The sequence below is a fragment of the Glycine max genome, chromosome 16 (assembly GCF_000004515.6).
Source record: "Glycine max cultivar Williams 82 chromosome 16, Glycine_max_v4.0, whole genome shotgun sequence".
Classification (NCBI taxonomy): Eukaryota; Viridiplantae; Streptophyta; class Magnoliopsida; order Fabales; family Fabaceae; genus Glycine; species Glycine max.
This window is the reverse complement of record NC_038252.2, coordinates 23,278,870-23,350,958: the sequence shown is the minus strand read 5'-3', so window position 1 is coordinate 23,350,958 and position 72,089 is coordinate 23,278,870. Positions and strand designations below refer to the sequence as shown.

Sequence of the window (72,089 nt, the reverse complement as noted above, 5' to 3'; positions counted from 1 at the left end):
CAGGCTAGCCTATGGCTTGCATGGGCCCCTAGAAAACTTAGGGGTGAAGTAACCAGCTCGCCTAGGCGAGCAAGGTTACTTCAGGTTGAAGCAACAACTCACCTAGGTGAGCTGCTGATCAAAAGTGAACCTTTCAAAAGTTTAATGGTCTCTTTTACTTTTATCGGTTAAAATGAACCTTTCAAAAGTTTAAAATCAACCCTACGTGTAACTTTCTTTCTTTAAAGAACTACGTAGGTCTAAGTTCCTCATCGCACTTCAGGATATGTAGGAACAAGGGCAACGCTCTTGCCGACCCCAAAAAAGTAGAAAAAACATAAAAAAGGGAAAATAAATAAATATCGAAGTCATGATTTTGCACACTTGATTAAAGGCTGTCGTTTCTTGTGATGGACGTGTGGGGTACTAATACCTTCCCCGCACGTAAACAATTCCCGAACCCTTTTTCTCAAAATTCATAGACTCCCTTTTGGTTTTTCTAACGTTTTCCTCGAATATACGTTGGTGGTGACTCCCGCGCGTTTTCCTTTCTTGGAAGACACACCCTTGAGTCTCGCGTCACCCTCCCGCTGAAGGGTAGGTTGCGACATTATTAAATCTCATTCTCTTGATTCTATTTAGGAGAATTTTGCGGTAATTGGAATGAAGAAAATTGAGATGCTATAACACGAAAAATTAGGAGCATCAAAACTTTCATAAGTGGATGTTATCACACAAGGAGAAAGTATGAGTAACTATCTACACTAGAGCATAATAACACCCAAAACCAACATGTTGACACATTGTTGTCATCCCATGCACATGGCAGTACCTAAAACTAGTGTTGCAATGTTTGTTGTGTTGAGATTAAGCTCTTTTATTGACTTGCACATGCTACAATGCCTAAATCTATCTAGGTTGTTAGTGCTATCTATAATTAGGAAAGATATGAATACATGATTTTAAGTCAAATTTGGAGACTTTTTTATATAACTAGCACTACTAGAAAATAGGCTTTTAACATCGATTATTAAGGACTTTCAACATCGATTATTAACATCATTTAATAACCAATGTTGAAACTACTAACGTTAAAAGTAATAACAATAGCATTGGTTTTACTAACACTGATGTTATGCTAAATCACATAACATCGGTTCTCTAAAAAAAACCAATGTCGTATAGTAAGAAATAACCAAAAAATGTAAAATATGTACAAAACAACATCAGTTTTTAGAAAAACCGATGTTGCATTTGATTCACAACATCGGTTTTCCTAAAAACCGATGTTGATGAGCAGAAAACAACATCAATTTTTTAGAAAAATGATGATGTTGTTTCTCAAATACAACATCGGTTTTTTTGAAAACCGATGTTGTTTTTGAGCAACAACATCGTTTTTTATGATAACCGGTATTATTTTTTGGAATTTTTTTAATATCCTGTTTGTTTTCTTAATCATCCCAAATTAACCTGCAAATTGAAAAATAGAACCAATCCAGATAGTTTTTAGACAGTTTTCAGATAGATTTTTCCATACAGTCCATAATAATTGAATATTTACTATGAATTTAAAGAAATATTTAAAGTAATGAAAATCAATATATATAACCAATTGTAACCTAATCTAAATTAACATAACTCTACAATTCTAAAACTACTTAAACACTTAATGTTTCATTTTTAAATTTTAGATAATATCTTGCCCATTGAATGCAAATTGCCTTCATTCTCTCTGCTTCCAATGGTCTTGGATCAGTAAAATACTGCATGATATAATAAAACATAAGTTAATAAGTATAAATAATAACAATTATAGCAAATTGAATTAGTTTTGAAGTAAGCAATTATCGTTTTCCAATTATCCTTGAAACCTCCTAAGACTATCATTGACATCCAATGCATTACGTAGTACCCGCACTCAATGCTTCCTTTTTGCTTATTACACTAAATTGAATAGGATATTTAGATATTCAAAGTTAACCAAAAATTAGTGTATAAAGTAATAAATTTTAATTTTTAAGGCAACAAACATTGTTTAAATCACTTTAACTACTATCCATCTAGCAGCAGGCTTGGACTTACTTTGTTGACTATCGTTGAATCATTTCAAAGCACTGTTCAAGAGAAACATGCATGTATATTGTACAATTAAAATATTTATGTTCCCGACTAATGATAATGTAAATGTATTACAAAATATAACTAACATGTTAGTAATTTCTTTCAAGTAGTTGTCGGGCATATTGTGCAAGGAACAAAACCAGATGACAACATTGTCCTTAGGACATATAACGACCATTTGCCAATGTGTCTTACACTGACAAATAAGAATGACTTACAATCCTATCTGTAATTTACTTTGTTGCCTCAAACGTCATTTGACCAAATTTTTTTGTGCGGGCCATCTTCCACTTCATGTGTCATCTAATGGAAGATGGAGGATCAACAATTCTGTCAGTGCTCCCAGATTGGACTGCTTCCTCCAATCATTTCTTTTTCTTATCCTCCATCAACTTTTCTTCTAGATAATCATAACCCCTACAAGACAACACGTGAGGGGTAGTGTTTTATTTCTGAATGGTCAACGCCTTCTGTCAAACATCCTGTAACAACTACACATTAGCCTAACTTAATACGTTTGACAATAATACATAAATATAAAGTTTAAAACAATGAAAATAATAAAGTTACCTCCCATGAAGGGTCTATATAGCTCTGACAAAACCAGTTCCACTTCTCCTTGCTTATGTCGTACTTTTCACGTACTTTATCATCCTCGCCCTCCGTGTGGTCTGCAAGAGCCCATTTGGAGGTCAAATCTGACTTAAACTATCTGCACCGCTCACCTATGGTCTGAAGTATTTTTTTCTTCTTCCTCAAATCAAATGCTTCAGGAATATCAAATTCAGCTTGAGAAACAAAAAAATACATTTTACAGTTACTCAATTACAATTTAAGAATTTTAGTACGACCAATTACAACAACATGCAACATTTAATTGAACTACCTGAATCCTCCTAGATAAAATCCTTTTGAGCTGTAGGGACTTGTTTCCAATTATCATATGTGTCATCCACCTTATCGCGATCCCCAGTGGTAGGATCCACATGAACCAGTGGTCTCTCCACCCCAAGTTGTTGTGTCGCTTTTCTTGTCTTCTTCGACGTAGACGGGAAATGTGTTGCTGGCTCAGGAGGAGGAGGAGAGGAACTAGGTGGTGTAACCGTGTGCCTGTTAAAAAAACAACATTAATTAAACAATGTCTAAAAACTATATTAAGTTATGTAATTGAAAGGATTGAAAGTAAGTAAATATAAAATAAATTACATTATACAATGTTAATTAATTCCCCTTCATCATGATCATTATGATTTGCATGCACGACGTCAATTTCTTCTTCTCTGATGATGTTAGGTGACATTTGTGTGGAGAAAGGACTCACGCAAGTGTCATACCCTAATTTCCTTCGGGGACCATTGTTTCTCGGCATGCGACTTTCGTTCGACCACTTCAAAATGTTTAACACCCATCGTCGTGGAATCCGTAAAGTTCCAGGATGTTTCAAAGAGAAACCAGCCAAAAACATGAAAATGGGAGTGTATTTAGAAAAGTGGGGGATATGTAAATAGACTATTACACCCTAATTTCATCCGGGAACCATTGTTGATCGCTTTGGAAGGCTTAACACCCATCTTCGTGGTATCCATAAAGTTTCGTGAGGTTTCGAAAGAAAAACAACCAAAAAACACAAAAAATGGGGGGTGAACTTATCAAGCTAGGGTGTAAATAACAATTTTCAAATCTGGCCCTTCCAAAACATTTTGGAAGTTGGGTTACTTAAGGAGGAAGCAACCTAGCTCGCTTGGGCGAGCTGGGCGGCAACCTTCTACCTCGTTTTGTTGGAAAATGGCTTTCGGGGCTTCCGTAATGCTTCCGTAAAATTCTCGTAACCCTATATAAGCATATTTCACTTAAGGTGGGTGATAAGGAAGAGAAAAAAAGAAGAAAATCAAGTCTGATATGCTTCCGTAAGGCTTCCATAACTTTTCCGTAAATTACAAAAAAGGGGGGTGAACTTAGTAAAAAGGGGTGCCTCAGGAAGCTTCCTGAGAAAGCCACCTGGGTGAGCTGGGCAGCAAGCACCACCCCTTTTTTCTATAAATAGGCATATGGGGCTGTTCCAAGGGGTTCCTTACCCCTATGCTATGCATTTAAGCTGTTTTTGGTGAAAAAACGTGTTTCCGTGAAGAAAATCCAAGCTGAGGTGCCTCTGTAACGCTTCCGAGACATTTTCGTGAAGATTTTTCGTCGTTCTTCGTCCGTTCTTCGTTCTTCAACCGGTAAGTGTTCGAATATGAGGCTTTCAATTCATTTCTTGTTTTTTTTGCTTTCATCTTCTGCTTTAACGAGCTTTTAACCGTTTATTTAAGTCGTTTTCTCAGTTAATAATTGATAAAAATGAATTTGAACCGATCATTTGCGATGTAATCTCGTTTAATCACTGTTAAAGCAAAATCTAATCGATCGTTCACACTACAACCTCAGTTAAACCAAAAAAAGAAAAATAATAATAAAATAATCAAAATATCTTGAAAAAAAATAATAATAAAATAATCAAAATATCTTGAAAAAAATAATAATAAAATAATAAAAAAAATCAATCGGACGTTTTTCTTTGAAAGTTTCCTTGAATGAATTAACTAGTAATCAAAGTGAAACTAAGGCTAAAATCAACTCACAAACCAAGCTTTGTCCGCAAAAGTCACTCAAAACCATTTTAAGGTCCAATGCCTTAAAACGGTTCTCTTTGCTTTTATTGATTATAATGGACCATGCAAAGCATAAAATCAATACATAACTTTATCGCTTTTTCAAGAACTACGTAGGTTTGAGTTCCTCATCGTAATTGAGGATAGGCAGGAGCAAAAGCCCCGCTTTTGTCAACCACCCCTAAGAGATCGTTAATGGTTCAATGCCTTAACGTTTCTCTCCTTTCAAAAACCAAGAGATCGTTAATGGTCTAATGCCTTAACGTTTCTCTTCTTTCACAATGAAGAGATCGTTAATGGTCTAATGCCTTAATGATTCTATCCTTTAAATGAATCAAAAGATTGTTTAATGGTCCAACGCCTTAAACGACTTTTGTTCGGTTAAAATATATCTTGCGAAAAAAAGATAAAAACAACTTAACCAACGTTTAGTTCTCAAAGAACTACATAGGTCTGATTTCCTCATCGCAATTGAGGATACGTAGGAGCAAGGGAAACACCCTTGTCGACCACAAAAAGATAAAAAATACAAAAGACCCATAAAAAGCTAAAAAAACATAAAAAAGGGTAAAATACATAAAAACATAAAAAAGGGAAAATACATAAAAACATAAAAAAAAGGAAAATACGTAGTTTTGAAGTCATATTTGCATACTTGATTGAAGATTGTCGTCCCTTTTGACAAACGCGTGGGGTGCTTATACCTTCCCCGTGCGTAAAAATAACTCCCGAACCTTTCACGATTAAAGTTCGTAGACCACACGTTCTGGTTTTTCTGACGTTTTCCCCGAATAAATGTTGGTGGCGAGTCCACGCGCCTTCCTCCCTTGGAAGACACACCCATGAGCCCCGCATCGCCCTCCCACCGAAGGGTAGGTCACGACAGCAAGTATCAACAATTGAATCATCATCTTCAACATTAACATCAATTGTTTTTCTGTGTAGAACCACTGACCACCTTTCATCACAAGGGTCTTGAACATAAAATACATGTTTAGCTTGTTCTGCCATGATGAAAGGCTCATTCTAATAAGTGAGCTTCTTTAGATCTACCAACATAAGTTTGAAATCATCGGTTCACACACTGATATTGCTATCAACCCACTCACACTAGAAAATACAGACACTAAATTTGACATAATTAAGCTCCCAGATTTCTTCAACGACTTCAAAGTAAGGCATGGAAGCTAGACGGGGATCGTCATCATGTACACTAGCAAAGTGTTGAGATTCAGCCCTTAGACTAACCCCACTGTTTTGCATTGTACTCTTGTCATCTTGTGATTCCATGTAGAACGAATACTTGATATCGTATCCTTGCCAAGTTATAACATTTCTTTTAGGCCCATATACTAACTTCCTTAATGTTTCAGAAGTATTATTGTCACCAAAGATTGTATCTTTAAACCAATTTAGGAAAGTCTTGTTATGCTCTTTCAACACCCTATTCTTGGTCATTTTTGGATTACTTTCCTTCACTAAAGCTTCGTGATGAACTATGTATGACAAAACTTCATTACTGTTATTCAGTATATACAAATGACCTTGGTGCAAATCTTCTAGACTTGGAGTGATAACATGCAGTCCTCTTGAACCCTTACCTCCCACTCTTTTGTCATTCCAAGACTCGGGAAGCCAAACAAGTTTTGTCTTTTCAATATACTCTGAACAAAACTCAATAGCTTCTTCTACAATGTACCTTTCAACAATAGATGCTTCAGGATGATGTAGACTCTTTGTATACCCTTTTAAGATCTTCACGTATCACTCAACCGGGTACATCCACCGCAAATAAACGAGACTACAACATTTAATTTGCCTGACCAGATGAACAGTTAAGTGAATCATGATGTCAAAAAATGAAGCAGGAAAATACATCTCCAACTGACACGAGATAATAGCAACTTGGTTTTCCAACTCATCTAAATGGACAAGATCAATGACTTTGTTACATATGGCATTGAAGAAAAAACACAGGTGAGTTATGGCATGCTTCACTTTGTTAGGAAAAAATGTCTTGTAACACCATGGCTAACAATTGTTGCATCAAGACGTGCCAATCATGAGACTTTAAGCCAACTAACTTTATATCCTTGAACTGCACAAGGCTCTTAATATTTGAAGAGTATCCCAGTGAAACTGTGTCAAAAAACGAAGGAGGAAAATACATCTCCAACTGACACAAGATAATAGCAGCCTGGTTTTCCAACTCATCTAACTGGACAAGATCAAAAATTTCGCTACATATAGCATTGAAGAAAAAGCATAGGTGAGTTATGGCATACCTCACTTTGTTAGGAAAAATGTCTTGTATCGTCACTGCTAACAATTGTTACATCAAGACGTGGCAATCATGAGACTTTAAGCCAACTAACTTTAGATCTTTGAACTACACAAGGCTCTTAATATTTGAAGAGTATCCCTGTGGAACTTTGACATGACACAAACACTGACAAAAACTTATCTTCTCCTTTCTGGACAAGGTATGACAAGCTAGAGGCAAGTATATTTTCTTACTATTAGAAATTGGATGTAACTGGTCTCGTATACCCATCTCAACTAGATCTTGACAAGTATTCAAATCATCCTTTTTCGTGCCTAGAATGTTAAGAAGTGTGTCGATGACACTATCACACACATTTTTCTCCACATACATAACATCAATACAATGTCTGACATCTAGATCAGACCATTATGAAAGATCAAACAATATCGACCTTTTCTTCCAAATGAAAGTTTTACTTTTTTCCTTCTTTTGGGTCTTTCCAAATATAGTATTGATGTCCTCAGGCCGGTCAAGAACCTACTGACCAATTAACAATATCGACACACTTTCATGCTCTTGACTTCCATTAAAAGCTTTTTTCAATCACTGATAAAGGTCATAAGGTTTTAGAAACCATCGATGTCAAGTGTATACTATTTTTCTTCCATGCTTCAATTGTACGTAGCTTGTGTTTTCTTCACAGATAGGGCATGCATGATGGCCCTTAACACTATATCCACTCAAATTCTCATACGTTGGAAAGTCATTAATGGTACAAAATAGCATTGCACGCAAATTGAATGTCTTATTTCGATACCCATCAAACACGGCAACCCCCTCGTCCCACAAGTTTGTCAAGTCTTCAATCAAGAGACTAAGATAAACATCCATGTCATTTCCTAGTTGTCTTGGGCCCGATATCATCATATACAACGTCATGTATTTTTGCTTCATGCACAACCAAGGAGGTAAGTTGTAAATAACTAGCAAAATAGGCCACGAACTGTGTTGAGTGCTTAAATTGCAATAGGGATTCATTCCATCAGTGGCAAGTCCAAGCCTAAGATTTCTTGCTTCTTTCCCAAAATCTGGATACAAACAATTAATCTTCTTCCACTGGGAGGAATCAACTGGATGGCAAAGCATTCCATTGCAATTTCTCCCATCTGCATTACATGTAAGGTCTTTTGTGTCATCTGCATTAGAAAACAGACAAATGAACCTTGGAAAGATCAGAACATACCATAACACCTTTGCTCAGGGCCCTTGTTTGTCCTTTTATCACTTCTACACTTTTCATCATCCTTCACTTTGTATCGTGATACCCCACAGTTGGGAATTTATGCATTTCTTCATACTCATGCCTGTAAGTATACAATCATTTGGGCATGCATGAATTTTCTGATACTCCATGCCCATCGGACATAGTATCTTCTTCGCTTGATAGTAACTTTTGGGAAATGTGTTTTCCTCTTGAAGCATATCCTGCACTACTTGAAGCAGTGAAGTGAAGCTTTTGTCACTCCACCCATATCTAGCCTTGACATTAACCAGATTTAACACCATTGACAACAACGTCAATGAATTTTTGCACCTTGGATACAAAGGCTTCTAGGTATCACTTTCCAATGTATCATACATAGGAGGATGTGCTTGCTGAAAAGACTCTTGTCCAAGATCACAAATCATTTCCTCTAAGTGATCTCCCATTTCTACATCAACTACTTCAGATTGGGACCCCCTCTGCATGTATGTGAATTCACCATGCCATATCCATGTCATATAATTCTTTTTAATCTCATCACACAGTAGATGTTCTCGTATGTCATCTAGTACTTGTCGTCTCCCATTCAAACAATTTATACAAGGACAAAAATATTTTCCATCCTCATCTGGTAGACTTCTTTCGGAGGAAAATTTAAAGAATTGTTCAACGCCTTCCTTATACGCACAACTCATGCGACTTGCATTCATCCAACTCCGATCCATCTAATTAATAACTTTGTGATACTCACAAAGTCAATGCATGAAAGCCTCACTTTTTTCATTAAAAGTGTGACCCTATCCCATTCAGGAAGACATTTTTTATAGTAGATTCATACGTAAAGATGAAGTCTTTTTTCTTAAATTTGACAAAATTTCGATAGTAATTCGCATTGATCTCTATGTACACAACATGAAAGTGGTGACATGACTTCCACCACAATCAAGTTTGCACACGGAGAACACAGGGAAATGCAGTAACCAAAATTTGATCAAATTTAAGAAAAAAAACTTAAACTTTACGTATTAATGCAAACTGTCCACAAGAATCATTGTATTCAATCTCAAACGGGAATCTAAAGTTCACTCATCATGAACATAACTTGTATATAAAACAATAGTCATTAATCATAGTCAACAAGTTATAAAAGCATTTGTAACAAAAAATAAAACCATCAAAAGTTTATGAAAAAACTTTCATACCTGTAATGATGGTCACTGTAATGTCCAACAACGAATGTCGTAATCACGATGCAAACAAGAAAATGAAAAGTGGCTACAATTTACATTGAACATTGGAGATTAGATGTCTCCACCATCTGTGTATGCTAAGTTAGAGATATGAGAAGCAACATGTAGTGTTTTTTTAAGTCCCAACAAATTAAAGATTTGAATTTATTGCAGGAAGCATAAGGAATGAATAAATAATTTAAAGAATAAATAAGGAATGAATAAATAATTTACAAAAACAAATCTTATTAAGAGCATTCTTTAAAGAATAAATAATTTAAACTTTAAAAAACTACAATGGAATGAAATACCTCAAGTGTTATAAATAAGATTAAATTCTTACAAGGTACAATATTCTCCAATATAGGCATCTACCGAACACTAGAAATATAACAAAATTAACTAAAAGAAAACTAAGGCTTTAAGTCTCTTCTGTTTCAACAATTTCTTCCTCATGCTCTTAAAATGACATTTCTTGTGAGATATAATCCCAGTGAGTAAAACAACTTCTAAAAGAAGTTCGCAAATAGTGTTGTTTTCAGCCGGTGCAGTAACTGCAAAAATTCAACCATAGTACCCATAGTCAATTTAAAATAATATATCATAAATATATACACCAATAAAGTAAAACTAATTAAACCATAAATTATTCACAAAACATTCTCAATACATTAAACATTTCAATAAGTGAAATTAATGTCTCAATCAATCAAATCAATACCACATACACAACTCAGTGATTCCCGAAATCTCTAAAGTTAACTTTTTAGTTCCTGAAACCAATGTGGATCCAGAATCCACTGTGAATCCGAGATTCACTAAGGTCTATGAGCTCATATACATGCTGTCGCAACCTACCCTTCGGCGGGAGGGCGACGCGTGACTCGCGGGATGCGTGTTCCACGAAAGGAATATGCGCGGAGTCGCCACCAACGTTTATTTGAGGAAAACGTCGGAAAAACCGGAAAAGACGCGATCTACGAACTTTTAAGTGAAAGGTTCGGGAGTTGTATTTACGCACGGGGAAGGTATTAGCACCCCACACGTCCGCCCCAAGGGACGGCAGCCTTTAATCGAATGTGCAAACATGACTTTGATTTTTTATGTTCCCTTTTTATGTCTCTATATCCTTTATACCCTTTTTATATTTTCTCTTTTTGTGTGGTCGACAAGGGTGTTTCCCTTTGCTCCTACGTATTCCTCAATTTGCGATGAGGAAATCAGACCTACGTAGTTCTTTCTTATCAAGTGATTCTTTTTTACTTTAAGAGGTGATCATTTTAAGGCGTTGGACCTTAAAAATGATCCATTTTACTTAGTGAGAAAATGAAATGACAAACTTCAAAAGCCTATTTTTATGGACGAGCTTGACTAGGCGAATTGATTTTAGCCTTTAGTTTCACTTTAGTTATTAATCAATTCGATTAAGAATGAGAAATCCCAAAGAGAAAACGTCCGATTGATTTTCCGCTTTATTTTACTAAAAGATGTCTTTTTGATTATTATATTATTTTTTACCTCTTTTTGATTTCCAACGTGGTTACGGCACGACCGAACGGTCGGAATTTATTTTAACCGAAGTTAATGGATAATACAATTCAAACGTTCGGTGGAAATTTATTTTATTTTTAAGTTAAGCGAGAAATGACTTAAGTAAAATGGCTTAAGCACGTCAACAGGGGGTATAAAAAGTAAACAAAACGAGAATAAAAATGCACGAAACACAATGCGGACCACTACGGGTACATAGAATGAATCGAAAAGCTTGGTTCGAGGTACTTACCCGTTGAAGATCGAAGAACGATGAAGAACGAATGAAGAACGTCGAAGAACGGTTGAAACCTTTGCGAAATTCTTCACGGAAAACGTTACGGAAACGTTTCGGAAGCGCCTCGGCTTAGATTTTCTTCACGGAAATGATTTTTCCAACAAATTCGAAAGAGAGAGAAGTGCCAAAGGGGCTGAACCCTTTTCTTCTTCACTTCCTTCCCTATTTATAGCAAAATAGGGGAGGTGGTTGCCGCCCAGGCGAGCCAGGTTGCTTCCTCCAGAAGCAACAGCCTTCTGGAGGAATATTCTAGAGGGCCCAAGTGGGCCTGGGTGCTATTTGCACCCCCATTTTTACTAAGTACACCCCCTCTGCTGTTTTTTTTGGTGATTCTTTTTTCGTAAAGTTACGGAAACTTACGAATTTCGTAACGATACTTGTTTTCTTTCCGTAATGTTACGGAACCTTGCGGATTACATAATCATCCCCCTTTTGACTTACGGAATGTTACGGAACCTCACTTGATTATGCAACGATGCTTCCATTTGATTTCCGGTGTGTCACGGAAACTTACGGATCATGCATCAATATATTTTTGGTTTTTCGGCATGTCCTGGAATTTCATAAATTGCCTAATGATGGGTGCCAAGCACCTCACGAGGACCAAAGAATGGTCGCATGTCATCAAGCAAAGGTCCCCGGACGAAATTAGGGTATGACACATGCAATGGCATCTCACTACCTTTCTCACCCCAGGTGGAGCCGGATCCACTATGAGTACCAAATTCACTAAGGTTTATGAGCTAATATGCATGTAATGGCGTCCCACTACCTTCCCCATCTCGGATGGAGGTATCTAATATCCCATCTCAGATGTGGATATTTTCAATAAATATATATCATGTCCCAGAGATTAATATTTTCAGCAATATAACGTTCCATCTTGATGGTAATATCTCTCATCCTATTTCCGCAATAAAATGTATAATGCAGTCTTTCAACAATAAAGAAATATGTAAGCTCTTATATCTATTTTCCGCAACCTACCCTTTGGCGGGAGGGCGACGCGAGACTCACAAGTGCGTCTTCCAAGAAAGGAATACGCGTGAAGTCACCACCAACGTTTATTCAAGGAAAACGTCGAAAAAACCAGAAAAGGTGTGGTCTACAAACTTTAGGTGAAAGGTTCGGGAGTTGTATTTACGCACGGGAAAGGTATTAGCACCCCACGCGTCCGTCACAAGGGACGACAGCCTTTAATCAAGTGTGCAAGCATGACTTCGATTTGTTTTATTTTCCCTTTTTTTTTACGTTCTTTAGCTTTTATGTCTTTTTATGCCTTTTATATATTTTTTTCTTTTTCGATCGACAAGGGGTGTTTCCCTTGCTCCTACGTATTCCTCAATTGTGATAAGGAAATCAGACCTACGTAGTTCTTTGAGAACTAAGCGTTGGTTAAGTTGTTTTTTATCCTTTTTGCAAGATATATTTTGATTAAATGAAAGGTCATTTAAGGCGTTGAACCATTAAACAATCTTTTGATTCTTTTGAAAGGAGAGAAAACATTAAGGCATTGGACCATTAATGATCTCTTACTATTATTTTTTGAAAGAGGTGACAAAGCTACGTGTTGATTTTAGGCCTTAGAAATCCACGTTTAACCAAAATAAAAGCGGAAAAGACCATTTCAAGGCGTTGGACCTTAAAAATGGCTTTTTTAGGTGATGACAAAAGTTTGATTTATGAATTGATTTTAGCCTTAGTTTCACTTTGATTATTAGTCAATTCGATTAAGAAAGAAAGATCCCAAAGAAAAAACGTCCGATTGATTTTTTTGATTATTTTACTAAAAGATATTTTTTTATTATTATATTATTATTTTGCCTCTTTTTGGGTTTTAAGCGTGGTTAGGACATAACCGAACGGTCGGATTTCATTTTAACAGAAATTAAAAGATGTTACAATTCAAATGATCGGTGGGAATTTATTTTATTTTTTGATTAGGCGAGAAAATGGCTTAAATAAATGACTAAAGCACGTCAAAAGAGGGGTATGAAAAGTAAATAAAATGAAAATAAAAGCACGCGAAACAAGTGGGGACCACCAAGGGTACATAGAATGAATTGAAAAGTTTGATTTCGGGAACTTACCGGTTGAAGACCGAAGAACGAACGAAGAACGATGAAGAACGGTGGAAAATCTTCGCGAAATCACCCACGGAAACGTCTCGGAAGCGTTACGGAAGCGCCTCGGCTTGGATTTTCTTCACGGAAACAATTTTTCTCACTAATTTTAAGTGATTCTCAGATACCAGGAGGGTTGAACATTTTTGTTCTGCCCTCCTTCCCCTATTTATAGGGAAAAAAGCGAGGAGCTTGCCACCCAGCTCGCCCAGGCGAGCTAGGTTGCTTCCTCCAGAAGGCACCGCCTTTTGGTGGAACTTCCTGGAAGGCCCAAGTGGGCCTGATTGCTATTTGTACCCCCCTGTTTACAAAATACACCCCCTCTGCCCTTTTTTGCTGATTCTTTTTCTGTATCGTTACGGAACTTTACGAATTACGTAACGATACTTGTTTTCTTTCTGTAATGTCACGAAACCTTACGGATTACACAATCATCCCTTCTTTGGCTTCCGGAATGTTACAAAACTTTACAGATTGTGCAACAATGCTTCCTTTTGACTTCCGGCATGTCACAGAACTTCATGGATTGTGCAACAATGCTTCCTTTTGACTTCCGACATGTCACGGAACTTCACGGATTGTGCAACGATGGGTGCCAAGTACCTCGAAGTAGTCAAACAAGGGTCGCATCCCAACAAACAGATGGTCCCCAGACGAAATTAGGATATGACACTATCGATTTAATTTTTAAACACTAAGTCTCAATAACAATCTTCACATTCATACATTAACAATATTACAATATGAAAATTATCTATTAATAACATAACACAATATCGCACATGTACATAAATAAGAATACACACACACACACACACACACACACACACACACACACACACACACACACACACACATATATATATATATATATATATATATATAATTAAAGAATATTTATAATATAAAATCAATACACACAAGTGGAACCTGGATTCAATGATTAACTAATGGATTCGTGACATATATACATATAATGAATTCAAGATATATCTATACATGTAATGTATATACTAGACACATACATGAATAACAAAGCCTCTCAATCAATTTCACGCAAGATATCACAATAATACTATTATATCTAATTTTTTGTAACCACACATTCACGCAAGAATCAATGTATCAATTTATAACTAGTAAATTCAAGAAGGCACTTTCCCAAAAATTTATACCATTAAAGTTTAGAAAAAGGTTGTTTTACTCACCTCTTAAAGACCTCCATAAGCCTCTAGATGTTCCCACATCGTATGTCTATAGTCACGCCATGTTTTCGTCCTACACATCCTCTTGTTTCTCAGTTTTTCTCTCTCATTTTTCTTTTTGTTAACACCTTCTGACCTTTCTTTATACTTATTGCTAACAACTTATTTCCAGCAACTTAATCATCTAATTATTTGACTATATATTATCTTTTTAACTAAGATATAAATAAATCTAATATCTTATCTTATGTATTTTTTTTGGAATATCTTTATTTTACCTTATTTATCTTAGATATAAATATAAGATAAAACTAACATATTTAAAATAAAAGATAAAACAAATATCTCATCTTTCATTGTTTTATTTAAACTATATATTTTCTATTATTGCCAATTATAAATATATTTTATTTTTGGGATGCTACAAAACTCGTCTAGTCTCTTATGTCAAGTTAGGGTTTGTCAAGATCAAAATTAAAGCTATTAAGCTTTGATTCTCATCAATTTTGTACTAGAGTTTATTCAACCCTGATCTCTTGTTTCTCTAACTAAATACATAAATTATAAGAGAGGGTGATTCTCAATTCAATTCTTATGTAAAGTAGTTGTTTAATTGAGTCAATACTTAGTCATTTAATTGAGTGCTTACTTCATTCTTAACACTTTTTTCTATAAAGTATTCTTAACACTCTTTGGATGGCTACTTTAAAATTGATATTATTTTTTTGTTGACCCCATGTATCATCTAACCATGAGCTAAGAATTAATCTTTTGAGGTATTAAAATCCATTTAAGGAAATGATCTTTCCTAACAAATATTTTTCTATACATACAAATTTGGAGGTAAAACACCTAATAACATACTTAAAGGACAACATTATTTATCAACCATAATTAGATGTTATATTCATGAGCTTAATTGCTTGGAGTTTCTCGCCAGAGTAAGAGTTAGCCAGTATAACTCAATTTAGATAAATGCTTAAAAAGTATTAATGAGAGAATAAATATTAAAAAAGTATAATTAAGTATTTTTTTACGAAGTTAAAAATTAATTTATGCATCCCAACTCTATCAAAAGTTAATGTTGATGATGATGATAATAAGGTAGCATGCATAAATTAATCTTAACTTGTGAAAGAAGTTTAATTAGCTTTATCTCCAAAAGGGGTTTATACTATTAACTCTATTTTTTTCCTTTGATTTCAAGCAGCTGATAGGAGTTCAAATATGCAGATTGGTTATTGTTATGGGGATGAGAAGCCCTAAAAAGGATTAAAGTTTTTCTATGATGAAATAACCACAATCACACTAGAAGGGGGGGGGGGGTTAAATAATGTGTTGAAGTTTTTCTATGATGAAATAACCATAACCACACTAGAAAGAGGGGTTAAATAATGTGTTAATCAAAGATAATGTTTATCACAGGTTAAGACATATGTGTGTGTTGATAAAGTCATCCACTTAAAAGAACCAAGTTTTTATAAAATAGAATTCTAAAATAGTTTTTTCAAGTAAACATTTGGTATGAAAAGAATGACAACAAGTGCTAAAAGAATGTTTAATAAAATCATTAAGGAGAGACATAGAAACACTTGATTTATACTAGTTCACTCAAACAGAGCTACATCTAGTTCTCATTACACTACAATAAAGGGTTCCACTAATAAAAAAATTGATTACAAAACAAGTATTTTGTCCTGCCACTCCTGACTATATAAGTATTCTTCTAGCCACTTCTAGCACAATCTTCGACTCCCCTTTAATCTATGAAAACCTAAGTATTGTTTAATACTAAGCCACTCCTAGCTTTCACAAATAGTATTTTTTATGAATACAAGTATTCGATAGCACTCAATGACTGGATAAATAATAAAGCTCAAGTACAAAATAACTTTGCTTAGCAAAGAATAAACAATGAAAGCTTATATGAATCGTCCAATTATTTTTGTAGAGTATTGCTTCAAATATATTATTGTTTTCTTTTTATATTTTCGTTTGCTAGCTGTTTGGGTAGAGTCTTCCTTTTATAAACATCAGTGAAGGATCCATTACGAGATTAGTGTTGAGTCATTGAAATGACTGTTGTCTAACACTGGGAGATAAGGCTATGTGGCATGCTCTGATTCGAGAGGAAAGGAACAAAGGTACAAACAGCGACATGTATTCCTAGTCCTAGATGAAAATGACCCTCGCAGAATATTATGTGTAGACATTCTATTCTTTTCTATTCTATCATTTTCTTAAATTCAAATGTTAAAAATTCAAATAAAGAGAAACTTAGGAGCAGAAGTACATGTACTTTCCTTTTCGGCTAGCATAACCTTTTTGTACTACGTTGGTCATAATGAAAGTGTGTACGAATGAGACTTATACCCATTGGACACGAGTGTTGATCATACACAATGTATAACACTTTTTAATATAAAGAGTGGACGCTCTTGGTTTTATAGCATGTTGGACACTGGTTAATAATTAACAGAATGTTTTCCTCTTTGAGTATGGACGAAATATGTAGATAAAGTTTAAGTTCTTTAACAAAGTTGGTCATGTCCACTAGTCAAAATTCATCAATTTATCGATAATTTATACTTTTTTTATCATCAAAATCTAAGGTAGGTGTGAGTGGTCATCCAAACCTAACAATCTCCCTTTTTGATGATGACAAACAATATAAATTTTGACTAACATAAAACATAATTAGGATGATAAGAGTGTAGAGAAACATGTTTATGAGATGTGTAATGCACTTAAACTCCCCCAAGTTCAGCATAGCATGATGATGGATATATTTTAATAAAAGAAAAAATTATGCTAGCATATATATGTATGGCAGCGAAAAACAAAACAAAATACTCCAAACCACTGTTATTTGTCAAGACCAGTCAAACATGTTTTCTACACCGGTTTTTACCATTTTTGGTTGGCAACCCTTACCGATTCTAAAATTCTCCATTTTTTAGAATTAATGGACTGGTTACCAGGCCAATTCTCGATCAGACCACTCAAACCAGTATGGTCCGAGTTTAAGAACTGACTTTTACCATATAATTCTAATTTAATTTAATATCCAGATTTATGACCATCCATATATAATTACATAATCCAAATTAAAACTCATTCTTCACGTATACAAGTGGCATACTCAAACTGATTTTGACCGCATTATCAAGCTTCTCAATATTTAAAAAACCATTAAATTGACACTACAGATGGCTAAATGCACAAAATTGTGACAAAAAAAATAGTACAGCTTTGGTATATAACAAGGATGACCTGGAACTTCCAATGAAAGTATAAAATGCAATGACCGAGCACAGCGGTACCTTTCCTTCAGAATCTAGACTGAACCAAAACTCGAATGCATGGACGAAATCCCCATGCATTCAATTTCAACAAAAGCTATTCTGCACCTAGAACAAGTCCTTACCTGGTTTAGACATTCCTGCTAATTGAATCACCCAATTCTGGGTGGCTGAAATCATCCATGCCTAATCACAAATCATATTATTCAATTTTTGCATATATCAGATGATACCCAACTGTTTCTGAAACTCCAACGAGTGGTAAGTTGCAAGGTAATCTATCCTCAAACATCATGATTTAGAATTGTCCTTTCAATCAGACTAGCCAAGCAAGTCACTAAACAAGTTGGGGTTCTGACCTGAGGGTGTCACACCCATCTTCCTGACTTTTGCATCCTTTTGCAAAGAATCTTTAACATTTGGACCCTTTACAGACTGTGACAAAGGCGTCACTGTTGTTTCTACAGTAGTACCTCTGGCAGCTGCATTTGAAAACTCTGATAGAAGATTCACATTATCCCCCCTCACAGGGATAGAATAGTCACCACTGCCGCTCTCTCTACTTTCAGGAGTCTCTGCATAGAGTGCCATGATATCTGGTGCATTCGTAACAGCAGCACCACTACGATTTGCTGTAGAACTAAGGTTTGGGTCAAGAAGTCCTTCCAGTTGCTTGAATGGGTCCACAGAGGGAGGTGCAACAGTGACAGTTGGTTCTCCCAAGTCAAGCAAATCTGGAGGAGGAGATTGTTGATTAGTTTTCTCCCGAGCTACTTCACTGGGTACAGCTGCGGCTTTTGATTCCTGAGTTCTGTCTGCAGCACTAGTACTAGCCTTTGGAACCTTATTGCTAGTTGATGATCTTTTCTCAGTTTTAGTTGAACCACCAAACAATTTATCTGCAAGTTTTTGCTTTTCAGGAGAAATTTCAATCCGTTGCTTTCTTCTATCATAATTATCACGTCCTTTTGAATTTACAGCAGTTGCAACATCCATCTGAGTCACCCCATTCACTGAGTTTTGGGAAGTAGAAGTTGAGGAAGATGATGCTGGGGATGAATAAATTGGCCTACCCCATTTCTTCTGAACACCATCAAGCTTCAGCTTAAGCCCTGAGGATCCTGTCTCTGATGCTCCCATTGATGAGATCGGGTGAGTCTCCCTAGAATACAATGGCTCAGGTACTGGAACAAGGTCTGTTGAGGATGAAAGTGAAACTGGAGCAAGTTTTGACGGCATTGGAGGCTTTGGAACTTCATATGCCTCAAATCTCAGACCATGTTGTGCAGATTCATGTTGATCCTGGCTTCTGAAGTTGCTCACATTCACCATTCCATTGCGCTCATCCTCCGGAATGTAGGGCAGAGCACCCCTTTCCAGAGACTGCTGGACATATTCATACAGGAAAGAAAGATTCTTATCAACCTGCATAGAAGATTCAACACAAAAATCTTAGGTCAGAAAAATAGGTTCATATGGTGATATGCATCATTCAAAAGCACATTATTACATTATAGTGAAAATAGAAGAATATGTATATGTTACAAATTTAAAAAGTTAAACATGTCAACAACTCAATGGTCAAAAAATGTTTCAGGAAAAGACATTAATTGACAGATCCATGACCATCAAAGTTTAAAACAGACAAGAATAAAGATTTGGGAAGAAGAGATTCCGTTATCTGAATTTTGAATTAAAGTGGCAATAGAATTCGACTACAGGAAGAAAACCACACTAAGCAAACCAGCAAAGCAACTACAGAACAGTTGAGATGTAGACAATGTATAATTGTGAATTCATGATGCATCCTTTCACCAAAGAAGATTTACAATGGCATGAAGGGAGAACTATTTTTATAGCTTTTCAATAATATGGAAGCATTAGAAATCCAGGAGGACAAATACAATGACTTACCATCATAGAATTTGAGTTGGAGAGCCAGAATATAAGATGAATAATGGTAAAGTTGTTGGTACTGATGATATTCCTATTGAAGTTTGGAAATGTATAGGAGAATAGAATATCATTTGAATCACTAAGCTATTTGATGAGATTTTGATATCTAAGAAAATACTAGATATGAGTAGATGAGGAAAACTTAGGTTCCAATATATAAGAACAAAGGAGGTATTCAGAATTGTGTACATTACAAAGGGATAGTCATGTTTCAAAAAATCATGTTTGGTGTTCAAAGTGGATTATGAGAACGCATATGAATCTGTGAGTTGGGGATTCCTAATTTATATGATGAGAAGAATGGGCTTCTGTTCGAAATGGATCCAATGGATAGAGGGTTGTCTGACATCAGCATCGGTTTCAGTTTTGGTGAATGGTAGCCCTTCGGCACAATTTTTATGATACGAACCAATGAATAGTATAATAATGAAACAGTAATTATGAATCAATGGGGTGGAAAAGAGAGCTTTATTATAATGAGAAAAGGGAAAACAGTACAGAATTTAGGAATCACAAACCCCTAGGATTTGCCAAGAGCTAGGCTCATTCAATAGAGAGGACAGTACTCTCTATCCTATTTGCACTAAAAGCCAAAATGCCAAGATCCCCCTAAAATTCCTTTCTGACTCCTTATAACTAGGAATGAAAAAGCCATGATGCTCTCTCCCTTCAACACGTCATATCAACAATAACAACTTCAGCCACTAATTCCCTTTGTGCCCTTCCTTCTAGAATAGACGTATAAGATCCTGGGACCACCTGTGGTGTGATGAATTAATTGTTCTGGTGTCCTATCTTCTGCTGCCACGTGGATCCTATCATTTTACCTTAGAAAGGGCTTAGACAAGGAGATCCATTATCTCCTCTCCTCTTCAATATGGTGGTAGAGGCACTCAGTGGATTGATGTCCCAAGCGATTGAGAAGGGGTTGTTTAGGGGATTTTTATGTGGTAAAAACAAGGTGGAGATTAGCTTGCTTCAGTATGCGGATGACATAATATTTTTTGGGGAGGCATCGATGGAAAATGTTAGAGCAATCAAAGCAATGCTGAGGGCTTTTGAACTTGTATCAGGCCTCAAAATCAATTTTGCTAAAAGTGGGTTTGGTGCTTTTGGAGTGTCGGATGGGTGGAAAAACGTTGCCGTTGAATACCTCAATTGTAGTTTGTTGACATTCCCTTTCACATACCTTGGTGTTCCTATTGGAGCAAATCCGAGATCATCTCAGACATGGGACCCTATCATATCTAAGTGTGAGAGAAAATTGGCAAAATGGAAGCAGAGACACTTGTCTTTTGGGGGGAGAGTGACTCTCATAAAGTCAGTGCTAACGTCCATTCCTATTTACTTTTTATCTTTTTTCAGGGTGCCTAAGAAGGTGGTGGACAAGCTTGGGAGACTTCAGAGAAGGTTCCTATGGGGTGGGGATCACGAGCAAAGTAAAATAGCTTGGGTAAAATGGGAAACGGTGTGCTTGCCAAAAGAAGCTGAGGGGGCTGGGAGTCAGACATTAAGTCTTTTAACATCTCACTATTGGGCAAATGGAGATGGAGCTTATTTCAGAGCCAAAAGGAGCTGTGGGCTAAGGTATTGGTCTCAAAATATGAGGGTTGGAGGGGTTTAAGTGAAGTAACTTCAGGAAGGGGTGAATCAGCATGGTGGATGGATTTAAAGGTTATGTTTAATCACCCACAGTACGAACACAATGAATTCTACAACATCATGGAGGGTTGGAAGTGGGGACAAGTTTAAATTTTGGGAGAATAGATGGATGGGTGATGAGGACACGCTACTTGCAAGATATCCTAGGTTATTTAGTATCTCTACACAGCAAAACCGGAGTATACAGCACATGGGGGCCTTCAAAGATGCGGGGTGGGAATGGGATTTTAGGTGGAGAAGACCATTGTTTGATAATGAAATAGAGATGGCGGTTTCATTCTTATCGGAGGTTGCACGTCACCCAATTCAGCCGCACATAGGTGATAAATGGGTGTGGAAGGTAGATCAAAGTGGGGAATACACGTCAAAATCTGCTTATTGTGTGTTGAGGGGGGAAATAGCTGAACACCAACAGGATGGAGCATTCAAGGAGCTATGGAAGCTTAAGCTGCCGCCTAAGATTGTTATATTTGCGTGGAGGCTAATTAGAGATAAACTCCCAACTAGAGCAAATTTGTAGACTCGACAGATTCAGGTTGAAGATGCAACTTGCCCATTCTGCAGCGAGGTGGAGGAAAGCGCAGGTCACTTATTTTTTCACTGTCACAAGATAATTCCAGTATGGTGGGAATCCTTGTCTTGGGTAGATCTGTCTGGGGCCTTCCCAAATCACCCAAGGCAATATTTCCTCCAACACATACATGGGGTGACAGAGGGAATGAGGTCTACTAGATGGAAATGGTGGCGGTTGACGCTGACTTGGACCATTTGGAAGCAAAGAAATGACATTATTTTCTCCAATGGTTCACTAAATGCCAACAGAATCCTAGATGATGCACTTTTCACATTATGGACGTGGCTTACAAACTTGGAAAAGGATTTCAACACTCACTATAACTACTGGTCTTCCAATGTTAGAGCAGGGTTTCTCAATAGAGTAGGATAGATTATTACAGCATTTTCTAGTACTAAGGATTTCTGTAATATTCTATATATAGTTCATATCTTTGGTCTAATGCATTGTCATGGGGCCAAATTTGGACTGTAATATGTATTACTAGTACCCCTGGTACTCAATTAATATATCATATTATTTTTGCTGAGCAAAAAAAAAACAAAGGGATAGTCATGCTTTGAAATTAGGAAAAATGACATTGGCGATTAAGAAAAGAGACCAGGATTGCAGTGGTTTTCCATGAACAGACTAAACACGTTAACACATTGATGAAGATTGTCACTTTATCAGAGAAAAGGTACTCTCATGGGGAAATCACCACTGACTTCATCAGCTCCACTGACCGATTGGCAGATATACTCACCAAATCCCTCAAAGGCTCACGTGCACTACTTTTGTAATAAATATGGTTCATAAGATATATATGCTCCACTTGAGGGGGTGTTAAATATATGATCATTGTTAAAGATATGATTTGATTACTATAACTAGGGAATTATCATTAGCTGATAATTAGGGATTATTGTCATTAATAGTCTTGATTATGTTTCCCTAAATTGCACTGTTATTCAGTTATAAATAAGAGTATACATGTGTGATACTACACACAATTACATTAAACCCTTTCTATATGGTATCAGTAGATTTCTAGGTTATTTTATCCCTTTCTCTTTCTTCTCTTTTTTTACTTTCCTTCAGCCGCAGCCTGCCCTTTTTTTGTCGCATGAACAATAACTGTGCTGCCACCCAGCTGCTATTTCGCCAATGTGACCCATCGATTGGAAGCGTCACCCTCCGGTGAACCCAACACCGCCAACCGCGCCACCAGACTCTGACGTGCGAATCTCACGTGCCACCACTTGTTTCAGAGGAATATTCTACTCTTATGCCCTTTACTACTGATGCAAAGACCTTTTACAAACAACACGGACAGTTCTTCATGGTGGTTGCTTTTGCTGGACTCACTGGACCTTAAGGCAGTCCGTGACCAGATTTTATCGAACCCCATAGTTCCTACCTATGACTTAGTTTAGGAATAGTTGTTGTGTCTCTCCATTTCACATAGCTTTGGACCCTCTTCCACTTCTACCGGGGATTCCTCTGCCCTTGTCTCTCACTCCTCTCATTGTGGAGGTCGTGGTATTCACTGCCACTACTGCAAGAACTAGGATCATGTTGAAGCAAATTGTCGCATCAAAGCTAGGGAATTGTCCCAATCAGTTAATGTAGCCCAAGTCACCACCTCTGCCTCAGATATTACTATCTCCACTACAGAATATAATGAGCTTCGAGCAGCCAACAAACCTGCATCAACTGTTACCTTTGTGGCTCAGTCTGGTAATCATGTAGCCTTTGTTTCTCAGTTCTCCTTTCTTGGACCTTGGATTCTTGATTTTGGTGCCTCTAATCATATGATTGGTACCAATCTATTTTCTCTTCCTTCACTTTTCCAGAAACACCCTCAAATTAAAGTCCGAGTCATCGAACAAACACACCCTCTTCCTCAACTCTCATTAAATTTTGTTTTATTTGTTCCTGGTTGTCCTTTTAATTTAATATCTATTAGCAAACTCACCGCACTCTTGATTTTTCTATCCGGTTTGTTAATAATACTGTTCTTGTACAGCATTGACGCACAGGACAAATGATTGGAGCATGACATGAGTCTAGAGGATTATATCAGCTTACGCCTTCAGTTGCCTATGTCTCATATGCATCTCCAGCTCTCATACATCAACGCCTTGGCCACCCGAATCTGGATAAATTGCATCTATTAGTTCCCAGTCTTTCTAATGTTATGTCCTTTCAGTGCGAGTTGTGTCAACTAGGTAGACATAATCGTATCAGTTATGATTCTCGTGTCAATAAGCACGTTGTGTCACCTTTTGTCTTAGTTCACTTTGATATTTGGGGTCCCAATCGAGTCTGTTCCACATTAGGACATTTTGATTGTCACGTTTATAGACGATTTCCCTCGTTGTACTTGGGTTTTTCTAATGAAGAATCGTTCTGATGTTTTTTTCTATTTTTCGAAGTTTTTTTGCTGAGATTCAAAATTAGTTTGGCTCCTCAATTAAAATTTTACAAATTGATAATGCAAAAGAATATTTGTCGTCCCAATTTCAATCCTTTTTATACTCGCAGGGGATTCTTCATCAAACATCATGTGCCCACACGAAAACAAAATGTTGTTGTGGAACGCAAAAATTGTCACTTGGTGGAAACAGCTCGCACCCTTCTTCATCACTATAATGTTCCACTTTGCTTTGGGGAAACGCTCTTTTTACTGCTTGTCATCTGAATCATTGCATGCCTTCATTGGTTCTCAATAATCAAATTCCTTATTCCATCTTAAATCCTAAACATGACCTTCATTTTGTCCCCTCCATGTGTTTGGAAGTACATGTTTTGTCCATGATCTCACTCCAGGTAGAAATAAACTCTCTACCAAGTCTCTAAAATGTATTTTTCTAGGTTACTCCTGCCTCCAAAAGGGTTACCGATGCTTCTCTCCTCAACTTCAACGATATCTGGTCTCTGCTGATGTTACAATCTTTGAGACTACTCCTTTCTTTTCTTCCACCATTGAAGATGTCCCTCTAGAGGTTCCACCTGTTGTTCCAGAACCACTCGTTGCTCCTGCTCCTGCTCCAAGTCCACCTCCACTATTGACATACCACTGACGGACACAGGCACTACTGGTAGCACCACCTACTAGTCCTCCAGCATCATCTACTCCAAACATTTGTCCACCACCATTGCCTACATCTGAATTTCCCATTGCCCTACACAAAGGTGTTCAGTCCACTCATAATCCCAATCCTTTATAGGCTTTTACTCTTTAGTGTGACCGTTTATCTCCCTCCTATTACTCATCTTTGGATTCTGTGTCTATTCCAAAGTCTATAGGTGAAGCCATGGCTGACCACAATTAGCAACAGGTGATGCTAGCAAAAATGGTTGCGCTAGATGCCAGCAACACATGCGAGCTTGTTCCCCTGCCTCCCAACAACTCCACTATTGGGTGTCGTCGGGTCTATACAATGAAGATTGCACCAGATGGCACTATTAATCGCTACAAAGCTCGCCTAGTGGCTAAGGGATATACTCTTTTCTGGTCTTGATTATGGCCACAATTTTTCACCAATGGCCAAAATGACCTTTGTTCGACTTTTTCTTGCTATGGCCACAATCCAACATTGGCCTCTTCACTAGTTGGACATCAAAAATGCCTTGCATGGTTAGTTGCAAGAAGAGGTGTACATAGATCAGCCACCCGGTTTTATAGTCTTCGATGACTCTCGCCTTGTCTGTAAGCTTTGCCACTCACTCTATGGCTTGAAGCAATCTCCCCATGCCTAGTTTGGTTGTTTCAGCTCCAATCTGCTTGAGTTAGGCATGACTCGTTGTGAAGTTGATCAATCGGTATTTTTCCTTCATTCTAAAGCTAGATTGTGACTATCTCATTGTATATGTTGATGACAACATCATCACTGGCAATGACTTTGCGAGGATCCTTCGCCTCAAGTCTCACCTTCATAGTCAATTTCAGACTAAGGACTTGGGCCCCCTCTGGTAATTCCTTGGCATTGAAATTGCCCGATCCTCATCTCCCAGCGGAAGTTGCCTTAGACATTTTAACCAAGATTGGTATGGCTGATTGTCGCCCGAGCGATACTCCCATGGATCCTAATATGAAGCTTCTTCCGAGTCAGGGGGAGCCATCGAAAGACCCCGGAAGATATCGTCGTCTAATAGGCAGCCTTAATTACCTCACTACTATCACTAGACCAGATATCACATTTGCAGTCAGTGTGGTTAGCCATTTCATGAAGGAACCATGTGATAGTCATTGGAATGTTGTGATACAAATCCTTTGATACCTCAAAAATGCACCAGGTTGCAAATTAATATATGGAGATAAAGGCAATGCCAAAATTGTCCGCTATTTTGATGCTGACTGGGCAGGATCACCATCAGATAGGAGGTCCACTTGTGTTCTCATTAGAGAGAACTTGATCTCTTGGAGGAGCAAGAAGCAGAAAACAGTAGCTAGATTCAATGCTAAAGCTGAGTACCGTGCTATGGCAGCAGTTGCATTCGAGATTACATGGCTTAGGCAACTTCTCCAACAGCTAAAATTTGGAGACACTCAGGATACTAGACTGTTATGTGACAATCAAGTTGCTCTCCATATTTCATCAAATCCAATCTTCCATGAGCGGACTAAACAAATAGAAATTGACTGTCACTTTGTGAGAGAGAAGGTGCTCTCAGGAGAAATCATCACCGACTTTGTCAACTCCGGTGACCAAATTGCAGACATGCTTACTAAATCCCTCAAAGGTTCTCGTGTTGACAACATATGTGACAAGCTTGGTTCATATGACATATATGTTCCAACTTGAGGGAGTGTTGAAAACATGTTTTGATTACTATAATTAGGGAATTATCATTAATTGATAATTGGGGATTATTGTCATTAATAGACTTGATTATGTTTCCCTAAATTGTACTGTTATTCAGTTATAAATAAGAGTATACATGTGTGATACTACACACAATTACAATAAAACCTTTCTATACTTATAATATTGAAATAATGCAAATATGGAAATGTGTAAAGTTTCTAATGCGAGAAATTTGGGATTGACTTTATTCTTTGTATCCTTAATTAAATCCTATCTTGATTATAAAAATAAGGATTACATGTGTGGGTATTACACACATCAGAAAACACTTCGTTCACACTCTAAATTGGGAAACTATTTATAAGTCTCCATGGATTGGAGAGCCTAGAAAATATATTACGCAGACAATTAGGAAAAGAAAGGAGCCTCAAGTGGTAAACTTCTAAGAAAGATTTGGGTGCAACTTAAACCTTTTAAGGAAAAAAGAAAATTGACTAAGACAATGAAGAATCTGGATTTGAAAATAATTGTGGGGAATTGAAGAGAAGAGGGATATGCCTCACTAAATGACAAGGGAGAAAAAAAAAACATGTTAGGGTTGGGAAGGGGATTAGATTTTTCAAGTTTGTCTTAATTTTCCATTATTTTGTTGTTATTTGAACTTGATGGGTTTTTTACTTCTAGTGAACTTATGTTATGAGACTTACGATATTTGCCTATAAAGTTTTTGAATTGTGATATTTTTAGTTTGCTGTTCTTTGACATATTGTTAGCTTGTTTGGATGTGTGTGTGTAGCTATCACACATCTGCCATAACCTGCAATGCTATCCATCATATTTTCATGGCAGATTTATGGCTCGCCACCATGAACCAGCATCTGCCATTAATAACACTGGTCATCATACAGCTACAGAAATTAATTATGATAGGATGGTTATAACTGATAGAAGGTATGAAATATGAATAACTTGCAATTACTGAAATCATAACTTTGTCTAAGTCTGAATGCTGAAATATAATATCTTGAAGAGACCTTTCTTGACCACACATTTTCCATGTACTAAATACCAAAAAAGTGAGCAAAGCATTATGTATGAAAACAGGAAAAATATTATCATAAGTGTTTTCCCACCTAGATGAAGTCAGCTACATAAATCAAATAATTTCATCATAAATCATATTTACAAACTACAAACCTTTAAATCCTTGATGGTTTCTCCTATAGTTTTTCTCACTTTCCCTCTACCTCTAGCAATTGGGATACCCTTCAGCTGATCTACTCTTCTAAAATATTGTGTTTATTAACAAAGAAAGAATACAAGTGTTCTTCTCACAATTTCCAGAGCATGAGATCTCTCCCCAAAACCTTTTTTTCACTCTAAACTGAATGTCCCCAGTCTTCTCTCACTATCTATTTATTTTGCTCATTCTATCAGAAGCAAAACTAACAATTACTAACCAACCATAACTCCACCAACTAACAGAACCAGCCCATAGGACTAGCCTAAAACATTCATTTTTAATCCTATCTTGTCTAGTTCGTCCACTCATCCAATGCAATATCCACATCTTTGATAAACTGAGTTTATTCTCTTATTGACATTTTACCACTCAACATTAATTGCTGTTCAACATTGTACGCCTAAAATTTTGCCTTCAACTTGAGTTGTACCTTTGTATCACAAATAACACCTGAAACACTTCTTCCATTTCATTTTTCCTACTTGAATCCTATGTTTACATTTCCCACTATTTCTTTGTCATTTAGTATGAGACACAGGATACTTAAACTGTGACTTGAAGTATGGTATGGTCTCCAATTTTCACTTCTAAGAATAATACTATAATCTTAAAATAATATAAGAAAGGGAAAAACATTAACAATAACCTCAATATCTTCACAACTTGCATCTTGGGGCATTATTGTTTCAACAGCTCGTGCATCCAAACCAATAAGAGCTTGCAATTCATATGCACGTTGCTGCAAATCAGTGGAGTGGGATGCTAATAGTTCTTCAATAAAAGATAGACACTGCATGTAGACAAGAAAAAGTTACTCATACTGTCAGGCACTGTATCAGTCAAATATCAGCATCACGTTGTATTATATATAAAGAAAGTAGGATTCTTTCATTAACAGCCTAGCCACATGAAAAATGATATTAGATAATAATCATTCGCATAATACAATGGAAAACAAATATTTAATTATGGAGCATTTGGTGGAGGATTTTACTGACAACTTTTTCACAAGAAAACCAAGGTTCAAAATTAAGAACATATATAACTCAAGAAAGAAGAATTTCCAATAAATTTATAAATTTAACAGCTTATAATATAAAAAATGCTACTAAGCATTTGAGAAAAAAAAAACTCCCAAAGAAATTAGCAAAACCAAACATGTTACTAATCTTCATATTTCTCAGAGTAAATATTTTGTTAAATTATCAAACAAACTGAACTTTGAAACTTCATGGATTATAATAGCCATGTAAATAACAAGATTTATGCAGTTGTCAACACTTTAGAAGTCAGAAGAATTCATCAAACACAATATCATCGGAGCAATTCATTGGTATGATGACAAAGATGTACATACATTACAAAGCATAGTCACAGGTTAGATGTATAACATTTAAATATTCACTTCCATCACAGAAAGCCCATGATACAGATGAGACACAGAACTTTAACCTAAATTATTTCAGCAATTACCTCAGGTAGCATATCAACTTTCCTCCCAGCCGCTATTTCAAATGCATAAATTTTTGTTAATGCTGAAACCGCATATGCCTTCACATCAAGCAAAGTTAGTACCAATTCAAAATTGTTCAGACCGGAAGATTGAATAAATTGGTATATTAGACCAGAACAAAGGGTTAAGGCCAAAGAAGGGTCATACAACTAACAAGATGAACATCATAGCAGAAGTCAGGACGAAAATCAAGGATTAGTAGTACTATAATGTGCTCCCAATTTTGTAACATCTAACACCAATTGCAACACCATTACACTCTTAACTCAGAATCAAGAATACAAAAAATGAGATGAGGTAGGAGGAATACTACCTACACTATTATTGGTTCATTATCCAAACAGTCAATCATAGTGTGTTAAAAGGGTGTTAAAGAGTGTATTGCTAGTATTCTTCAATATAGAATATCATTACATCAATTATATTTCATTAAAAAAGCATTAAAATTTATTTGTTCTAACACATCCACACATTTACACGGAAAAGAAACAACTGGGATCTCTCCAATGAGATGAACATAGCAATGTAACTGCTAGAATATACCAAGCATCATAGCTTATTCCATGCTCAGCCAATTCAATCAGAAAGGGGATGCTTGTCCAAGCATGTACTTTTAGAAATGTAACTGCTAGAATAATACCAATCAATATAGCTTATTTCATGCGCGGCCAATTCAATCAGAAAGGGGATAATGCCTGTCCAAGCATGTATTTTTAATATTAAATAATTATCCTAATTTTCATGCCAAACTAATAACACTGATCAAATTGCAGATCTGGACAAGAATCATTTAAGCTATCTAAAAGAAGTAAACTGAAGTAATTGATTCTTGAGAATGTGTATCAGTTGAAGTGAAGAGAAACAGGTGTGAGCAAAAGATTGAAAATCCTGACAAAAACTTCTCAATAAAACTGGAATGAATCTATTGGCTATACTTACATGGAAATTTAGATTATGCCTCAAAATCAGTCCAGTTATGTCTAATTTCAAATTGGTAGCAAGTTAATTTGATAACTTTTCCCCTCTTCTTATCAGTAAAATGTTGGATTTCACTAATACAAAACAAAATAATTGGAATTAGATAAATACCTTAACAGTTTCATCATTTGAATATGCCTCTGCAACATCACATAGCTTCCCAGTGATATAGGAAGCAGAATACTTTCCATCAGCTGTGCCATATTCCCCCAGAACCCAACAGATTACCTGTAATTAGTACTACATATTATGCTAAAAGACAGATCTGACTCCTTGAAAAGTAAAACAAGTGGGGAAATATAAAACATAAAAAAAAAGGATAGAAAGTTAGAAACTACTTGAAGAAATGCTGACGGAAGCTTTGGCTCCCCAATAATTTGCAAATATGACTCAACCTACGTCTCAGAAAACAGCTTCAGTTCAGTAACATGTGCATGCACATGAGCAATTCTGTAGTGGACATATACACAATAAAAGGGTTCAATTATCAAAATAACATACAGCAGATGATCTCAACTGACTATATGCAGCATCATCATCCTCTCCAAATCCTTCACCAATCAATCGCATTAAATTATGGGCCACCTTAATATTCACAAGATCTCCAGCATGCTCAAAGACTTTATTCATGGTCTGCAAAATCAAAGAACAAGGTATTATTGGTTATCAATGAATGTTTGCAAAACATAAATAATTCAAAATCAAGAACATAAATGCAGCAACACCATTACCTGTATAAACCAATGATTACTAGGAGCAAATTGCTCTGCAAGTTCGACACATCGAGATGCTATATATGTTTTATAATGATCATCACTTATGCTAATCATGTAATCAATCATTCTGTCAACAATCACTTCGACATTGGAAGACTTGGTCATTTTGTAGAGTAGTTCAAAAGTTTTTCGCTTCAGAGTATCATCAGGGTCCTGCACCATACAAATTGAATTTAATTTGAAGTTCTGAACTGCAAAGTTTGGGATTAACTTAAAATATTGAAATATATTCCAAAATCTCACAAATAAGTGTGTCATTCTAAAGAGTAAAGACCAATTGAGATTCTTTACTAGTTCTCAAAAGCAAAATCTGTTTGAGTTCAAATACAATTGGTGAGTAACCACTAAGTGGAACCATCTAACAGATTAAAATTTGGTAGAAAAAATAGATAAACAGAGAGATAGAGGGGCAACATCTAATTACTAAACACAAGGAGGATCATTTAATAGATTAAAATTAGGATGATTCTCATAGTCAATCCAGGTATTGAAGATATTTTTTCTATTTTATTCTATATTAATTCAAAATTAAATAAATTGAAATAACAATTGGCAGTTACTCAACTCCTAAAGATGTCCAAACATCTGCGATTAGTGATGCAGCTTCTACAAGGATGATAAATCTTTCATCGATAATTAATTCGACAATGGTATAAATTTGATTTCGAAGATACCAAATTGGATCAATATCACGAATAACAATATCTGAGAACCTTCCTTAAAGGAGAACTGAACAAAAATTCCCTTTCAAGGGAAGACAGGGGGAGCTTGATTACGCACCTGGCTTACTCTTTGTTTAGTTACTGAAAGCACTGATGAATGATCATCCTTATTTTACAACTCAGGAAAGATAGAATACAGAAAAAAAGAAAATATATATATATAGAGAGAGAGCATTTAGGGATGTTCCATATTTTGATTCTTCCGTATCAGAGCACATTTGTCGTAATTATTGGAATAATTGTTGGAGACTCAAATGGTGGAGTGGATATGCAAGCATGATAACTTATACGTTGTTCTATATCTCGATGAATCTGACACATGACAGGCATTATTCCATGACTGCATTTTTGGTAAAGATTAATTTCCCAAATATAACAACTTATTTTCCAAAAAGCTCTTTTAGAAAGCTGGTAGAAATAAACTATTTTACAAAACATACACGTAATTTAGGACCAGTTTGTTTAAACTTATTTATTGAAATAAGTTCTTGTTTTAATAAAATAAGCAGCTTTCTGTTTTTTTAGTGTGTTTATCTAAACTGTTTCTGCTTAAAAAAAATCAGTTTTGTGCTTATTTTAAGAAGCAAAACCCATCTTCTTCTTAAAAAAGCACTTATATAAAAAGCGCATATTTTAAAGTTACTTTTTTAAGTTTAAACAAACTCACTCTTATTGTCTTACTAAGAATTTTGCCAAATTTTTCATAATGTATTTGTAAGATGTGACAAAGGCAGCAGAGAAACTCACTCTTATTTTCTAAAGGAAATGGGTTTATCATGTGGGGAAGATGACAGCAAGGTTAAGGGGATGTTATTATACATGGAGAACAGGGATGTTATGATGGCAGCAGAGAGGGGAGTTAAAAATCACAATCATGATAATTCTGTCTTATAATTCCAGAGGTTTGGGGAGGGGGGTTAAGTGGACTGCTATAAGAAGGCTGATTTCAAAACACAAGGTGGACCTTGTGTGCATTCAAGAAACTAAAAGGGAGAATTTTAACAAGAATATTTGTCATGCCATCTGGGGGAATTCCACTGCTCAGTGGGATTATGTTCCTTCTGTGCAAGCTGCTGGTGGGCTGCTTTGTATGTGGAATAACTCTATTTTTGAGGTTGAAAGGAGGGAGAAAGGAAGAAGTTTTTTAATGCTTGAAGGGAGATGCACTCACAATAACCAGAGGTTGATAATTGTCAATGTTTATGCTCCATGTGATTTTGCTGAGAAAAAAGCATTATGGGATGATATATGGCAGCTAAAAGTCTCTAACTCAAGGGGTTTATGGTGTGTTCTTGGGGACTTTAACAGTATTAGAAGTTCAGAGGAAAGGGTTAGTTTATCTCAAAGAAGGGTAGACTCACAAGACATTTCAGCTTTTAATCAATGGATCTCTGATATGGAGCTCCAGGAAATTAAATCAGTGGGTTCTAACTATACTTGGATTAGGCCTAATGGTTATGTAAAGAGTAGGCTTGACAGATTCTTGGTCTCGGATCAATGGTTATTTGTGTGGCCTGAGAGCTGCCAACATGTTCTGCAACGGGATTTATCGGACCATTGTCCGACCATTCTGCAAACTAATATGGTGGATTGGGGTCCTAAGCCCTTTAGGGTTTTTGACTGGTGGCTGCAGCAGAATCAATATCAGAAAATGGTGAGGGATACATGGTGTAATGATCAGCAGGGAGGTTGGGGGAGCATTGCTTTAAAAAATAAGCTGAAAAACTTGAAAGCTGCTATAAAACAGTGGAGTAAGGATGAGGGGAAAATTGATGCTAACAAAATATCCAGCATCCAGCAGAAACTAAATGAGATGGAGGATTTAGCTTCTAATCGTATTTTATCCGATCAAGAGCTCAAAATCAGAAACTCCCTTCAGCAGGATTTATGGAATGCTTCAATTGCTGTGGAATCACTTTTGAGACAAAAGTCTAGGATATCATGGTTGAAGGAGGGGGACTATAACTCTGGGTATTTCCATAGAATAATAAATCACTGGAGAGCTTATAATGCTATTCCAGGTATTTCTATTGATGGTGTGTGGGTGCAGCAACCTATCTTAGTGAAGAATGCAGCTGTTAATTATTTCCAGGCCAGGTTTACTGAACAGGATTATTCTAGGCCTTATTTGGATGGGGTCCCCTTTAAATCTATTTCTCAAAGACAGAGAGCAGCTGATTGTCCCATTTTCTGATCTAGAGATCAAGGAGGCTATGTGGAGTTGTGGAGGTGATAAATGCCTTGGACCAGATGGCTTTAATTTCAACTTTATAAAAAAATTTTGGGACATCATGAGTCCAGAATTTAGAAGATTTGTGGATGAGTTCTATGCTCATGGCAGCTTTCCTAGAGGAAGCAATGCTTCTTTTGTGGCTTTAATTCCTAAGTTGACTCATCCTCAGTCATTCAATGACTATAGGCCTATATCCTTGATAGGTTGTATGTATAAAGTTATAGCCAAGTTGCTGTCTAACAGACTGAGGTCTGTAATGAATGGGTTAATTGATGAAAGGCAGTCAGCCTTTATTAAAGGAAGGCATATTCTTCATGGTATTGTGATTCTCAATGAGGTGGTTGAGGAAGCAAGGAGGAATAGGAAACCTGTGATGATCTTCAAGGTGGATTTTGAAAAGGCCTACGATTCAGTTTCTTGGTCTTTTCTGGACTACATGCTGTTCAGGTTGGGTTTCTGCTCAAAATGGAGATCATGGATATCAGCTTGCCTCCACTCAGCATCTATATCTATTTTGATTAATGGCAGCCCTTCTAAGGAATTCTCCCCTACAAGGGGTTTGAGACAAGGGGATCCCCTAGCTCCCTTACTTTTCAATATTGTAGGTGAAGGTATTACTGGTATGATGAGACAAGCAGTCCACAAAAACCTTTATAGAAGCTTCTTGGTTGGAAAGAAAAAGGAGCCTATCAACATTTTGCAGTATGCTGATGACACTGTCTTTGTAGGAGAGGCTGTGTGGGAGAATATTCTTGTTATAAAGGCCTTATTAAGAGGCTATGAACTAGCTTCTGGTTTAAAGATTAACTTTGCTAAAAGTCAGTTTGGGATAATAGGGGGTGGAGTCAACTGGTCTTTGGAAGCAGCCAATTATTTGCACTGTCGACAGCTGGATTATCCTTTCCTCTATTTAGGCTTACCTATTGGGGCTAATCCATCTAGCCAGCTGGTGTGGGAGCCTCTTATTTCTAGATTCAAGTCTAAATTAGCCAAATTGGCTCAAAGAGATATATTCATGGCTGGGAAGATCACTCTTATCAATTCTGTCCTTAATGCCCTTCCAATTTATCTCCTTTCCTTTTTTAAAATTCCTCAGAAGGTAGTCAAAAAGCCGGTATCCCTCCAAAGAAATTTTTTGTGGGGTGGGGACAATGATCACAAAAAAATTCCTTGGGTCAAATGGGATGATATCTGTTTGCCTAAGACAAAGGGCGGCCTGGGGATAAAGGATATCTCTAAATTCAATTTAGCTCTGATGGGTAGATGGATATGGGCTTTTGCATCTGATCAACAGCAGCTCTGGGTCAGAATTTTAATTTCAAAATATGATGGTTGGTCAGAATTCCAAAATGCTAGTGACAAAAGGGGCTTTTCCCACTGGTGGAGAGACATTAGAAATCTGTATCACCAGTCGGACTGCAGTATTTTTAAAGACAACTTGGCTTGGAAGGTTGGGAGTGGGGAGAATATTAAATTCTGGACTGATAAATGGCTAGGGGACCAGCACACTCTGCAGCAGAAGTATAATCAGCTTTTCCACATAAGTAGACAGCAAAAGGACCACATTTCTCAAATGGGACATTTTAATAATAATAGCTGGAGGTGGGACATGAGGTGGAGGAGGAATCTCTTTGATCATGAAAGCCAGTTGGCTGTGCAGTTTATGGAGGAAATTAGTTCTGCTCCTATTCAAAGGCAGGTGAAAGATAATATGCTATGGTTGGCTGAATCTAATGGTCAATATACTACTAGATCAGTCTATAGCTTATGCTTGAACACCACTTCAGTATTTTCTGATGGCAATATCTTTAAGACTATATGGCAGCTGAATATTCCCCCTAGGGCTGTGATCTTCTGTTGGAGATTACTTAAAAATAGACTACCTACCAAGGTCAACCTTCTAAGAAGAAATGCTATTACTCAGGAAGACACCTGTTCCTTATGTGGCTGTGTGCAGGAGGATGTTTATCATTTGTTTTTAAACTGTAAGCTGACAAATGGCCTGTGGTGGGAATCTATGCGCTGGGTTCGGGTAGTAGGTCCCCTTCCCATTAACCCGGTTCACCATTTTTATCAGTTTTGTGAGGGGTTTGGGGCAAATGTGAATCACAGTACAAGATGTGGGTGGTGGATTGCTTTAATTAGTTCTATATGGCAGCATAGGAATCTGTTGATTTTCCAAGGAAAACCTTTTGATCCCTGTAAAGTTATGGATCATGCTATTTTCTTAGCTTGGTCATGGTTAAAGGCTAAGGATAAAAAGTTTAGTACTAGCTTCCACTATTGGTCCTCTAATATTTCCAATTTCGTTGCCTAGTTGGGGTTGGATCTGGCTGTTTTATGGCTTTGTTGATGGTCTTTTTGGAGGGTAGCACCTTGGTGCTTTGTATTTATATTTTCTGGTACCACTGGTACTGGTTGTTTTATCAATAATATATATATTTTTCAGCCTTCCAAAAAAAAAAAAGATGTGACAAAGGCATTTTTTTCAGCCTGACCACATCCTTACGCATCCGGATAACAATTTATTCTCTTTCTGAATTTGTGTGCAAGAGGATAAATCTTTCATAATGAATTTCCAAGACAACACACAAATGGGAAATGGCCAACGGTCTCTGATACAAGTATAAAAAACCTTCATAGACAAAGAACAGAAACTGCAAAATTGTTAAGAACACATAAGTTTTAGAGAGCATATGTTATTTAATTCCAGAATTTGTTGAATGTGTAAGTTTAATGCTGAAGCAAACAGGTGATCATCCAAACATATAACAATTCCAAATGCTTATTTCTTTCAGAAATGTAAAAATCATCAGTACATGACTATACAGATAACATCACATGTTCTTTGCATTTGCATATGCTCTATAATTTTTTCACAAAAAATAGTTATTTGTCATCCACATAACAGAGATATTTGCTGTTATTTTCTATATATAAATAATAACTTACATTAAAAGAAAAACAACCTTCTAAATAGTTAACATAAAGGGGAACAAACATACAACAATTTATAAGACCAAAATCGAAACCAGGCTATGCAAAAGCCATCCATCTTAACTCTTCAGCATTCAAGACAAAGAGATCCTCACCTCTAAGCAGTCAATGACAGCCAGTTGATGCTGTTCTGCAACATGTGGACTTATCTTTATCAGCCGACCAAGCGCATCAATGCCCATGTACTTAAGATTATGACTGTCACTCTGCCCACATAACATCAACACACATGTAACACAACATAGCCCATTAACAAACACATTATACACAAAATTCAAATACAATTCACTTCCACCACCACCAAAAAACAAACCTTCAAAAACTTCGCATTGACATCTGCAGCCGCTTCTAACAACTTAGCATTGGGATATATGGAAGAGACACAGCATATGCACCCATAAAGAATAGCATTCCCTATATTACTCGATGAATCGCCCTTCCTAATTATTTCCCCAATTACCGTATACATCTGCTCACTAGCCTGCTTGTCGCCACTCCCTAACAACGCAAGTATTTTCAGCAACTTAATCTGCAAATTTGCTCAAATCAGAAGGCAATTCAACAACACAGATGTTTTCAGCAACTTGGACCCTGTTTGGATAAACTTCTCCATAAGCACTTAAAGGAGAAGAAAATACAAACGTAAGATGATGAACTGAATTTCTCCCACAGGCTTTAATCAACTGTATGTTTGGATTGAAGTTTTGAAAGTACTTTAGCAGATTCTAATGCATAATAACCAATTCCAATACACCAAATCAAGAAAAAAAAAAGTGTTGCTGCAGACTAAAAGTACTTTTGGGTTCTCCAACTTTAATCCAAACATGAACTTATGTTTGGATGCACTTATGTTTAAATTAAAGTTTGGAAAATACTTTTGTGAATTCCAATGCACCAAATGAAGAAGGAAATTTGGGTCCAAACATGCACTTACACGCTTAACTGTTGTAAAAATCTCTCATTTAACTTCTCCATAAACCAAAATGCACAAGTTAATTTTAGCTTAAGGGATAAACCCAATTCATTTTAGCTTCCTACTTTCTTCTCCTACAAGTAATCATGTAAGAGTCCATGTAAACAGGGTTTTAATCTGCACATTTTCTCACAGATCAAACGCATGACAGACCTGAATGAACGGTGCCGGCATCTGGTGATAGTCATAGCTCTTAGGCAACCTGTGTTCCGCAACCTGTTTAAGAATGCTCACAAAGCTAACCACAAGATCCTTATAAGGGCTAGGATCAACCGCAATGAGGTCAAACAGAGGGCACAAGGTAGCACCCATTACGCCAGGGTCATTATCACACAACTTCTTCCGAAAATTCGAGATCAAATGTGAAACGGAGGACGGCGACTTGTGGTGGAACCGGTGCAGCGCCATGACGGCCTTCTTCCTCACGGCGTCTTTCGGGTGGGCGAGGAGGTCGACGACGGAGGGCAGGACGGCGGGGATGGTCTCCTCATTGATGAGGCGGCAGACGGCGCTGAGAGCCGCGCAGACGACGAGGTAGTTGTCAGATTTTAAGTCTTTTTGGATGGTGTTGACGATGAGGATGATGAGGTCGTCGTCGTCGTTTAAGAGGAGCGTGACGGCGAGGTAGCCGGTGCGTTTCAGCAGGAGGCTGTCGTCGTGCGTCATCTTGACGGCGTGGATGTGGCCGAACGACGCGTCGTGGCCGAGCATCTCCACGTAGAGGAGGCGGATGATGTACTCCTTCATCTTGCGCTTCGGGATGTCGGGCTCCGCGATGCGGCGTTTTAGGGTTTCGATCTCGCGCAGCACGATGCGGTCCTCCTCGGCCTTCGAGCGCGATTCGCCGATGGATTTCACCAGCTCGAGAAATTCCTTTGATTGCCCGAACCCGCCCTGCGATCCCATCGCGAGTTCGCGACCGATCGTCTTCAATTGCTCCATTTTTTGGTTATTTTCTGGTTTCAGTGATGCGTGGGATCGGGATCAGGGATTTGGATCTTGCGGCACGAGGGTGGTGTGGGGAAAGAGCCAAGTTTGGGGTTTTTGGGAATTGTGAGAATTGATGCGTGGAGTGTAAGTGAAGAATAAGAAGATGAGAGTTCAAACGGCGTCGTGTCGGACGGAGAAGCAGAGAAAGAGGGGGAGACCAAAAACAGTCGCTTCCTTCCTTGACTCGGCTGGCTGGTAGTGTAACAGAAATCAAACAAAGTGATATTATTTTTATTCGAAAAACAAAAACTAGAATGTTGTGATGTGAGTAGTGTGGTTACTGGTAAAACTGGTGTTGATGTACCATGAGTTTTATTGATGTTTGGCTTTTGACGAGGATAAGAAAATATAATAATGGGTTAATTTTATTTTATTGCTTAATTAATGTGTTGTATAAATACTTTTTATATTTAAAAAAAAGTAAATGCTATTTTGATTAAATGCAATAAAATAATTGAAATATTTTCTACTTGGATTATATTTTTGATCATTTTAATAGAAAATACTCTTATTCCTCCCTTCACTTTTTCTTTATACGATAGTGAGATGTATCTATGAAAATACTCTAACGTTCAAATTAGAGACATGATGATAAAAAACATATATCAATGGGTTAGAATGAATTTGATTATCTAAAACTCTTGTGATCACTTTATGCTGAAATTAAGTTTATATACTTAATTTTCTTGATTGGATAACATAAATAGAATAAGGTTATATCTTATTTTATCTTGTCTTAATTTCATGATTTCATGGAGCACTTTGGCCTCAAGTTATGTGTTTGCAATGTACTTGAAAGTAAACATAAACACAATGAGAGTGAACAATGTAGTGTTTTTTTTTTTTTTTGGGAAGGGGGTGTAAATGGAGAATTAGATGACGACTTGGATTTGGTTAAGGAATTCCCAAAAGGAAGAGAAAGAGGCACAAGGGAGGGAGAGGTTAGGATTCTCATCCATGGAAATGTGGCATTTCTAACCCCAAATGGGACTATCAATATTGTGTACATGTTAGTGTTCCATTCCACTACTAACTACAAGTGAATGATGAATCAATGAAGAGTGATGTTAGCCCGTTTGAAATTGGAGAAAAGCTTGTTCTCTTTGTCACTTCCTCACCGGTTTAATTCATTATAATGGGCTTCATCCATTGAATTTTTGGGTGACTAAATGTTTTGGGTGATTGTGTTCATGACCATGCTTATGCATCTAAATGCTTTGTGTGATAGATGGAACACCCCAAGTTTGAAGTATTAGTAATATACCTTAAGGAAAATTCTTATTAGAACTCTTTTTTTATTACATTTTATGTAAATTTTTGTGATTATTATTATGTTTGGTGTTATTTGTTATACAAGTAGTGTCAAAACCCGACTATGCCTCGGTGTATATGTTTGTGACATAAAAATATTGTTTAAGGTTAAAAAAAAACAAATTTTGTTATTTTCTTCATCACAAAATAACATTTTAGGATCATACATATTCTTCAATTTCTAAAGATAAAAGAAAAATATTTGCAACATGTAGTTACATAAAATTAATATTTATCACAAAAGCTAAATGGATTGTTTTTTAGCCAAGTTTGTGCTTTTATTCACAAAGGCATGAACTCAAGATTTTGTTTAAGAATAATAAAATGAGCTCCATTTCTATATAATTAAATTTTTAAATGAATGATTATTTCCTTTTTCATTAGATATATGTATAATAAAAATAGATGAGAAAGTTGATGAAGCATATTTTTAAAAGAAGTGTTATAAAGACAAACATTCAAAAGAAATGAACCATAACAATTATAAAAAAATATATAAAGGAGTTAAATAGTTCAATAATAAAAGTATTCATATATTTAAGTATCAAGTAAAGTAAATAACTAAATTCATAACAATAATAAACACCAAAATAAAAAAGTTAATAAAGTATACAAAATATCCAAAAACATTTGTAACTACACCACAAATTAAATAGTTCAAGCATGACCTCCATAAAGAAACATCTTCACTTGGTTATACAAAAAAATAATTAAAAATAAAAATAAAAATATATCTACATGTATAATAAGGTAAATAATAAATTTATTAGACTTAACCTTATTGTCATCCGCATCTAAGTAATACCGGAAAGTTGGATACATAAGATGATCTTTATAAGTAGGATGATCCATTTCAACACCTAATTGATCGAAGATAGAAGTATCCCAATTGAGGCCCCTATGACTTAACAAAAGATTAACCCTACCACTCAATTGATAAAATCTAGTGATACAACAAAGACCAATAATTAAGAAGCATCCATCATTGATCAATTCAAGTTCAACCTCATGAAAATTTCAATAATCTCCTAAGATATTCATAATATAAGAAAAAATAAGCAATAATTTGTGTTTCAATCCTCATGAAGCTCCCAACTATAAGTCTTCTCTGTCATGCACACACACACACACACATATCAAGAGAGGAAGGAAATTAACTCTCTTTCCTCTCTAGGGTCACCATTTATATGGCCCCTCAAGTGGAATAGTCCACTTCACACAAAACTACATAATACTACATATCAAATCACTCAACATTGCATATCTAAAATAAATTTTATCGATGTTGGTCAGTCATAAACGTTAAATTTATCGGATTTTCATATGCATTTTATAACGTTTATTTGACATTTTAGTTTACTTTAGGCCTTGTTTTGAACCAAATTAGTTTTAAATTCAATTTTTACTTTGTTTTAGGGAGAATTTTATGTTTTAGTTATTTTTATAGTTTTTTAGCAAAAATCTTTTGCTTAAGCGCTAGAGCTCTAGAGGCCCAAAATCAACTGAAAGTTCTAAAAGGAGAAATTGCAAAAATTAAAGATAAAAGATAGGAAAATCAAGAGCAATATATTTTTCAAGGATAAATCAACTAAAGAAGAAAATAATTACTTGAATTAATTAGAGATATTATTTGTTTGTAATTTCTTGTGATTATCTCCTTAATAAACCCAACTACAATTCTATAAATAGGAGACTAGGCATTCATTGTAATGAAGTAGAAGTCCCGAACAGTTCTTAGAATAATATTTTAGACTTCCACCTACTAGAAATCTCCATTATTCCATTAGACACTCTAGGTTTCATTGTATTATTTTTATGAGTGCAATTCCTTCCACCCGAGAGAGGGAATGATGAACCTTATTTCGCTTTAATTCTATCAATTCAGTACTTCATCTTAAGTTCTTTATTCGTTTGTGTAGTTAATGCTTTTATTTGATTGACCATCTTATAGATGAACTCAGGAATTAACTTGTGCTTTGGTGAGCCTTGTTGAAATCCAAACATGAATCAAGTACTTAATTGGGATTATCTCTAGGGATAGAAAAATCTTGGTTAAGCCTCACTAATTCTCGACCATTAATGTTGATTGCTTGTGTTTGTATGTCCAAGGGATTGGGTATCGGACAAGTAGTTTAGAATCTACAACCATGCGGGAGCTGGAGTAGAATACATTAGTGAGTTGGGAATGAGCAAGAGAGATGTGAAGTTACAGCGGATCGAGCGAATCCCAAGTCTAAACCTAGACATTCATTCATCAAGATCGACGTCAACATCCAAGTCTAGTATTTCTATCTTAACTTAGTTATTTTATTGTCATTTAATTTTTATTGCAATTTATTTTATGTTATTTATTTCATGAGAATTACAAAACAAAAATACAAAAACCTAGTTCTTGATTAAATAATTATATGACATTCCTCCTTTATTCCTTATCGAGACAACCTAGACGATGATTCAATTAGTACATCATGATTGGGTAACACTTGACCTATAAGTTGAATCTAATGTGAAATAAAACCCTAACAGTCGAACACCACCGGACCCAATCCCAAAACATGACAATTCATAAGAATATATTATTAGTAAGCTCACATTCATAAACATGGAACATAGTTTGCTAAGTGGTCACACTCACTTGGTCTTACAACTCATAACATAGCAATTTTCATACTTCCACATCATAACTCATCAACTAAAAAGTAGGCAAAACATTCTACAAATCACAATCACTTATTCCATACATAACATACAAATTCATATTCTCTCTCATTTAGAATTGTACACGATTGCCAACTTTGAAAATTAATTTTCCGCTTACATAGAAATGCATTTTAGGAAAATTATATATTCATCTCTTGGTTTTCAAACACAAGAAACTCATTTTTAGACTCCAAATTTCCCAAATCCACTCTTATTAAGCCCCAAAGCCCAAACTACCCTGCATTTTTTGTTAAAGATCACAAAACTTGTTTTCTCATTTCCAAGTGTTTGTAGAAATCCAATTTATATAAATTTTATGTTGAACTCAATGTTTTCAAACCAGGTGGACTCATTTTGATGGAAGCTTACTTGTGGAGCTTCTATGGAGGCTGGATCTTTGAGCTTTAATGAGGTCCTTCAATGGTGATTTTCCACCATGGAGGTGCAACGAAAGACAAAGGAGAAGAGGTGAGAGGAAGCGCCAACCACTAGGGAATAAGCCTTGGAAGAAGGAGCTTCACCACCAAGAATGTGCCTTGGACAAGAAGCTTGGAGAGGATGTTTCAATGAAGGAAAAGAAAGAGACAGAGAAAGAGAGGGGGGGGAGGGGGGGGGCACAAAATTGAAGGAGGAAAAGGAGGAGAGAAGTTGAACTTTGAGTTATGTCTCACAAGACTCTCATTCATCAAAGTTACAATAAGTGTTACACATGCTTCTATTTATAGACTAGGTATCTTCCTTGAGAAGCTTTCTTGAGAAGCTTTCTTGAGAAAACTTCCTGGAGAAGCTTCTTTGAGAAAACTTCCTTGAGAAGCTAGAGCTTAGCTACACACACCCCTCTAATAACTAAGCTCATCTCCTTGAGAAGCTTCCTTGAGTAACTTCCTTGAGAAGCTTCCTTGAGTAACTTCCTTGAGAAGCTTCCTTAAGAAGATTCCTAGAGAAGCTAGAGCTTAACTACACACACCTCTCTAATAGCTAAGTTTACCTCCTTGAGATGAGAAGCTAGAGCTTACCTACACACCCCCTATAATAGCTAATTTCATCCCTATGCCAAAATACATGAAAATATAAAAAAAGTCCCTACTACAAAGACAACTCAAAATGTCCTGAAATACAAGGCTAACACTCTATACTACTAGAATGACCAAAATACAAGGCCCAAAAGAAGGAAAAACCTATTCTAATATTTACAAAGAAGAGTGGACCCAACCTTGGCCCATGGGCTCAGAAATCTACCCTGAGGTTCATGAGAACCCCATGGCCTTCTTTAGGAACTCTAGCCCAATTCTCTTGGAGTTTTCTATCAAATACCCTTGGGGGTAGGATTGCATCATCCCCTCCACCTTGGAAAGGATTTCACCTCAAATCTCGAGGTTCTTCATACTCTGGGCTCCTTCCCTCGACACCTGTAAAAAGAATAAAAACATATGTATTAGTGGTGTTGGGTATGTGATCGAGGCCATACCCGAATCAAATAAACATTAAAATGCAGTATCTAGGAAGTGATCCTAAGTCGTCTCCTAGTGAGTAATGATCAACCAAACGTTCATAACATATAATAATAAAATAGTAACGAAATGGGGGGGGGGGTTGTTTGTTTTTGTAATTTAAACAACAAGCAAACTTTAATTAAAGAAATAACAGAACTAAAACATGTTGTTTCCCCTTGATTCAAAAGCAAGTCTCTTATCCTAGGTTACGAGAATTTATCCCTAATCAGTTCAACCACTTAATCCAACCCGAAATTAATTTACTAAGCGAAAATTAACACAAGGCTGTCATTATGTGATTATGCAACACATACACCAATTAATTCCTCTCTCATGTCCATTAAGCATGAACGTTAATTAAGCACAGAGACAATTAATCAAGCAATAAGCATGCACGGATTAATATCAACAACAAATACAAAATAATTGGCGAAGGGGAAAAACTGATCAGAATTTAATGTTAAGAACAAAACCTCAAAGAGAGCTATGCTTAATCCTCAAGAGAAAACAACACTAGGGATTCAGCCTTCCATTAACACAGAAACGAAATAGGAAATCAAAAGCAGAAAACGAAACTGGAAATTGAAGCTGAAATTGAAAACAAACTGGAATTTGAAGGCAGAAAATGAAATTGGAATTGCTACGTGAACAGTGCGCATGAACAGTAATACGAAAACTGAAGAATAAAACCCTACAAAATTCTCTTTGCTTGGCTGCGTGAACAGTAACCAGCCCCTCTTAAAACCCTAGCAGTTGGGTAATTCATTTGGGTCCAATAAGGTCTGGTGGCTCAATTACAAAAATATAGCCTAAAAACGAAGTAAAATAAAACTGGACAACAAATAAAATTGTCGCTCTCTTGTCTCTTCAAGTCCAAGCCGGTTCAGCCTAATTCCGGATCCAAGCCCAATTGCTTATAATTCTCCTGAAATTAAATTAAAACACAAAATTAGTCAAGTAGACCCAAATGATAAAACTGCATAATTAATTTGACAATTAAGGCTAATCAGTAATTAAAATGGTGACAGAAAGGGGTAAGAAATATGAGAAAATAATGACACATCAAATTTCCCCACACTTAGCCTTTTGCACTCTTGGGCAAAATCAAAAAGCAGAGCAAGGAACAAATCTAGAGACATTAAAGAGAGACAGACAAACACAAAAACATTTACATATTTCTCAATGAATCTCAAGGAATGAAAAGAATGGGCAACATCCAACACGTAAAGAGTTAAAGAATCAAGACAGTCATGAAAATCATCCAAGCATCACAAACATGGCAAGGTAGTCAATTAGCTCAAGAATTGAATGAAAAGTGATAAAGCCTCACAAGATATGCACTTTATCTCTCAAGTGTCTAGGCTACTGTTTACTCTTAGAGCACCCATGAAAAACAAACACCACATAGACTTGGCAAGACTCTAAAATTGACAACCAAACACCACAAACACATGCACATGAGGATCAAAAGGTCTTTTAAGGTTGTAATGGGGCCAGGGACAAGGTAGAGGAAAGTATGGGATAAGTAGCTAAAAACCAAATGAATAGAGGAGCAATGGGGAATAAGTGGAAATTAAGCAAAAATAGTAAACCCAAAACCAAAATTAAAAATTAGGCATAAAAAGTAAACCCAAAATCTCCAATATCAACAAAATCAACCAAGTCCTCAAACCAATCCTCATTTATTCAACTTCATTCTTTTTCTATTTTTTTTCATTTTTTTATGATCGTGAACAGTAGCATTTGAAAGCATTTTGAACATTTGAACAATAAAGCAACAATAAGGCAATATATGTATATACATCAAGCATGGCCAAAAATACATCATCCAATGAAACATACCCCCCTACACTTATTCCCAAAACAATTCCAAAGCTCCAAAATTCCTTAAGGGTAGGGTGAGATCATGGTTTTTCACTTAAGGCTTGTAATGAGCTTCAAAACAAAGAAAGTGGAACATAGGCTCAAAGGGGCTATCAAAGGAATTAATTCAAGGTAGGCTCATTTGGCTAGAGGCTTATAAGAACAAAATCCCTAAATCATTTCTCAACATGCATGTGAACCAAGAAGTATCTACAAGAGTCAAGCCAAGGCTATTGTGCAAGCAATCAATGGGGCAAAATACACCGAATAAAATAGATGATGATGATGGCTCAAAATCTCACCAAGGGTAAATCTATCACTTTAAATTCAACCTTTCAAAACTAACTTGACATGTAGAGAAAAACAAGGATTTCAATTCACAAAATGACAAGAAACTTCTATTTCAAAAATAATTACCCATTACCTATACATAACCTAGAATTCAAAGAGAAACATGCAATGTTGTACACAAAACATAAAACCAAAATAACAAAATTAACCTAGAAAACCCTAAACAAAGAACAATCTCCCCCCCACACTTAAACAACACATTGTCCTCAATGTAGCACAATCATAAGATTAAGAGCAATCAAAACAATCAATAAATTTGGACTAGTGCAACAAAAGTAAAGAAGGAGACAGAAAAAGAAAACTCCCTAAGTCATGGCGGAAGAGAAGTAGGGTGAAGTAAGGATGTCTCCTCCAACACTACATCCACCAAGGAGGGATTTGTGAGGAATGGTTTCAGCCGGTGTCCATTGACCTTGAAGCTCTTATCTATGGATTCACTTTTGATCTCAACTATACCATATGGAAAAACATTAATCACCACAAAAGGACCTATCCACTTTGACCTCAACTTACCACTCATGAGTCCAAGCCTAGAGTTATACAATAAAACTTTCTGTCCAACCACGAAGTCCTTCTTAGCTATCAAACTATCATGGAACTTCTTGGTCTTCTGCTTATAGAATTTGGAATTCTCATAGGCTTCAAAACGGATCTCATCTAGCTCACTTAGTTGTAACTTCCTTTCCTCTCCAGCCTGATCAATAGAGAAGTTGCAGGTCTTTACAGCCCAGTAGGCTCTATGCTCTATCTCTACAGGAAGATGACATGCCCTTCCAAAGACAACCCGATAATGAGACATTCCTATGGGTGCTTTGTAGGCAATCCTATGCGCCCAAAAAGCATCATCCAGCCTGGTGCTCCAATCCTTTCTGTTCGAATGCACAATCTTCTCCAAGATCCTTTTTATCTCCCTGTTTGAAATCTCAGCCTGCCCATTAGTTTGGGGGTGGTAAGGTGTAGAAATTTTGTGCTAAGGGAGGAAAAATAGAAGCAACCAAATAATTCATAATATTAGAAAACCAAGGAATGGGGAAGGAATAAGAAATCTTATACAGAATGTACAAATGGTCATCCGAAAAATCATCCCAAATGGGTGAGTCCTCAAATGCACGCTCAATCCTACTCAGGTGGTCAGCCATGAGGTTCTGTGCACCGCTCCGATCATGGATCTCCAAATCAAACTCTTGGAGCCAAAGCATCCACCTGATCAACCTAGGCTTTGATTCAGCCTTCTTCAGCAGGTACTTCAGAGCTGCATGGTCAGTATAAACAATAACATGAGTACCAAGCAAATATGAACGAAATTTTTCAAGAGCAAAAACTATCGCTAATAGCTCCTTCTCTGTGGTAGTGTAACTTGCTTGGACAACATCCAAAGTTCTGGAAGCGTAGTAGATCACCCGAGGCAGCTTGTTAATCTTTTGAGCAAGGACAGCCCCCAATGCATAATTGGATGCATCGCATATCATTTCAAATGGGGTTGTCCAATCAGGTGCCTGAATGATAGGGGTGGTAGTCAACGCACGCTTGAGGCAATCAAAAGCCTCTTTGCACCGGTCATCAAAATCAAACTCCACCTCCTTTTGCAGCAGATTGGATAGTGGAAGGGCCACTTTGCTAAAGTCCTTGATAAAACACCTATAAAACCCTGCATGGCCAAGAAAAGAATGAACCTCTCGCACGCAAGAGGGGTAAGGCAATTGTGAAATAACAGCTATCTTTGTAGGGTCTACCTCTATGCCCCTACTGAAAATGATATGCCCTAAAACTATACTTTGTTCTACCATGAAGTGACATTTTTCGAAATTCAGCACAAGGTTAGTTTCAATGCATCTATTAAGAACTCTATCTAGACTATCCAAACATGCATCAAAAGAGGATCCATAAACAATAAAATCATCCATAAACACCTCTGTGAAACTCTCTAAAAAGTCACTGAAAATGCTAAGCATACACCGCTGGAAGGTACCAGGGGTGTTGCATAGGCCAAAGGGCATCCTTCTATAGGCAAAAGTGCTAAAGGAACAGTGAATGTGATCTTTTCTTGATCCTCAAGAGCAATATGAATTTGTAAATAACCAGAAAAACCATCAAGAAAACAGTAATGAGACTTACCTGCCAAGCGCTCAAGCATTTGATCAATGAATGACAGGGGAAAATGATCTTTTCTAGTTGCCTGGTTCAGCCTCCTATAATCAATGCAGACTCGCCAGCTGTTTTGCACTCTTATGGGGATAAGCTCATCCCTCTCATTCTTTATTACTGTGAGGCCTGTCTTCTTAGGAACCACTTGGATTGGACTCACCCACTGGCTGTCAGAAATGGGGTAGATGATTCCAGCTTGCAACAGCTTGGTCACCTCCTATTTCACCACATCTAGAATGATGGGGTTGAGTCATCATTGTGGCTGCCTCACTGGCTTAGCTCCATCCTCTAAAAGTATCCTATGCATGCAAGTAGATGGGCTAATACCAGGAATGTCTACTAAAGTCCATCCAATGGCTTTCTTGTGCTTCTTGAGCACTAGCAACAACTTCTCCTCTTGCTCAACAACAAGGGAGGCAGAGATGATCATTGGAAATTTTTCCTTGTCCTCGAAGTAAGCATATTTGAGGTTTGCTGGTAAGGGCTTCAACTCTGGTGTGGGTGGTGGCTGAACAGTGGGAGGAACCAGGGTAGGAAAAGAAGAAGGTTCCTCAGCCTGCACCTCATAAAGCAAATCAGAAGTATATGTACTTCCTGCAACATGGTTAATGCATTCTAACTCTAAAAAATCAACATCAAGAGGTACAACACCCAGAAAATCAGAACCAGACTCAAATTCAAATTTACTCTCAACATAAAAATCAGATACAGGAACAAATTCAAACTCAGATTCAGATTCAATGCATGAGGAATGACAAGTATGCAGATCAGATAAAAATGAATGTTTTCTACTAATGTGTCATTATTTTCTCCTATTTCTTAACCCTTTTTGTCACCAATTTAATTACTGTTTAACTCTAATTGTCAAATTTATTATTCAGTTTTATCAATTGGGCCCACTTGACTAATTTAGTGTTTTTAATTCAATTTCAGGATAATTATAAGCAATTGGGCTGAGCCAGATTGGACTTGAAGAGAGCAGACAATTTTATTAGATTTCGTCTAATTTCATTTTATTGCGTTCAGTTTTTATTTCGTTTTAGGCCGAAATAATGTAATAAGGCCCAATGACTTTGAGTGACCCTTATAAATAGCACAACCTTGGGATTCGTGCGGAGGCTATTCTATTATTCAGGAGAGAATACATAAGCTGAGTGCATGGAGTTTTAGGGTTTTACGTTTTTAGCTTTGTATTACTGTTCACGTGAATGCATTTTCCTTTTTCTGCTTTCAATTGCAATTTCATTTTTGTTCCTTTTTCTGCCTTTAGCTTCATTTACATTTTCTACTTTTAGCTTCATTTACGTTTTCTGCTTTTGTTGAACTTATGGAAGGCTAAATTTCTAGTGTTGTTTCCCTCTGAGGATGAAGCGTAACTCTCTTTGAGGTTCTGTTTTTAATGTTGCTCAACTATCAGTTTTCCCTTCACCAATTAACCCACATGCGTTCTGTTAATCTATGCACGCTTCATGTTCGATTAATTGCCTCTATGCTTAAATTACGTTCGTGCTTAATGAACAAGGGGTTAATTGGTGTATGTGTTGCTTAATCACATATTGACAACCCTAAGTTGATTTTCACTTAGTAAATTAAATTAGGGTTGGATTAAGTGGTTAACTACTAGGGGTGAAATCCTCATAACCTAGGATAAGAGAATGACTTCTGAATCAGAGGAAACAACACGTTTTTAATACTATTAATTTTGTATTCCAATCTGCTTGTTCTTTAATTCTCAAAACAAACACCCCCAATTGTTACTGTTATAACGAAGCATATTATGAACATTTGGTTAGTCATTGCTCGTTGGGAAACGACCTAGGATCACTTCCTAGTTAATGCATTCTAATGTTTATTTGATTCGGATATGACCTCGATCAAATTTGGCGCCGTTGCCGGGGAGCAATGGTCCAAAAGTTCATAATAGCTTGTGATTCGTGCTTTATGTTTACTTGTTTTACGTTTAGTTCTTTTGTTTAGTGTGTTCGTGTTGTGTTAGTGTGTTGTGTTATTGTGTTGTTCTGTTTTGCAATTTAGTAGTACCCCTGGTTCAGCGTTTCCCCTATTTCAGTTTTATGTTTTGCTGAGAATAATGCTTAGTGACGGAATTAGAGACTGATTCAGTGTTACTGTTCACACAATATTACATTAGTGACTGAATTAGTGACTACTGCTTACAATTTAATTGGCGATTTTTGTTTTGATAGTCAGGGTTGTTATTTTTGGCTGAATTTTTGTGTGGTAGGTTCTTTTGACTCATATCTTGTGTGAAAAATAACAGGAACACTTGTTGTGGTTGGATTTGAGAGACTCAAAAAAATTTGAGAACTTGTGTTTAACAAAACTTCAAATGACCATAACTTTTGCTTTGGGTATCAGAATGACTATTATTATATATGTATTTGGGGTAGAAAAAAATTTCCCATATTGTGTTATGCCAGCGAAGATTGGTTGAGGTCTCTAACTAGCCAGAATCGCCTGTTTACTAGTTCTTTTTTATTTTTCAAGTTTTATTGTTTTATTTTTCTAAACTTTCCTTAGACATCTTCCAAAGTTAGACTTTGAATTTTTGTCTGAAAATTTTTGTGCTATCTTTTCATGATTTTAGGGTGTTGCTCACAAAATTTCAGCTCATTTGGATATTGTTTGAGTATAGCTGTAATTTTAACCCACCTCCTTTGCCTTGTCTGAGAAACACATGAACTGCTGCATATAGTGCATGACTAGAGGCAATCCAAGTGACTTACAACCCTTTGATCCTAAGATAGATAGGACATTTCATAGATTAGTTAGGCATAGTGTGCATCTTGAGCATTCTGTTACTAGTGAGTTTGAGCATTCTGTTGTTGGTAATTTTGAACATCCTGATTTTGAGCATTTTGATTTTGAACATTCTGAAAATATGGCTCAACCTCCACCTTGTGAGAGGACTCTAAGGAAAATGACTGCACCTGATTTCACTTATGAAAGCTTGTGCATTCAATACCCTGATGAGGATGTCCCATGTGTTCTTAAAACTGGACTGATACACTTGTTGCCCAAGTTTCATGGTCTTGCAGGTGAAGACCCTCATAAAAATATGAAAGAATTCCATATTGTCTGCTCCACCATGAAACCTCCAGATGTCCAAGAAGATCACATCTTTCTGAAGGCCTTTCCTCATTCTTTAGAGGGAGTGGCAAAAGATTGGCTGTATTACCTTGCTCTAAGGTCCATTACAAGTTGGGATGACCTAAAGAGAGTGTTCTTAGAGAAATTTTTCCCTGCTTCTAGGACCACTGCCATCAAGAAGGATATTTCAGGCATCAGGCAACTCAGTGGAGAAAGCCTATATGAATACTGGGAAAGATTCAAAAAAATTATGCGCCAGTTGCCCTCATCACCAGATTTCTGAGCAACTTCTTCTCCAATATTTTTATGAAGGACTTAGTAACATGGAGAGAAGTATGATTGATGCAGCCAGTGGTGGAGCCCTTGGAGACATGACCTCTGCTAAAGCCAAGAATTTAATTGAGAAGATGGCTTCCAACTCCTAGCAATTTAGTGCCAGAAATGATGTTATTGTCATTAGAGGAGTGCATGAAGTAGCCACGAATTCATCTTCATCAGTTGAAACTAAGAAGCTTGAAGGTAAACTAGATGCCTTGGTTAACCTGGTAACCCAGCTGGCCTTGAATAAAAAATTTGTACCTGTTGCAAGAGTTTGTGGTTTATGCTCCTCTGCCGACCACCATATAGACCTTTGCCCTTCTATGCAGCAATCTGGAGCAATTGAGCAGCCTGAAGCATATGTTGCAAACATTTACAATAGACCTCCTCAACCTCAGTAGCAAAATCAACCACAATAGAACAATTATGACCTCTCCAGCAACAGATACAATCTCGGATGGAGGAATCACCCAAATCTCAGATGGTCCAGCCCTTAACAACAACAACAGCAGCTTGCTCCTTCCTTCCAAAATGCTACTGGTCCAAGCAGGCCATACATTCCTCCTCCAATGCAACAACAACAAATGCAACAGCAGCCACAACCACCGCAACAACAACAGCCACAACAACAGAGGCTACAATCAACTGAGGCCCCTTCTTAACCTTCCTTAGAGGAGTTAGTGAGGCAAATGACAATACAGAATATGTAGTTTCAGCAAGAGACAAGAGCCTCTATTCAAAGTTTGACAAATCAGATGGGGCAGATGGCCACTCAATTGAACCAAGCTCAGTCCCAAAACTCTGACAAGCTGCCTTTTCAAGCTGTGCAGAATCCAAGAAACGTAAGTGCCATCACCTTGAGGTCTGGTAAGCAAACTGAACTGCCTATCCTAGTAGCAGAACCTACACCTGAAAGAAAGAAGAAGATAGATGCACAAAAGAGACAACCTCCTGACCATGCAGGACCTTCTTCTAGCAATTCTGATGTACGACAGGCTCCTATTCCTCTTCCATTTCCACCTAGACCAATTCCTAACAAAAAGATGAAAGAGATAGATAAGGAGATCTTGGAGACTTTCAGAAAGGTAGAAGTGAATATACCTCTGCTGGATGTCCTCTAACAGATTCCAAGATATGTCAAGTTTTTAAAGGAGTTGTGCACCCACAAGAGGAAGCTTAAAGGAAATGAAAGAATTAGCATGGGCAAAAACGTGTCCGCATTGATAGGTAAATCTGTTCCTCACATTCCTAAAAAATGTAAAGACCCAGGTACTTTATGTGTACCTTGCAGTATTGGGAACAATAATTTTAAGAATGCCATGCTAGACTTAGGAGCATCAGTGAGTGTTATGCCTTTATCTATTTTCAATTCTTTATCTCTTGGACCTTTGCAATCCACAGATGTGGTAATTCATTTGGCAAATAGAAGTGTTGCTTACCCTGCAGGTTTCATAGAAGATGTACTGGTGAGGGTTGGTGAACTTATATTCCCTGTTGATTTTTATGTTCTTGATATGGAAGAGGGATTCTCCCATGGTTCAGTTCCAATTATTTTAGGCAGGCCATTTATGAAAATAGCTCGAACCAAAATAGATGTTTATGCAGGCACATTGTCTATGGAATTTGGTGATATTGTTGTTCATTTTAACATTCTTGATGCTATGAAACATCCATATGAAGATCATTCTATTTTTCGTGCTGAGATACTTGATCAACTTATTGATGAATATATGTTTGATGTTCTTTCTATGCATGGTAACAAACACCCATTTGAGTCTGATCTACATAATTGTCATCTTTCATGCATTGAATCTGAGGTTGAATTGGATCCTGAATCTGATCTTTATGCTGACAGTAACGTTGAATTTGAGCCTGGTTCTGATTTGTTAGGTGTTGTACCTTTTGATGTTGATTTTGTAGAATCAGAATGCACTAACCCTATTGCAGGAAATACACATGCTTCTGATTTGCTTTATGAGATGCAGGCTGAAGAACCTTTCTCTTCTCCTACCCTGGTTCCTTCCACTGTTCAGCCATCACCCACACCAAAGCTGAAGCCCTTACCAGAAAACCTCAAGTATGCTTATTTATAAGACAACAAAAAATTTCCAGTAATCATCTCTGTTTCCCTTACTGTTGAGCAAGAGGACAAGTTGTTGCTAGTGCTCAAGAAGCACAAGAAAACCATTGGGTGGACTTTAGCCGACATTCCTGGTATTAGCCCCTCTACCTGCATGCATAGAATACTTTTAGAGGATGGAGTTAAGCCAGTAAGGCAACTACAACGGCGACTCAACCCCATCATCCTAGACGTGGTAAAAAAGGAAGTGACCAAGCTCTTAGAAGCCGAAATCATTTACCCCATTTCTGACAGCCAGTGGGTGAGTCCAGTTCAAGTGGTTCCTAAGAAAACATGCCTCACAGTAATAAAAAATGAGAGGGATAAGCTTATTCCCACAAGAGTGCAGAACAACTGGAGAGTCTACATTGACTATAGGAGGCTGAACCAGGCAACTAGGAAAGATCATTTTCCCCTGCCATTCATTGATCAGATGCTTGAGCGCGTGGCAGGTAAGTCCCATTATTGCTTCCTTGATGGTTTTTCTGGGTATTTGCAAATTCATATTGCTCCTGAGGATCAAGAAAAGACCACATTCACCTGTCCCTTTGGTACTTTTGGCTATAGGAGGATGCCATTTGGCCTATGCAACACCCCTGATACTTTCTAGCGGTGTATGCTTAGCATTTTCAGTGATTTTCTAGAGAGGTGCATATAGGTGTTTATGGATGATTTTACCGTTTATGGATCCTCTTTTGATGCTTGTTTGAATAGTCTGGATAGAGTTCTTAACAGATGCATTGAAACTAACCTTGTGTTGAATTTTGAAAAATGTCACTTCATGGTAGAACAAGGTATAGTTTTAGGGCATATCATTTCAAATAAAGGCATAGAGGGAGACCCTGAAAAAATAGCTGTTATTTCACAATTGCCTTACCCCTCTTGTGTGTGAGAGGTTCGTTCTTTTCTTGGTTATGCAGGGTTTTATAGACGTTTTATCAGGGATTTTAGCAAGGTGGCCCTTCCACTTTCCAATTTGCTGCAAAAGGAGGTGGAGTTCGATTTTGATGACAGGTGCGAAAAGGCCTTTGATCACCTGAAGCATGCGTTGACTACCACCCCTATCATTCAGGCCCCGGATTGGACAGCCCCGTTTGAGCTGATGTGTGATGTGTCAAATTATGCATTGGGGGCTGTCCCTGCCCAAAAGATTGACAAGCTGCCTTCTGGTGATTTACTATGCTTCCAGAACTTTGGATGCTACCCAAGCAAATTACACTACCACATAAAAGGAGCTACTAGCGATAGTTTTTGCTCTTGAAAAATTTTGTTCATATTTGCTTGGTTCTCATGTCATTGTTTATACTGACCATGCAGCTCTGAAGTACTTGTTGAAAAAGGCTTAATCAAAGCCTCGATTGATCAGGTGGATGCTTTGCCTCCAAGAGTTTGATTTAGAGATCCGTGATCGGAGTGGTGCACAAAAATTAGTAGCTGACCACCTGAGTAGGATCGAGAATGCGCCAGAGGACTTACCCATTCGAGATGATTTTCCGGATGACCATTTGTACATTCTGGATAATATTTCTAATTCCTTCCCCACTCCTTGGTTTGCTAATATTGTGAATTATTTGGTTGCTTCTGTTTTTCCTCCTTCAGCATCTAAAGCTTAAACTGATAAAATTAAAAGCGATGCTAAGCATTATATTTGGGATGACCCCTATTTGTGGAAGTTGTGTAGTGACCAAGTTATTAGGAGATGCATTTTGGACAATGAGATTGACTCGGTCCTGAATTTTTGTCATTCTTCCGCACCAGGCGACCATCTTGGTATACAGAGGATAGCTCGCAGGGTGCTTGACTGTGGTTTCTATTGGCCCACCATTTTCAAGGATGCATGGAGAATTTGTAGTACTTGTGAGTCTTGTCAGAGAGCAGGTGGTTCACTTTCTTGGAAACAGCAAATGCCTCAACATCCTATGTTGTTCTGTGAGGTGTTTGATGTATAGGGTATCAATTTTATGGGACCTTTCCATGTATCTTTTGGTTTTGTTTATATTCTCCTTGCTGTTGATTATGTTTCAAAATGGGTGGAAGCCAAAGCCACCCGAACTAACTGTTGGATCGAGTGGCCTCAGAATAATTAAGAAGGGGGGTTGAATTAATTATTCCTAAACCTTTACTAATTAGAAATTTACTCTTCAAAGGCTTTTACTTACGTTGTTAAGAAAATAAGGAGTAGAAGAGAAACTTAACCAAAAGTAAAAGTGAAAATTAAAATGCACAGTGGAAAGTAAAAGAGTAGAGAAGAAGGAGACAAACACACAAGAGTTTTTATACTGGTTCGACAACAACCCGTGCCTACATCCAGTCCCCAAGCGACCTGCGGTCCTTGAGATTTCTTTCAGCCTTGTGAAAATCCTTTTACAAGCAAAGATCCACAAGGCATGTACCCTCCCTTGTTCTCTTTGAACCTAGTGGATGTACCCTCCACTAGAACTGATTCACAAGAGATGTACCATCTCTTGTTCTCAGTCAACAACCCAAGTAGATGTACCCTCTACTTGTACCACAAAGGATGTACCCTCCAATGTGTTAAGACAAAGATCTCAGGTGGTTAAACCTTTGATACTTTATGAATGGGGATACAAAAGAATTTCCAAGCGGTTAGTCCTTTGAACACTTTTGTATAAGGGAAAGGGAAGAATCAAAAGAATTCTCAGACTGTGTCGTTTTGAATTCTTTGACAAGGGAGAAGGGAGACACAAAAGAATTCAGGCGGTTAGTCCTTCGTTCTTTTGGAAAAGGGAGAAGAGAGACACAAAAAGAATTCAGGCGGTTTGTCCTTGGTGAATTCTTTTTGGCAAAGGGAGAAGAGATGAAAAAGAATGAATAGCACAAGTTTTCAAGGTTTAGAAAACCAGAAAACTTTGGAAAGCTTTTGGCACAAAGAAGAAGAAGAAGTTCAAAGAGATTCAAGGCTTGTAAAGGATTGTAATGAATTGATTGGATTGTAAAAAAAGATTGATTTTAAAATGCAAAACAAAGCCTTGCTTTTATAGACTCTTCATGTATGGTCAAGAGAACCATTTAGAAGAGTTATGACTTTTAGAAAAACTTAAAACCAATTTGAAAAAGTCAAAAACCATTTGAAGAGTTACATCTTTTGATTTATTCAGAAACAATCACTGGTAATCGATTACCAAATCAGTGTAATCGATTACACAAAGCTTTTATGTGAAAGGATGTGACTCTTCACATTTGAATTTGAATTTCAATGTTCAGAGGCACTGGTAATCGATTACCAAAACATTGTAATCGATTATAGCTTTTTTGAAATCAATTGGAACATTGTAAATTCATTTGAAAACTTTTTCAAATTCGTTTTGCTACTGGTAATCGATTACAACAATCTGGTAATCGATTACCAGAGAGTAAAAACTCTTTGGTAAACATGTTTTGAGAAAAATCCATGTGCTACTCAGTTTTTTGAAAAAACCTTTTCATACTTATCTTGATTAAGTCTTCTCTTGATTCTTGAATCCCGAGTCTTGAATCTTGATCTTGATTCTTGAAGCTTGATCCTTGAATCTTGATTCTTGATTCTTGAATTTAACTTTCCTCTTGAATCTTGAAATGTTCTTCAACTTTTCCTCTTGAGTCTTGAAGTGTTCTTCAACTTTCCTCTTGAGTCTTGAAGTGTTCTTCAACTTTGCTCTTGAATCTTGAAGTGTTCTTGATTCTATCTTGAACATCTTGAACTCATTCTTTAATTGAACTTTGAGCTTTTTGTCATCACCTTTGTCATCATCTTTGTTATCATCAAAACATCTTTGAATCAATCTTGATTCATCATGAAGCTTTGCTTCTACACTAACAATGCTAAGGTTGTTGTGGATTTTGTTAGATCTAATCTGTTTTGCAGGTTTGGAATCCCTAAAGCCATCGTTAGTGATCAAGGCACCCATTTTTGCAATAGATCAATGTATGCCTTGATCAAAAAGTATGGGGTCGTTCATAGAATTTCCACACCTTACCACCCTCAAACTAATGGGCAAGCTGAGATTTCAAGCAGGGAGATAAAAAGGATCTTGGAGAAGATAGTGCAACCTAACAAAAAGGATTGGAGCACCAGGCTGGATGATGCTCTTTGGGCGCATAGGACTGCCTACAAGGCACCCATAGGGATGTCCCCTTATCGGGTTGTCTTTGGCAAGGCATGTCATCTTCCCGTAGAGATAGAGCACAAAGCCTATTGGGCTGTGAAGACATGCAACTTCTCTTTTGATCAGGCTGGCGAGGAAAGAAAGTTGCAACTAAGTGAGCTAGATGAGATTCGTTTAGAAGCCTATGAGAATTCCAAGTTCTACAAGAAAAAGACCAAGAAGTTCCATGACAACATGATAGCTAAGAAAGACTTCGTGGTTGGGTAGAAGGTTTTATTGTATAACTCTAGACTTGGACTCATGAGTGGTAAGTTGAGGTTAAAGTTTATTGGTCCTTTTGTGGTAACTAACGTTTTTCCTTATGGTACAGTTGAGATCAAAAGTGAATCCACATATAAGAGCTTCAAGGTCAATGGACACCGGCTGAAACCATTCCTCACAAATCCTTCTTTAGTGGATGTCGTAGTGGAAGAGACCTCCTTACTCCACCCGACTTCACTTCCGCCATGACTTAGGGAGTTTTCTTTTTCTGTCTCTTTCTTTACTTTTGACGCACTTGTCTAATTTTATTGATTGATCTGATTGCTTTGAATCTTGTGATAGTGCCACATTGAGGACAATGTGTTGTTTAAGTGTGGGGGGAGGCTGTTCTTTGTTTGGGTTTTTCTAGGTTAAATTTGTGTTAAATTTGTTATGTTGGTTTTATGTTTTGTGTACAACATTGCATGTTTCTCTTTGAATTTTGGGTTATGTACAGGAAATGGGTAATTATTTTCGAAATAGTAGTTTCTTGGCATTTTGTGAATTGAAATCCTTGCCTTCTCTACATGTCAAGTTAGTTATGAAAGGTTGAATTGAAAGTGATAAATTTACCATTGGTGAGATTTTGAGCCATCATTGCTTATTTTATTCGATGTGTTTTGCCCTATTGATTGCTTGCACGATAGCCTTGGCTTGACTCTTGTTGATACTTCTTGGTTCACATGCATGTTGGGAGAAGATTTAGGCATTTTATTCTTATAAGCCTCTAACCAAATGAGCCTACCTTGAATTAATTCCTTTGATAGCCCTTTTGAGCCTATGTTTCCCTTTCCTTGTTTTGAAGCTCACTACAAGCCTTAAGTGAAAAACCATGATATCACCGTACCCTTAAGGAATTTTGGAGCTTTGGAATTATTTTGGGAATAAGTGTGGGGGGGGGGGGGGGGGTATGTTTCATTGGAAGATATGATTTTTGGCCATGCTTAATGTTTTATTTTGGCCATGCTTGATGTATATATAAATTGCATAGTTCTTGCTTTAATCTTCAAAAATTCAAAATACTTTCAACTGCTGCAAATTCGTACTGTTGCAAAAAAAAAAAAAAGAAGTGAAGTTGAATAAATGAGGTCTTGTTCTGAGGACTTGATTTGGTTTGAAGCCTTGGTTGATTTTGTTGATATTAGAGGTTTTGGATTTATTACTTTTGCTTAATTTCCACTTATTCCCCATCGCTCCTCTATTCATTTAGGGTTTTAGCTACTTATCCCATACTTCTCTCTACCTTGTCCTTGGCCTCATTACAACCTTTAAAGACCTTTTGATCCTCATGTGCATGTGTTTGTCAAGTTGTTTGTCAATTTTAGAATTTTTCCAAGTCTATGTGGTGTTTGTTTTCATGGGTGCCTTGAGAGTAAACAATAGCCTAGACACTTGAGAGATAGAGTGCATATCTTGTGAGGCTATATCACTTATATTTGCTGATTGACTACCTGACCATGTTTGAGATGCTTGGATGATTTTCATGACTGTCTTGATCCTTTAACTCATTACATATTGGATATTACCTATTCCTTTCATTCCCTGAGACTCAATGAGAAATATGTAATTGCTTTGGTGTTTGTTTATCTCTCTTTAATGTCTCTGGATTTGTTCTTTGCTCTGTTTTTAATTTTTCCCAGGAGTGCAAAAAGCTAAGTGTGGGGGAATTTGATGTGTCATTATTTTCTCCTATTTCTTAACCCTTTTGTCACCAATTTAATTAATGATTAACTCTAATTGTGAATTTAATCCTGATTAACTCTATTCTATTATTCAGGAGAGAATACATAAGCTGAGTGCATGGAGTTTTAGGGTTTTACGTTTTTAGCTTTGTATTACTGTTCACGTGAATGCATTTTCCTTTTTCTGCTTTCAATTGCAATTTTGTTTTTGTTCCTTTTTCTGCCTTTAGCTTCATTTACGTTTTCTGCTTTTGTTGAACTTATGGAAGGCTGAATTTCTAGTGTTGTTTCCCTCTGAGGATGAAGCGTAACTCTCTTTGAGGTTCTGTTTTTAATGTTGCTCTCCTATCAGTTTTCCTTTCACCAATTAACCCACATGCGTTCTGTTAATCTATGCACGCTTCGTGTTTGATTAATTGCCTCTGTTCTTAAATTACATTCGTGCTTAATGAACAAGGGGTTAATTGGTGTATGTGTTGCTTAATCACATATTGACAATCCTAAGTTGATTTTCGCTTAGTAAATTAAATTAGGGTTGGATTAAGTGGTTAACTGCTAGGGGTGAAATCCTCATAACCTAGGATAAGAGAATGGCTTCTGAATAAGAGAAAACAACACATTTTTAATACTATTAATTTTGTATTCCAATCTGCTTGTTCTTTAATTCACAAAACAAACACCCCCAATTGTTACTGTTATAACGAAGCATATTATGAACATTTGGTTAGTCATTGCTAGTTGGGAAACGAGCTAGGATCACTTCCTAGTTATTGCATTCTAATGTTTATTTGATTCGGGTACGGCCTCGATCACCTACCATGAAGAGAATCAAAATCAAACATATAATCATCAACAATCTGATCAAGTATCTCAGCACGAAAAACAGAATGATCCTCAAATGGATGTTTCATGGCATCAAGAATGTTAAAATGAACAACAATATCACCAAACATGGCATTCTCAAATTTTTTGTTCCTAATAATGCAAGGTATACAGAAAGTACCGGGGTCCTTACATTTCTCAGGAAAGTGAGGAACAAATTTACCTATCAATGCTGACACATTTCTGCCCATGCTAATCCTTTCATTGCCTTTGAGCCTCCTTTTGTGGGTGCACAACTCCTTTAGAAACTTGGCATATCTTGGAATTTGCTTGATGGCATCTAGCAGAGGTATGTTCACCTTTACTTTCCTGAAGGTCTCTAAGATCTCCTTATCCACTTCTTCCATCTTTTTGTTTGGAATTGCTCTAGGTGGAAATGGAAGAGGGATAGGAGGCTGCTGCAAGTCAGAACTACTAGAAGAAGGTCCACCTGCATGAAAATTTTTGTTAGCTCCCTCATGATCAGGAAGCTTTCTCTTTTGTGCAGTTACCTCATCCTCTTTTTCAGGTGTAGAATGAAGCTTGATAGGTTTAGGTGCAGGTGCTGCTACTGGTGGAGGCACTTCAATTTGCTTGCCAGACCTCAAGGTGATGGAACTCACATTTTTTCAGATTCTGCACAGTTTGTGAAGGCAATTTGTCAGAATTTTGGGACTGAGCTTGGTTCAACTGAGTAGCCATCTGCCCCATCTGATTTGTCAGACTCTGAATGGAGGCTTTTGCCTCTTGCCGAAATTGCATATTCTGGATGGTCATTTGCCTCACTAACTCCTCTAAGGAAGGTTGAGAAGAGGCCTCAGTTGCTTGTTGTCTTTGTTGTTGTTGCTACTACATTGGAGGAGGAACATATGGCCTACTTGGACCAGTAGCATTCTAGAAGGGAGGGACAGGCTGTTGTTGTTGTTGTTGTGGAGGATTTGCCCATCTCAGATTTGGATGATTCCTCCAACTTGGATTGTATCTGTTGTTTGAAAGATCATAATTATTCTACTATTGTTGGTTTTGCTGCTGAGGGGGTCTATTATAAATGTTTGTAGCATAGGCTTCAGGTTGCTCATTGACTCCAGATTGCTGCAAAGAAGGACAGAGATCTGTATGGTGATCAACAGAAGAACATAGACCACAAACTCTTGCAACAGTAAAAGGTGCAGAAGTAGATTTCTGATTTATGGCAAGCTGAGTTACTAGGTTGACCAAGGCATCAAGTTTTCCCTCAAGCTTCTTATTTTTAGTAGATGAAGATGAATCCGTGGCCACATCATGGACTCCTCTAAGGACAATAGCATCATTTCTTGCACTAAATTATTGGGAGTTGGAAGCCATCTTCTCAATCAGATTCCTTGCCTCGACAGGAGTCATATCACCAAGAGCTCCACCACTGGCAGCATCAATCATACTCCTCTCCATGTTGCTAAGTCCCTCATAGAAATATTGAAGGAGTTGCTCAGAAATCTGGTGGTGAGGACAGCTTGCACACAATTTCTTGAATCTTTCCCAGTACTCATACAAGCTCTCTCCACTAAGTTGCCTGATGCCTAAAATGTCTTTTCTGATGGCAGTGGTCCTAGATGTAGGGAAGAATTTCTCCAAGAACACCCTCTTAAGGTCATCCCAGCTGGTAATGGATCTGGGAGCAAGGTAGTACAACCAATCTTTTGCCACTCCCTCTAGAGAATAAGGAAAAGCCTTTAGAAAAACATGATCTTCCTGGACATCAAGGGTCTTCATGGTGGAACAGACAATATGGAACTCCTTAAGATGCTTATGAGGATCTTCACCTGCAAGACCATGAAACTTGGGCATCAAATGTTTTAGTCCAGTCTTGAGAACACATAGAACATCCTCATCAGGATATTGAATGCACAAGCTTTCATAAGTGAAGTCAGGTGCAACCATCTCTCTAAGAGTCCTCTCACGAGGTGGAGATTGAGCCATGTTCTCAGTATGAAAATTAGCAGACGAATGCTCAAAATCAGAATGTTCAGAATCACCAGCAATAGAATGCTCAGAATGCACTGAATGCTTAGAATGCTTAGAATGCTCAAAATGCTCAAAATGATCAGGATGCACACTATGCCTAACTAATCTATGAAATGTTCTATCTATTTCAGGATCAAATGGTTGTAAATCACATGGATTGCCCCTAGTCATGCACTATATGCAGCAAATCATGTATTTCTCAAACAAGCACCAAAGGGGGTAAAACTACAACTATACTCAAACGATATCCAAACGAGTTGAAAATTTGTGAGCAATGCCCTAAAATCATGAAAAGATAGCACAAAAATTTTCAGAAAAATTCAAAGTCTAACTACGAAAACTACCTAAGCAAAGTTTAGAAAAATAGGACAATAATACAACAACAACAACAACGCCTTATCCCACTAGGTGGGGTCGGCTACATGGATCAACTTCCGCCATAATGTTCTATCAAGTACCATACTTCTATCCAAACCATTAATTTCGAGATCCTTTTTTATAACCTCTCTTATAGTCTTTTTGGGTCTTCCTCTGCCTCGAATTGTTTGTCTTCTCTCCATCTGATCTACTCTCCTCACTACAGAGTCTACCGGTCTTCTCTCTACATGCCCAAACCACCTAAGTCTATTTTCCACCATCTTCTCTACAATAGGCGCTACTCCAACCCTCTCTCTAATAGCTTCGTTTCTAATTTTATCCTGTCAAGTCTTACCACACATCCACCGCAACATCCTCATCTCCGCTACACCGACTTTATTCTCATGTTGGCTCTTGACCGCCCAACATTCTGTTCCGTACAAAATCGCCGGTCTTACCGCAGTCCGATAAAACTTTCCCTTTAGCTTGATCGGTACCTTTGCATCACATAACACCCCCGATGCTTTTCTCCATTTCATCCATCCTGCTTGAATGCGATGATTCACATCCCCTTCAATTTCCCCATCATCCTGTATTACAGACCCAAGATATTTAAACCGTGTGACTTGAGGGATAATATGGTCTCCTATTTTCACCTCTGAGTTAGAAACCCTCCTTCTTTTGTTGAACTTACATTCCATATACTCCGATTTGCTTCTGCTTAGGCGAAAGCCATGTGTTTCTAGAGCTCGTCTCCAAGTTTCCAACCTCTCATTCAATTCCTCCCTCGACTCTCCAAGGAGGACTATGTCATCTGCAAAAAGCATGCATCTCGGCGCTATCTCTTGGATTTGTTCCGTGAGGACATCCAAAATTAAGGTAAAAAGGTAGGGGCTAAGGGTTGACCCTTGATGTAAACCAATTGTGATGGGAAAATCGTCTGACTCTCCACCCTGTGTCCTAACACTAGTCGATACCCTATCATACATATCTTGGATAGCTCGAATATATGCAACCCTAACCCCTTTCTTCTCTAGAGCTTTCCACAAAATCTCTCTAGGCACTCTATCATACGCTTTCTCCAAGTCAATAAAAATCAAGTGCAAGTCTTGTTGGGCCATGCGATATTGCTGTATCACCCGCCGTAATAAATAAATCGCTTCCATGGTCGACCTTCCCGGCATGAAACCAAATTGATTCTCAGTAACTTGAGTCTCCTTTCTTAATCTCCGTTCGATCACTCTTTCCCATAATTTCATGGTATGACTCATGAGCTTGATTCCCCTATAATTTGCACAATTTTGTATATCCCCCTTGTTCTTATAGATTGGCACTAACGTGCTTCTCCTCCATTCCTCCGGCATGCGTTTTGACCTCATAATTTCGTTAAAGAGTTCGGTGAGCCACTCAAGACCTCTATCTCCAAGAGTTTTCCACACTTCAATAGGTATGTTGTCTGGCCCCACCGCCTTACCATTACTCATTCTTTTCAACGCTTCCTTTACTTCCTGTTTCTGAATCCTACGATAGTACTTATAGTTCCGGTCCTCTTCTCTTGTGTCTAGACTGCTAGAGTCATATCCATATCCATCATTAAATAAGTTGTGGAAATACGCCTTCCACCTTTCCTTGATATCTTTTTCATGCACTAAGACTTTGCCTTCTTCATCCTTAACACACTTTACCGCCTAGGGTAGCTTTGCTATTCTTAGCCGGTCCCAAGCCCGGATAAAAGGAGAGGGTTGTGTTAGGCTTTCGACAGCCAACGTTAAACTTTGTCGAATCTCTATGAGGACAATAATACTTGAAAAATAAAAAAAAACCCTTAGTAAACAACCGATTATTTAAGTTTGGGAAACCTCAACCGACTAAAGCAGGTTGTCACGGCATGGGAAATTTTTTTCTACCCCAAATGCATACATAATAATAGTCATTCTGATAACCAGAGCAAAAGTTATGACCGTTTTAAGTTTTGCTAAAAACAAGTTCCCAAATTTTTTGTTTCTCTCAAATTCAGTCACACCAAGTGCTTTTGGTATTTTTCACACAAAATATGGATCAAAACAAACTACCACACAACAAATCAGCCAAAAATAACAACTCTAGCTATCAAAACAAAAATCAGCAATTAATTAGCAAAATCCAGCACTATTCACAACACTATTCACATCTCAACACTTCTGAACAGGGGATGCCTTTGAAAAACAAAATAGAACACTACACTCCTGAAACACACACAAACAACACTAAACAACAGAACTACACACAAAACAATTAAACACTGCAAATTAATCAAATAACACAAATTTTATAAAAACACACAGAAACAAACACAAAGACACAAAAACATAATTATGAACCTTGGGACCACTACTCCTCGGCAACAGCGCCAAATTTGATCGAGGTCATACCCGAATCAAAAAACATTAAAATGTAGTATCTAGGAAGTGATCCTAGGTCGTCTCCCAGTGAGCAATGATTAACCAAACGTTCATAACATATAATAATAAAACAGTAACGAATTGGGGGGGGGGGGTTTGTTTGTTTTTGTAATTTAAACAGCAACCAAACTTGAATTAAAGAAATAATAGAACTAAAACATGTTGTTTCCCCTTGATTCAAAAGCAAGTCTCTTATCCTAGGTTACGAGAATTTATCCCTAATAAGTTCAACCACTTAATCCAACCCGAAATTAATTTACTGAGCGAAAATTAACACAAGGCTGTCATTATGTGATTAAGCAACACATACACCAATTAATTCCTCTCTCATGTCCATTAAGCATGAACATTAATTAAGCACAAAGACAATTAATCAAGCATTAAGCATGCACAGATTAATATCAGCAACAAATATAGAATAATTGTTGAAGGGGAAAAACTGATCAGAATTTAATGTTAAGAACAAAACCTCAATGAGAGCTATGCTTAATCCTCAAGAGAAAACAACACTAGGGATTCAGCCTTTCATTAACACAGAAACAAAATAGGAAATCGAAAGTAGAAAATGAAACTAGAAATTGAAGCAGAAATTGAAAACAAACTGGAATTTGAAGGCAGAAAACAAAACTGGAATTGCTACGTGAACAGTGCGCGTGAATAGTAATACGAAAACTGAAGAATAAAACCCTACAAAATTCTCTCTGCTTGGCTGCATGAACAGTAACCAGCCCCTCTTAAAACCCTAGCAGCTGGGTAATTCATTTGGGTCCAATAAGGTCTGGTGGCCCAATTACAAAAATACAACCCAAAAACGAAGTAAAATAAAACTGGATGACAAATAAAATTGTCTGCTCTCTTGTCTCTTCAAGTCCAAGTCGGTTCAGCCCAATTCTGGATCCAAGCCCAATTGCTTATAATTCTCCTGAAATTAAATTAAAACACAGAATTAGTCAAGTAGGCCTAAATGATAAAACTGCATAATTAATTTGATAATTAAGGCTAATCAGTAATTAAAATGGTGACAGAAACGGGTAAGAAATAGGAGAAAACAATGACACATCAGTATGTTAGAGTAGGGTAAGGTCTGAAAACCCCTTTCATGGACATCTTCCCATGAAGGAACATGATTCCTCACCAACTCAATGAGTGGTGCTACAAGTATAGAAAAATATGGGACAAACCTTTTGTAAAAGTTTGTTAAGTCATGGCAGCCCCATATTTCCCTTATACTTGATGGAGTAGGCCAATCCGGAATGACCTTTATTCTCTTAGGGTCCATGGGAACCCCTTGATCACTATTTAAAAAATTAAGGAAAGTAATGCAATAAAGCGTACCTTTTTTTTATATTTTCATGTTGATTATTCCTACAAAAAAATACGACAAACCTAAGGTGTCCCATATGAGCACCTAAGTTTTATTAAAACCAAAAATAAGAACAAATCTACCTAAAGAGTCCCTATGTACATGAATCATGAAGATGTTGGGTGCATGCCTGATTTTACAAAAGAAGGTTGCAACACTCAACACATTCATCATATCACTTATTTTAGGGATTTGGTGCCTAATAATACCTATTTTGGGCACCAACAAAGCACAAGGATTTAAGCTCTTGCGAACCAAACCCTCATCCAACAACTCCTTTACTTGAGGAATAAACTTAAGCCCAAGAGGTGTGGCAATGCTAGCAAGTGTCTTTTTACAAAAGAAAAAATGTGGAGGTTGTCTAAGAGGGAAAGTTTCTTTAATGTTTGTCTTTATTGTAAAATGAGTGTCCTTCTTAGCTAACCTCTTGGAGGAGACACTTAACTCCTTACACTTCTCTTTAACCACTAAAGGTTGCCCTTCTTCTTGGGGGTAGATTTCTTTACTAGATTCTTCCCCTTTTGCTTCTTCACTTTCACTAGAGGAAGGTGAAGTAGTAGCCTCATCTTGGCTACTATAAATGTCTTGGCCCCTCATAATCATGGTTTTCTTGGTGGGGCATTAAGAAGTAATGTGTCCTCTTCCAAGGCATTTAAAGCACTTCATGGAGCTAGTCTTCTCTTGCATACTAGCCTTAAGGGGTTGCTTTTCTATTGTCTTCCCCTTATCATCTTTGGTCTTAGAAGGTGTCACCCCTAGGATGCCTTGGCCTTGGTCTTTCTTTGGATAAGAGTGAGAGCCATAAGATTTTGAAGTAGACTTATTTTTAAGTTATTGCTCTACCCATATTTCACAATCTAAGTTAGCCTCTACATTGTCCTTCCCATGGAAGTATGAGAGGTTAATGTTAGCCTCTTGAGGCTTTCTTTCCTTTTCTCTCCTACGGGAGTGAGGTCTAAGATGTGACCTATGCCTTCCTTCATAATAGTCATGAAGTTCTTCACTTAGGCTCTTGCAAGAGTTATAATTGCTATAGGAGACATGTTTTTCTTTTCTTAACTCTTTTAGTATTTTCCTTCTTTCTTCTTCCCTTATTTTCTCTTTTTCATCTTGACTTATTTGTTCCACTCTTTTTTTTTCCTTTTTCTTTTCTCTCTTGTTTTTCTTTCCACAACTTAAGGGATCTCAACTCATCTAATATCTTATACAAGGGGTCCTTAGGAGTAGAACCCTCACCATTAACACTGGATGAAGAATGAAGTCTCATGTTGGTTTCTAAGTTGTGGTTCTTTCTTGTTGGGGGTTTGGAAACAAAAGGTAAAAGAAACTATGGTTGAAACTAGCAAAAATAAACACTAAAAGAGGTGTGAAAGATAAGGTAAAAACTAATTGGTAAAAGGCAAGCTATCTAGGCGGTTTGACAATGGAAGGTAAAGGAAATAAGCTATGAAAGTAAGCTAGAAATATAAACTAGGCGAATCCTAAGAGTGTTTGGATGACCACATTTAAGGTTCCCAACAAAACACTCACAATCCTAAGGAAAATTTGCCTAAAATTATTACATACAAATGGAAGTAGGGTGACCTATTGGAGGCTCCCAACTTACTTCCAATGAAAGGCCTTTTTGTTACAAAATTTGAAAGCAATGAAAGTAAGTAAATTGTCAATTACAAAATTGCAAAAAGGTAAGCAAGAAATAAGCTATGAAAGTAAGCAAGAAATTAAAGTGCAAGAAATGCAAACTTGGCGGATCCTAAGAGTGTTTGGATGACCTCATTTAAGGTTCCCAACAAAACACTCACTATCCTAAGGAAAAATTGCCTAAAATTATTACACAGAAATAGAAGTAGGGTGACCTATTGGAGGCTCCCAACTTACTTCCAATGAAAGGCATTTTTGTTACAAAATATGAAAGCAAAGAAAATTGCCAATTACAAAATTACAAAAAAAAAAAGTCCTCAATTTTGGTGGTTTTTCTCTCTTTGGTGATTCACTCAATTTGGAGTGCTTCTTAGTCCAATAACTCTTAAGGTGGTTGGCCCTTTGCTTCTTGACCCAAATTCTTCAAGGGATGGCACCAATCCTCCTTTCCAATTCCCCTATACGACAACTCACAAACAAGGAAACAAAGAGACAAGCAATAACCAAAGACAAAAAAATGAAATGAAAGCTAAACCAATGGAGTTTTAACAAGACAATTTTTCAAGGATTATTCAACAATTAAAGCAATGAAAAGGACATAGAAGCAAGCTAGGACTTAAAGAGAAACTTAGAATGGCTCTAGAGTAGAGTAAAAAAACTGGAAAAAAAGACTCAACAAACCTCTAGCTTTGGCACTTGTTTTCACACTTGGTTCTTTTTTTTATAAATTTTTTCCAGATGTCTAGAAAATTCATTAAACATTTCAGCTCCAAATTAGAAGTAACCAATTCTCAGTAATTTTTACAAGTTTGTATGTCCAAGCTGCCAACACCAGCGATTTCAGACTTCGAATTTTTTTAGCATGGAATATTGATTACCTTGGGCTTACTTTCAACCTTCCTATGTATGTTGAACTCACTAGGCTTGTTTACCACAGTTTTAGGAGTTCAATATTCACTTAGAATCAAAATTTCAGACAGCAATTCATTCACCAAAACTCAAATTCACAATAGACACAATCATAAGGAAACCTAAAAGTTCAAGAAAAGGATCACAATCAAAGACTCTCTAAGAATTTTGCATGAATATGTTCAAGACTAATTAGCATGCAAAGATTTGACTCAAATAAAATAATAGGTTAAAAGAATTTCATACAATCATGAACAAATGAGTTAGACAAAGAAACAAGAAAAATAAAATTCAGCACAACATAAAAAATCTTATGTGACAAGTTTCATGACTAGACATGACTTCTATGACAAAACTACAATAGTTGAACAAGTCACTCTAGATTTTTGATGTTTTCTTCTACTTTAATGTTTTTGTAAGAATTTTATGGTTTTGGTTTCAACCACAAAAAATAGCAAGACAAAACTCAAAGAAACCTAAACTCAACACAACTCATGGTTCAAGAACATTAACAAGAAATTTGAACCATAGAAAATCAAATCTAGCTTCTATAGCAAGATTAATCAGTGGAAATTCTAAAGAATCATGTTAACAACATTTAACACAAAACATGTGAGGAGATACGTGGAGAAAAATGAAGAAACAACAATGGAGGAGAAGGTAAAGTTGAAAATTAATGGAGGTTTAAGGAGCACCTACTTGAAGCTCTTGTGCTCTGATTATCATCTTGATAGAAGCTTGCTTGTAGAGCTTCTATGGAGGCTGGATCTTTGAGCTTCAATGAGGTCATTCAATGGTGATTTTCCACTATGGAGGTGCAGCGGAAGACAAAGGAGAAGAGGTGAGAGGAGGCGCCAACCACTAGGGAATAAGCCTTGGAAGAAAGAGCTTCACCACCAAGAATATGCCTTGGATAAAAAGCTTGGAGAGGATGCTTCAATGAAGGAAAAGAAAGAGAGAGAGAGAAAGAGAGAGGGGGGAGCATGAAATTGAAGGAGGAAAAGGGGGAGAGAAGTTGAACTTTGAGTTGTGTCTCACAAGACTCTCATTCATCAAAGTTACAACAAGTGTTACACATGCTTCTATTTATAGACTAGGTAGCTTCCTTGAGAAGCTTTCTTGAGAAAACTTCCTTGAGAAGCTTATTTGAGAAAACTTCCTTGAGAAGCTAGAGCTTAGCTACATACACCCCTCTAATAACTAAGCTCACCTCCTTGAGAAGCTTCCTTGAGAAACTTCCTTGAGAAGCTTCCTTGAGAAGATTCCTAGAGAAGCTAGAGCTTAGCTACACACACCTCTCTAATAGCTAAGCTTACCTCCTTGAGATAAGAAGCTAGAGCTTATCTACACACCCCTTATAATAGCTAAGTTCACCCCCATGCCAAAATACATGAAAATATAAAAAAGTCCCTACTACAAAGACTACTCAAAATGCCCTAAAATACAAGGCTAAAACCCTATACTACTTGAATGGCCAAAATACATGGCCCAAAAGAAGGAAAAATCTATTCTAATATTTACAAAGAAGAGTGGACCCAACCTTGGCCCATGGGCTCAGAAATCTACCCCGAGGTTCATGAGAACACCAGGGCCTTCTTTAGCAACTCTAGCCCAATCCTCTTGGAGTCTTCTATCCAATACC

General features: G+C 37.1%; 1 protein-coding gene across 1 annotated transcript; it reads right to left on the bottom strand.

The window, feature by feature from the left end:
• Positions 1–17,896: 17,896 nt before the first annotated feature.
• Positions 17,897–39,680, bottom strand: LOC100806914 (AP-4 complex subunit epsilon). The gene is made up of 10 exons (XM_003547822.5): positions 38,542–39,680; positions 37,729–37,944; positions 37,511–37,621; positions 31,419–31,616; positions 31,189–31,320; positions 31,026–31,082; positions 30,799–30,915; positions 29,670–29,747; positions 28,843–28,986; positions 17,897–19,393 (listed from the first exon to the last, which is right to left on the bottom strand). Exons 1-10 carry the CDS (start codon positions 39,328–39,330, stop codon positions 18,290–18,292), a joined length of 2,946 nt encoding a protein of 981 aa, XP_003547870.1. The 5' UTR covers positions 39,331–39,680; the 3' UTR covers positions 17,897–18,289.
• Between the last annotated feature and the right edge of the window lie 32,409 nt (positions 39,681–72,089).

What these genes read in the sequence shown, in the direction of transcription:
- LOC100806914 (XM_003547822.5), bottom strand. Translation starts at nt 39,330, where the DNA reads ATGGAGCAATTGAAGACGATCGGTCGCGAACTCGCGATGGGATCGCAG. An exon ending in GTAATCATTGGTTTATACAG is followed by an intron (nt 31,321 to 31,418) that starts GTAATGGTGTTG and finishes TTGATTTTGCAG; the next exon opens with ACCATGAATAAAGTCTTTGA. An exon ending in CAAATGATGAAACTGTTAAG is followed by an intron (nt 29,748 to 30,798) that starts GTATTTATCTAA and finishes CTTGATGTGAAG; the next exon opens with GCATATGCGGTTTCAGCATT.